The following is a 72,089-nucleotide window of genomic DNA, read 5'->3' as shown; positions in this document are numbered from 1 at the left end:
AAAACATTGAGATGCCTGGTCTTTAAATTCTAGTAAATCCAAAACTCGTCGGAAATTCATGAAACTTGGCATGGTATCATGGAGCAGCATCAACATGCCGTGGTACAAATTTTGTACCATTTGGGGCTGGTTTGGGTATATGCTTCTCACAAACCTGAGCTTCTCACAACAAGCATGATGGTTTTCGGTAGGGAACGTCCCACCTTTGGGGACGAAACGATATCTGTTGCCTCTTATTGCTTTCAATTTTTTTTCTCGTGTCAACATAGAACAACAGGAGTGTTGTGTGATTTTTTGTGATTTTTGGGGGTTCGTTTGGACATTTTTATGCATTAACTGAGTTTTTAATGCGTTTTATGTGCATAATTCAAATTTGAACTACATGCACATGCTCCAGTGCATATAAATTGGTTGAAAAATCAAATATGTGTCCTTGGGTTCATGCTTAGGTCCCATTCAAGAAATGGGAATGAATTTCAAACACCGGGGCACCGTTGATTGCCGGCAAAAAATTGAGATGCCTGGTTTTTAAATTCCAGTATATCCAAAACTCGTCTGAAATTCATGAAACTTGGCATGGTATCATGGAGCGGCATCCACATGCCGTGGTACAAATTTTGTTCCATTTGGGGCAGGTTTGGGTATATGCTTCTCACAAACCGGAGCTTCTCACAACAAGCATGATGGTTTTCGGTAGGGAACGTCCCACCATTGGCGACGAAACGATATCCATTGCCTCTTATTGCTTTCATATTTTTTCTCGTGTCAACATAGAACAACATGAGTGTTGTGTGATTTTTTGTGATTTTTCGGGGTCGTTTGGACATTTTTGTGCATTAACCGACTTTTCAATGCATTTTATGTGCATAATTCAAATTTGAACTACATGCAGATGCCCCAGTGCATATAAATTGGTTGAAAAATCAAATCTGTGTCCTTGGGTGCATGCTTAGGTCCCATGCAAGAAATGGGAATGAATTTCAAACACCGGGGCACCGTTGATTGCCGGCAAAACATTGAAGTGCCTGGTTTTAAAATTCTAGTAAATCCAAAACTCGTCTGAAATTCATGAAACTTGGCATGGTATCATGGAGCGGCATCCACATGCCGTGGTTCAAATCTTGTTCCATTTGGGGCCGGTTTGGGTATATGCTTCTCACAAACCGGAGCTTCTCAAAACAAGCATGATGGTTTTCGGTAGGGGACGTCCCACCATTGGGGACGAAACGATATCCATTGCCTCTTATTGCTTTCAAAAAAATTTCTCGTGTCAACATAGAACAACATGACTGCTGTGTGATGTTTTGTGATTTTTCGGGGTTCGTTTGGACATTTTTGTGCATCAACTGAGTTTTCAATGCATTTTATGTGCATAATTCAAATTTGAACTACATGCACATGCTCAAGTGCATATAAATTGGTTGAAAAATCAAATCTGTGTCCTTGGGTGCATGCTTAGGTCCCATGCAAGAAATGGGAATGAATTTCAAACACCGGGGCACCGTTGATTGCCGGCAAAACATTGAGATGCCTGGTTTTTAAATTCTAGTAAATCCAAAACTCGTCTGAAATTCATGAAACTTGGCATGGTATCATGGAGCGGCACCAACATGCCGTGGTACAAATTTTGTACCATTTGGGGCAGTTTTGGGTATATGCTTCTCTCAATCAGGAGCTTCTCACAACAAGCATGATGGTTTTCGGTTGGGAACGTCCCACCTTTGCGGACGAAACAATATTCGTTGCCTCTTATTGGTTTCAATTTTTTTTCTCGTGTCAACATAGAACAACAGGAGTGTTGTCCGATTTTTTGTGATTTTTCGGGGTTCGTTTGGACATTTGTATGCATTAACTGAGTTTTTAATGCATTTTATGTGAATAATTCAAATTTGAACTACATGCACATGCTCCAGTGCACATAAATTCGTTGAAAAATCAAATATGTGTCCTTGGGTGCATGCTTAGGTCCCATCCAAGAAATGGGAATGAATTTCAAACACTGGGGCACCGTTGATTGCCGGCAAAACATTGAGATGCCTGGTTTTTAAATTCTAGTAAATCCAAAACTCGTCTGAAATTCATGAAACTTGGCATGCTATCATGGAGCGGCATCAACATGGCGTGGTACAATTTTGCTCCATTTGGGGCAGGTTTGGGTATATGCTTCTCACAAACCGGAGCTTCTCACAACAAGCATGATGGTTTTTGGTAGGGAACGTCCCACCTTTGGGGACGAAACGATATCCATTGCCTATTATTGCTTTTAAATTTCTATCTCGTGTCAACATAAAAAAACATGAGTGTTGTGTGATTTTTTGTGATTGTTCGGGGTTCGCTTGGACATTTTTGTGCATTAACTGAGTTTTCAATGCGTTTTATGTGCATAATTCAAATTTGAACTACATGCACATGCCCAGTGCATATAAATTGGTTGAAAAATAAAATCTATGTCCTTGGGTGCATGCTTAGGTCCCATGCAAGAAATGGGAATGAATTTCAAACACCGGGGCACCGTTGATTGCCGGCAAAACATTGAGATGCCTGGTTTTAAAATTATAGTAAATCCAAAACTCGTCTGAAATTCATGAAACTTGGCATGGTATCATGGAGCGGCATCCACATGCCGTGGTACAAATTTTGTTCCATTTGGACCAGGTTTGGGTGTATGCTTCTCACAAACCGGAGCTTCTCAAAACAAGCATGATGATTTTCGGTAGGGAACGTCCCACCATTGGGGACGAAACGATATCCATTGCCTCTTATTGGTTTCAAACACATTTCTCGTGTCAACATAGAACAACATGAGTGCTGTGTGATTTTTTGTGATTTTTCGTGGTTCGTTTGGACATTTTTGTGCATTAACTGAGTTTTCAATGCATTTTATGTGCATAATTCAAATTTGAACTACATGCACATACTCCAGTGCATATAAATTGGTTGAAAAATCAAATCTGTGTCCTTGGGTGCATGCTTAGGTCCCATGCAAGAAATGGGAATGAATTTAAAACACATGGGCACCGTTGATTGCCGGAAAAACATTGAGATGCCTGGTTTTTAAATTTAAGTAAATCCAAAACTATTCTGAAATTCATGAAACTTGGCATGGTATCATGGAGTGGCATCAACATGCCGTGGTACAAATTTTCTACCATTTGGGGCAGGTTTGGGTATATGCTTCTCACAATCAGGAGCTTCTCACAACAAGCATGATGGTTTTCGGTTGGGAACGTCCCACCTTTGGGGACGAAACGATATTCGTTGTCTCTTATTGGTTCCAAATTTTTGTCTCATGTCAACATAGAACAACAGGAGTGTTGTGTGATTTTTTGTGATTTTTCGGGGTTCGTTTGGATATTTTTATGCATTAACTGAGTTTTCAATGCGTTTTATGTGCATAATTCAAATTTGAACTACATGCACATGCTCAAGTGCATATAAATTGGTTGAAAAATCAAATATGTGTCCTTGGGTTCATGCTTAGGTCCCATGCAAGAAATGGGAATGAATTTCAAACACCGGGGCACCGTCGATTGCCGGCAAAACATTGAGATGCCTTGTTTTTAAATTCTCGTAAATCCAAAACTCTTCTGAAATTCATGAAACTTGGCATGGTATCATGGAGCGGCATCCACATGTCGTGGTACAAATTTCGTTCCATTTGGGGCAGGTTTGGGTATATGCTTCTCACAAACCGGAGCTTCTCACAACAAGCATGATGGTTTTCGGTAGGGAATGTCCCACCATTGGGGACGAAACGATATCCATTGCCTCTTATTGCTTTCAAATTTTTTTCTCGTGTCAACGTAGAACAACATGAGTGCTGTGTGATTTTTTGTGATTTTTCGGGGTTCGTTTGGACATTTTTGTGCATTAACTGAGTTTTCAATGCATTTTATGTGCATAATTCAAATTTGAACTACATGCACATGCTCCAGTGCATATAAATTGGTTGAAAAATCAAATATGTGTCCTTGGGTGCATGCTTAGGTCCCATGCAAGAAATGGGAATGAATTTAAAACACCGGGGCACCGTTGATTGCCGGCAAAACATTGAGATGCCTGGTTTTTAAATTCAAGTAAATCCAAAACTCGTCTGAAATTCATGGAACTTGGCATGGTATCATGGAGTGGCATCAACATTCCGTGGTACAAATTTTGTACCATTTGGGGCAGGTTTCGGTATATGCTTCTCACAATCAGGAGCTTCTCACGACAAGCACGATGGTTTTCGGTAGGGAACGTCCCACCTTTGGGGACAAAATGATATTCGTCGCCTCTTATTGGTATCAAATTTTTTTCTCGTGTCAACATGGAACAACAGGATTGTTGTGTGATTTTTTGGGGTTCGTTTGGATATTTTTATGCATTAGCTGAGTTTTCAATGTGTTTTATGTGCATAATTCAAATTTGAACTACATGCACATGCTCAAGTGCATATAAATTGGTTGAAAAATCAAATATGTGTCCTTGGGTTCATGCTTAGGTCCCATGCAAGAAATGGGAATGAATTTCAAACACCGGGGCACCGTTGATTGCCGGCAAAACATTGAGATGCCTGGTTTTTAAATTCTAGTAAATCCAAAACTTTTCTGAAATTCATGAAACTTGGCATGGTATCATGGAGCGGCATCCACATGTCGTGGTACAAATTTCATTCGATTTGGGGCAGGTTTGGGTATATGCTTCTCACAAACCGGAGTTTCTCACAACAAGCATGATGGTTTTCGGTAGGGAATGTCCCACCATTGGGGACGAAACGATATCCATTGCCTCTTATTGCTTTCAAATTTTTTTCTCGTGTCCACATAGAACAACATGAGTGCTGTGTGATTTTTTGTGATTTTTTGGGGTTCGTTTCGACATTTTTGTGCATTAACTGAGTTTCCAATGCATTTTATGTGCATAATTCAAATTTGAACTACATGCACATGCTCCAGTGCATATAAATTGGTTGAAAAATCAAATATGTGTCCTTGGATGCATGCTTAGGTCCCATGCAAAAAATGGGAATGAATTTAAAACCCCGGGGCACCGTTGATTGCCGGCAAAACATTGAGATGCCTGGTTTTTAAATTCATGTAAATCCAAAACTCGTCTGAAATTAATGAAACTTGGCATGGTATCATGGAGTGGCATCAACAAGCCATGGTACAAATTTTGTACCATTTGGGGCAGGTTTGGGTATATGCTTCTCACAATCAGGAGCTTCTCACAACAAGCATGATGGTTTTCGGTAGGGAACGTCCCACCTTTCGGGACGAAACGATATTCGTTGCCTCTTATTGGTTTCAAAAAAAATTTCTCGTGTCAACTTAGCACAACAAGAGTGTTGTGTGATTTGTTGTGATTTATCGGGGTTCGTTTGGATATTTTTATGCATTAACTGAGTTTTCAATGCATTTTATCTGCATAATTCAAATATGAACTACATGCACATGCTCCAGTGCATATAAATTGGTTGAAAAATCAAATCTGTGTCCTTGGGTGCATGCTTAGGTCCCATGCGAGAAATGGGAATGAATTTCAAACACCGGGGCACCGTTGATTGTTGGCAAAACATTGAGATGCCTGGTTTTTAAATTCTAGTAAATCCAAAACTCTTCTGAAATTCATGAAACTTGGCATTTTATCATGGACCGGCATCAACATGCCGTGGTACAAATTTTGTACCATTTGGGGCAGATTTGGGTATATACTTCTCATAATCAGGAGCTTCTCACAAAAAGCATGATGGTTTTCGGTAGGGAATGTCCCACCTTTGGGGACAAAACGATATTCGTTGCCTCTTATTGGTTTCAAATTTTTTTCCTCGTGTCAACATAGAACAACAGGAGTGTTGTGTGATTTTTTGTGATTTTTCGGGGTTCGTTTGGACATTTTTATGCATTAACTGAGTTTTCAATGCGTTTTATGTGCATAATTCAAATTTGAACTACATGCACATGCTCAAGTGCATATAAATTGGTTGAAAAATCAAATATGTGTCCTTGGGTTCATGCTTAGGTCCCATGCAAGAAATGGGAATGAATTTCAAACACCGGGGCACCGTTAATTGCCGGCAAAACATTGAGATGCCTGGTTTTTAAATTCTAGTAAATCCAAAACTCTTCTGAAATTCATGAAACTTGGCATGGTATCATGGAGCGGCATCCATGTCGTGGTACAAATTTCGTTCGATTTGGGGCAGGTTTGGGTATATGCTTCTCACAAACCGGAGCTTCTCACAACAAGCATGATGGTTTTCGGTAGGGAACGTCCCACCATTGGGGACGAAACTATATCCATTGCCTCTTATTGCTTTAAAAATTTTTTCTCGTGTCAACATAGAACAACATGAGTGCTGTGTGATTTTTTGTGATTTTTCGGGGTTCGTTTGGACATTTTTATGCATTAACTGAGTTTTCAATGCGTTTTATGTGCATAATTCAAATTTGAACTACATGCACATCCTCCAGTGCATATAAATTGGTTGAAAAATCAAATATGTGTCCTTGGGTTCATGCTTAGGTCCCATGCAAGAAATGGGAATGAATTTCAAACACCGGGGCACCGTTGATTGTCGGCAAAACATTGAGATGCCTGGTTTTTAAATTCAAGTAAATCCAAAACTCGTCTGAAATTCATGAAACTTGGCATGCTATCATGGAGCGGCATCAACATGCCGTGGTACAATTTTGTTCCATTTGGGGCAGGTTTGGGTATATGCTTCTCACAACAAGCATGATGGTTTTCGCTAGGGAACGTCCCACCATTGGGGACGAAACGATATCTATTGCCTCTTATTGCTTTCAAATTTTTTTCTCGTGTCAACATAGAACAACATGAGTGCTGTGTGATTTTTTGTGATTTTTCGGGGTTCGTTTGGACATTTTTGTGCATTAACTGAGTTTTCAATGCATTTTATGTGCATAATTCAAATTTCAACTACATGCACATGCTCCAGTGCATATAAATTGGTTGAAAAATCAAATCTGTGTCCTTGGGTGCATGCTTAGGTCCCATGCCAGAAATGGGAATGAATTTAAAACACCGGGGCACCGTTGATTGCCGGCAAAACATTGAGATGCCTGGTTTATAAATTCAAGTAAATCCAAAACTCGTCTGAAATTCATGAAACTTGGCATTGTATCATGGAGTGGCATCAACATGCCGTGGTACAAATTTTGTACCATTTGGGGCAGGTTTGGGTATATGCTTCTCACAATCAGGAGCTTCTCACAACAAGCATGATGGTTTTCGGTAGGGAACTTCCCACCTTTGGGGATGAAAAGATATTCGTTGCCTCTTATTGGTTTCCAATTTTTTTTATCATGTCAACATAGCACAACAGGAGTGTTGTGTGATTTTTTGTGATTTTTCAGGGTTCGTTTGGATATTTTTATGCATTAACTGAGTTTTCAATGCGTTTTATGTGCATAATTCAAATTTGAACTACATGCACATGCTCAAGTGCATATAAATTGGTTGAAAAATCAAATATGTGTCCTTGGGTTCATGCTTAGGTCCCATGCAAAAAACGGGAATGAGTTTCAAACACCGGGGCACTGTTGATTGCCGGCAAAACATTGAGATGCCTGGTTTTTAAATTCTAGTAAATCCAAAACTCGTCTGAAATTCATGAAACTTGGCATGCTATCATGGAGCGGCATCAACATGCCGTGGTACAAATTTCGTTCCATTTGGGGCAGGTTTGGGTATATGCTTCTCACAAACCGGAGCTTCTCACAACAAGCATGATGGTTTTCGGCAGGGAATGTCCCACCATTGGGGACGAAACGATATCCATTGCCTCTTATTGCTTTCAAATTTTTTTTCTCGTGTCAACATAGAACAACATGAGTGCTGTGTGATTTTTTGTGATTTTTCGGGGTTCGTTTGGACATTTTTGTGCATTAACTGAGTTTTCAATGCATTTTATGTGCATAATTCAAATTTGAACTACATGCACATGCTCCAGTGCATATAAATTGGTTGAAAAATCAAATCTGTGTCCTTGGGTGCATACTTAGGTCCCATGCAAGAAATGGGAATGAATTTAAAACACCGGGGCACCGTTGATTGCCGGCAAAACATTGAGATGCCTGGTTTTTAAATTCAAGTAAATCCAAAACTCGTCTGAAATTCATGAAACTTGGCATGGTATCATGGAGTGGCATCGACATGTCGTGGTACAAATTTTGTACCATTTGGGGCAGGTTTGGGTATATGCTTCTCACAATCAGGAGCTTCTCACAACAAGCATGATGGTTTTCGGTAGGGAACGTCCCACCTTTGGGGACGTAACGATATTCGTTGCCTCTTATTGGTTTCAATTTTTTTTCTCATGTCAACATAGCACAACAGGAGTGTTGTGTGATTTTTTGTGATTTTTCAGGGTTCGTTTGGATATTTTTATGCATTAACTGAGTTTTCAATGCGTTTTATGTGCATAATTCAAATTTGAACTACATGCACATGCTCCAGTGCATATAAATTGGTTGAAAAATCAAATATGTGTCCTTGGGTTCATGCTTAGGTCCCATGCAAGAAATGGGCATGAGTTTCAAACACCGGGGCACCGTTGATTGCTGGCAAAACATTGAGATGCCTGGTTTTTAAATTCTAGTAAATCCAAAACTCGTCTGAAATTCATGAAACTTGGCATGGTATCATGGAGCGGCATCAACATGCCGTGGTACAAATTTCGTTCCATTTGGGGCAGGTTTGAGTATATGCTTCTCAAAAACCGGAGCTTCTCACAACAAGCATGATGGTTTTCGGTAGGGAATGTCCCACCATTGGGGACGAAACGATATCCATTGCCTCTTATTGCTTTCAAATTTTTTTCTCGTGTCAACATAGAACAACATGAGTGCTGTGTGATTTTTTGTGATTTTTCGGGGTTCGTTTGGACATTTTTGTGCATTAACTGAGTTTTCAATGCATTTTATGTGCATAATTCAAATTTGAACTACATGCACATGCTCCAGTGCATATAAATTGGTTGAAAAATCAAATTTGTGTCCTTGGGTGCATGCTTAGGTCCCATGCAAGAAATGGGAATGAATTTAAAACACCGGGGCACCATTGATTGCCGGCAAAACATTGAGATGCCTGGTTTTTAAATTCTAGTAAATCCAAAACTCGTCTGAAATTCATGAAACTTGGCATGGTATCATGGAGCGGCATCAACATGCCGTGGAACAAATTTCGTTCCATTTGGGGCAGGTTTGGGTATATGCTTCTCACAAACCGGAGCTTCTCACAACAAGCATGATGGTTTTCGGTAGGGAATGTCCCACCATTGGGGACGAAACGATATCCATTGCCTCTTATTGCTTTCAAATTTTTTTCTCGTGTCAACATAGAACAACATGAGTGCTGTGTGATTTTTTGTGATTTTTCGGGGTTCGTTTGGACATTTTTGTGCATTAACTGAGTTTTCTATGCATTTTATGTGCATAATTCAAATTTGAACTACATGCACATGCTCCAGTGCATATAAATTGGTTGAAAAATCAATTCTGTGTCCTTGGGTGCATGCTTAGGTCCCATGCAAGAAATGGGAATGAATTTAAAACACCAGGGCACCGTTGATTGCCGGCAAAACATTGAGATGTCTGGTTTTTAAATTCAAGTAAATCCAAAACTCGTCTGAAATTCATGAAACTTGGCATGGTATCATGGAGTGGCATCAACATGCCGTGGTACAAATTTTGTACCATTTGGGGCAGGTTTAGGTATATGCTTCTCACAATCAGGAGCTTCTCACAACAAGCATGATGGTTTTCGGTAGGGAACGTCCCACCTTTGGGGACGAAACGATATTCGTTGCCTCTTATTGGTGTCAAAAAAATTTCTCGTGTCAACATAGAACAACAGGAGTGTTGTGTGATTTTTTGTGATTTTTCGGGGTTCGTTTGGATATTTTTATGCATTAACTGAGTTTTCAATGCGTTTTATGTGCATAATTCGAATTTGAACTACACGCACATGCTCAAGTGCATATAAATTGGTTGAAAAATCAAATATGTGTCCTTGGGTTCATGCTTAGGTCCCATCCAACAAATGGGAATGAATTTCAAACACCGGGGCACCGTTGGTTGCCCGTAAAACATTGAGATGCCTGGTTTTTAAATTCTATTAAATCCAAAACTCTTCTGAAATTCATGAAACTTGGCATGGTATCATGGAGCGGCATCCACATGTCGTGGTACAAATTTCGTTCTATTTGGCGCAGGTTTGAGTATATGCTTCTCACAAACCGGAGCTTCTCACAAGAAGCATAATGGTTTTCGGTAGGGAACGTCCCACCATTGGGGACGAAACGATATCCATTGCCTCTTATTGCTTTCTAAAAATTTCTCGTGTCTACGTAGAACAACATGAGTGGTGTGTGATTTTTCGGGGTTCGTTTGGACATTTTTGTTCATTAACTGAGTTTTCAATGCATTTTATGTGCATAATTCATATTTGAACTACATGCACTTGCTCAAGTGCATATAAATTGGTTGAAAAATCAAATTTGTGTCCTTGGGTGCATGCTTAGGTCCCATGCAAGAAATGGGAATGAATTTCAAACATCGGGGCACCGTTGATTGCCGGCTAAACATTGAGATGCCTGGTTTTTAAATTCTAGTAAATCCAGGACACGTCTGAAATTCATGAAACTTGGCATGGTATCATGGAGCGGCATCGACATGCAGTGGTACAAATTTTGTTCCATTTGGGGCAGGTTTGGGTATATGCTTCTCACAAACCGGAGCTTCTCACAACAAGCATGATGGTTTTCGGTAGGGAACGTCCCACCATTGGGGACGAAACGATATCCATTACCTCTTATTGCTTTCAAATTTTTTTCTCGTGTCAACATAGAACGACATGAGTGTTGTGTGATTTTTTGTGATTTTTCGGGGTTCGTTTGGACATTTTTGTGTATTAACTGAGTTTTCAATGCATTTTATGTGCATAATTCAAATTTGAACTACATGCACATGCTACAGTGCATATAAATTGGTTGAAAAATCAAATATGTGTCCTTGGATGCATGCTTAGGTCCCATGCAAGAAATGGGTATGAATTTAAAACACCGGGGCACCGTTGATTGCCGGCAAAACATTGATTTGCCTGGTTTTTAAATTCAAGTAAATCCAAAACTCGTCTGAAATTCATCAAACTTGGCATGGTATCATGGAGCGGCATCAACATGCCGTGGTACAAATTTTGTACCATTTGGGGCAGGTTTGGGTATATGCTTCTCACAATCAGGAGCTTCTCACAACAAGCATGATGGTTTTCGGTAGGGAACGTCCCACCTTTGGGGACGAAACGATATTCGTTGCCTCTTATTGGTTTCAAATTTTTTTCTCATGTCAACATAGAACAACATGAGTGGTGTGTGATTTTTTGTGATTTTTCGGGGTTCGTTTGGACATTTGTATGCATTAACTGAGTTTTTAATGCATGTTATGTGCATAATTCAAATTTGAATTACATGCAGATGCTCCAGTGTATATAAATTGGTTGAAAAATCAAATATGTGTCCTTGGGTGCATGCTTAGGTCCCATCCAAGAAATAGGAATGAATTTCAAACACCGGGGCACCGTTGATTGCCGGCAAAACATTGAGATGTCTGGTTTTTAAATTCTAGTAAATCTAAAACTCGTCTGATATTCATGAAACTTGGCATGCTATCATGGAGCGGCATCAACATGCTGTGGTACACATTTTGTTCCATTTGGGGCAGGTTTGGGTATATGCTTCTCACAAACCGGAGCTTCTCACAACAAGCATGATGGTTTTCGGTACGGAACGTCCCACCTTTGGGGACGAAACGATATCCATTGCCTATTATTGCTTTCAAATTTCTTTCTCATGTCAACATAGAACAACATGAGTGTTGTGTGATTTTTTGTGATTGTTCGGGGTTCGCTTGGACATTTTTGTGCATTAGCTGAGTTTTCAATGCGTTTTATGTGCATAATTCAAATTTGAACTACATGCACATGCTCCAGTGCATATAAATTGGTTGAAAAATCAAATCTGTGTCCTTGGGTGCATGCTTAGGTCCCATGCAAGAAATGGGAATGAATTTAAAACACCGGGGCACCGTTGATTGCCGGCAAAACATTGAGATGCCTGGTTTTAAAATTCTAGTAAATCCAAAACTCGTCTGAAATTCATGAAACTTGGCATGGTATCATGGAGCGGCATCAACATGCCGTGGTACAAATTTTGTACCATTTGGGGCAGGTTTGGGTATATGCTTCTCACAAACAGGAGCTTCTCACAACAAGCATGATGGTTTTTGGTAGGGAACGTCCCACCTTTGGGGACGAAACGATATTCGTTGCCTCTTATTGCTTTCAAATTTTTTTCTCGTGTCAACATAGAACAACAGGAGTGTTGTGTGATTTTTTGTGATTTTGCGGGGTTCGTTTGGACATTTTTATGCATTAACTCAGTTTTCAATGCGTTTAATGTGCATAATTCAAATTTGAACTAGATGCACATGCTCCAGTGCATATAAATTGGTTGAAAAATCAAATATGTGTCCTTGGGTTCATGCTTTGGTCCCATGCAAGAAATGGGAATGAATTTCAAACACCGGGGCACCGTTGATTGTCGGCAAAACAATGAGATGCCTGGCTTTTAAATTCTAGTAAATCCAAAACTCGTTTGAAATTCATGAAACTTGGCATGCTATCATGGAGATTCATCAACATGCCATGGTACAATTTTGTTCCATTTGGGGCAGGTTTGGGTATATGCTTCTCACAAACCGGAGCTTCTCACAACAAGCATGATGGTTTTCGGTAGGGAACATCCCACCTTTGGGGATGAAACGATATCCATTGCCTCTTATTGCTTTACAATTCTTTCTCGTGTCAACATAGAACAACATCAGTGTTGTGTGATTTTCTGTGATTTTTCGGGGTTCGTTTGGACATTTTCGTGCATTAACTGATTTTTCAATGCGTTTTATGTGCATAACTCAAATTTGAACTACATGCACATGGTCCAGTGCATATAAATTGGTTGAAAAATCAAATATGTGTCCTTGGGTGCATGCTTAGGTCCCATCCATGAAATGGGAATTAATTTCAAACACCGGGGCACCGTTGATTGCCGGCAAATCATTGAGATGCCTGGTCTTTAAATTCTGGTAAATCCAAAACTCGTCGAACATTCATGAAACTTGGTATCATGGAGTGGCATCAACATGCCGTGGTACAAATTTTGTACCATTTGGGGCTGGTTTGGGTATATGCTTCTCACAAACCTGAGCTTCTCACAACAAGCATGATGGTTTTCGGTAGGGAACGTCCCACCTTTGGGGACGAAACGATATCTGTTGCCTCTTATTGCTTTCAATTTTTTTTTTTCGTGTCAACATAGAACAACAAGAGTGTTGTGTGATTTTTTGTCATTTTTGGGGTTCGTTTGGACATTTTTATGCATTAACGAAGTTTTTAATGTGTTTTATGTGCATAATTCAAATTTGAACTACATGCACATGCTCCAGTGCATATAAATTGATTGAAAAATCAAATATGTGTCCTTCGTTTCATGCTGAGGTCCCATTCAAGAAATGGGAATGAATTTCAAACACCGGGGCACCGTTGATTTCCGGCAAAACATTGAGATGCCTGGTTTTTAAATTCTAGTAAATCCAAAACTCGTCTGAAATTCATGAAACTTGGCATGGTATCATGGAGCGGCATCCACATGCCGTGGTACAAATTTTGTTCCATTTGGGGCAGGTTTGGGTATATGCTTCTCACAAACCGGAGCTTCTCACAACAAGCATGATGGTTTTCAGTTGGGAACGTCCCACCATTGGGGACGACACGATATCCATTGCCTCTTATTGCTTTCAAAATTTTTTCTCGTGTCAACATAGAACAACATGAGTGTTGTGTGATTTTTCGGGGTTCGTTTGGACATTTTTGTGCATTAACTGAGTTTTTAATGCATTTTATGTGCAGAATTCAAATTTGAACTACATGCACATGCTCCAGTGCATATAAATTGGTTGAAAAAACAAATCTGTGTCCTTGGGTGCATGCTTAGGTCCCATGCAAGAAATGGGAATGAATTTCAAACACCGGGGCACCGTTGATTGCCGACAAAACAGTGAGATGCCTGGTTTTTAAACTCTAGTAAATCCAAAACTCGTCTGAAAATCATGAAACTTGGCATGGTATCATGGACCGGCATCAACATGCCGTGGTACAAATTTTGTACCATTTCGGGCAGATTTGGGTATATGCTTATCACAATCAGGAGCATCTCACAACAAGCATGATGGTTTTTGGTAGGGAACGTCCCACCTTTGGGGATGAAACAATATTCGTTGCCTCTTATTGGTTTCAATTTCTTTTTCTCGTGTCAACATAGAACAACAGGAGTGTTGTGTGATTTTTTGTGATTTTTCGGGGTTCGTTTGGACATTTTTATGCATTAACTGAGTTTTCAATGCGTTTTATGTGCATAATTCAAATTTGAACTACAGGCACATGCTCAAGTGCATATAAATTGCTTGAAAAATCAAATATGTGTCCTTGGGTTCATGCTTAGGTCCCATGCAAGAAATGGGAATGAATTTCAAACACCGGGGCACCGTTGATTGTCGGCAAAACATTGAGATGCCTGGTTTTAAAATTCTAGTAAATCCAAAACTCGTCTGAAATTCATGAAACTTGGCATGCTATCATGGAGCAGCATCAACATGCCGTGGTACAATTTTGTTCCATTTGGGGCAGGTTTGGGTATATGCTTCTCACACACCGGAGCTTCTCACAACAAGCATGATGGTTTTCGGTAGGGAACGTCCCACCTTTGGGGACGAAACGATATCCATTGCCTCTTATTGCTTTCATATTTCTTTCTCGTGTCAACATAGAACAACATGAGTGTTGTGTGATTTTTTGTGATTTTCGGGGTTCGTTTGGAAATTTTCGTGCATTAACTGAGTTTTCGATGCGTTTTATGTGCATAATTCAAATTTGAACTACATGCACATGGTCCAGTGCATATAAAGTGGTTGAAAAATCAAATATGTGTCCTTGGGTGCATGCTTAGGTCCCATCCAACAAATGGGAATGAACTTCAAACACCGGGGAACCGTTGATTGCCGGCAAATCATTGAGATGCCCGGTCTTTAAATTCTAGTAAATCCAAAACTCGTCAGAAATTCATGAAACTTGGCATGGTATCATGGAGCGGCATCAACATGTCGTGGTACAAATTTTGTAGCATTTGGGACTGGTTTGGGTATATGCTTCTCACAAACCTGAGCTTCTCACAACAAGCATGATGGTTTTCGGTAGGGAACGTCCCACCTTTGGGGACGAAACGATATCTGTTGCCTCTTATTGCTTTCAATTTTTTTTCTCGTGTCAACATTGAACAACAGGAGTGTTTTTGATTATTTGTGATTTTTCGGGGTTCGTTTGGACATTTTTATGCATTAACTGAGTTTTTCATGCGTTTTATGTGCATATTTCAAATTTGAACTACATGCACATGCTCCAGTGCATATAAATTGGTTGAAAAATCAAATATGTGTCCTTGGGTTCATGCTTAGGTCCCATTCAAGAAATGGGAATGAATTTCAAACACCGGGGCACCGTTGATTGCCAGCAAAACATTGAGATGCCTGGTTTTTAAATTCTAGTAAATCCAAAACTTGTCTGAAATTCATGAAACTTGGCATGGTATCATGGAGCGGCATCCACATGCAGTGGTACAAATTTTGTTCCATTTGGAGCTGGTTTGGGTATATGCTTCTCACAAACCGGAGCTTCTCACAACAAGCATGACGCTTTTCGGTAGGGAACGTCCCACCATTGGGGACGAAACGATATCCATTGCCTCTTATTGCTTTCAAATTTTTTTCTCGTGTCAACATAGAACAACATGAGTGTTGTGTGATTTTTTGTGATTTTTCGGGGTTTGTTTGGACATTTTCATGCATTAACTGAGTTTTCAATGCATTTTATCTGCATAATTCAAATATGAACTACATGCACATGCTCCAGTGCATATAAATTGGTTGAAAAATCAAATCTGTGTCCTTGGGTGCATGCTTAGGTCCCATGCAAGAAATGGGAATGAATTTAAAACACCGGGGCACCGTTGATTGCTGGCAAAACATTGAGATGCCTGGTTTTTAAATTCTAGTAAATCCAAAACTCTTCTGAAATTCATGAAACTTGGCATGGTATCATGGACCGGCATGAACATGCAGTGGTACAAATTTTGTACCATTTGGGGCAGATTTGGGTATATGCTTCTCATAATCAGGAGCTTCTCACAAAAAGCATGATGGTTTTCGGTAGGGAACGTGCCACCTTTGGGGACGAAACGATATTCGTTGCCTCTTATTGGTTTCAAATTTTTTTCCTCGTGTCAACATAGAACAACAGGAGTGTTGTGTGATTTTTTGTGATTTTTCGGGGTTCGTTTGGACATTTTTATGCATTAACTGAGTTTTCAATGTGTTTTATGTGCATAATTCAAATTTGAACTACATGCACATGCTCAAGTGCATATAAATTGGTTGAAAAATCAAATATGTGTCCTTGGGTTCATGCTTAGGTCCCATGCAAGAAATGGGAATGAATTTCAAACACCGGGGCACCGTTGATTGCCGGCAAAACATTGAAATGCCTGGTTTTTAAATTCTAGTAAATCCAAACTCTTCTGAAATTCATGAAACTTGGCATGGTATCATGGAGCGGCATCAACATGTCGTGGTACAAATTTCGTTCCATTTGGGGCAGGTTTGGGTATATGCTTCTCACAAACCGGAGCTTCTCACAACAAGCATGATGGTTTTCGGTAGGGAACATCCCACCATTGGGGACGAAACGGTATCCATTGCCTCTTATTGCTTTCAAATTTCTTTCGCGTGTCAACATAGAACAACATGAGTGTTTTGTGATTTTTTGTGATTTTTCGGGGTTCGTTTGGACATTTTTATGCATTAACTGAGTTTTCAATGCGTTTTATGTGCATAATTCAAATTTGAACTACATGCACATGCTCAAGTGCATATAAATTGGTTGAAAAATCAAATATGTGTCCTTGGGTTCATGCTTAGGTCCCATGCAAGAAATGGGAATGAATTTCAAACACCGGGGCACCATTGATTGTCGGCAAAACATTGAGATGCCTGGTTTTTAAATTCTAGTAAATCCAAAACTCGTCTGAAATTCATGAAACTTGGCATGCTATCATGGAGCAGCATCAACATGCCGTGGTACAATTTTGTTCCATTTGGGGCAGGTTTGGGTATATGCTTCTCACACACCGGAGCTTCTCACAACAAGCATGATGGTTTTCGGTAGGGAACGTCCCACCTTTGGGGACGAAACGATATCCATTGCCTCTTATTGCTTTCAAATTTCTTTCTCGTGTCAACATAGAACAACATGAGTGTTGTGTGATTTTTTTTGATTTTCGGGGTTCGTTTGGAAATTTTCGTGCATTAACTGAGTTTTCAATGCGTTTTATGTGCATAATTCAAATTTGAACTACATGCACATGGTCCGGTGCATATAAATTGGTTGAAAAATCAAATATGTGTCCTTGGGTGCATGCTTCGGTCCCATCCAACAAATGGGAATGAACTTCAAACACCGGGGAACCGTTGATTGCCGGCAAATCATTGAGATGCCCGGTCTTTAAATTCTAGTAAATCCAAAACTCGTCGGAAATTCATGAAACTTGGCACCGTATCATGGAGCGGCATCAACATGTCGTGGTACAAATTTTGTAGCATTTGGGGCTGGTTTGGGTATATGCTTCTCACAAGCCTGAGCTTCTCACAACAAGCATGATGGTTTTCGGTAGGGAACGTCCCACCTTTGGGGACGAAACGATATTCGTTGCCTCTTATTGGTTTCAATTTTTTTCTCGTGTCAACATAGAACAAAAGGAGTGTTGTGTGATTTTTTGTGATTTTTCGGGGTTCGTTTGGACATTTGTATGCATTAACTGAGTTTTTAATGCGTTTTATGTGCATAATTCAAATTGGAACTACATGTACATGCTCCAGTGCATATAAATTGGTTGACAAATCAAATATGTGTCCTTGGGTGCATGCTTAGGTCCCATCCAAGAAATGGTAATGAATTTCAAACATCTTGGCACCATTGATTGCCAGCAAAACATTGAGATGCATGGTTTTTAAATTCTAGTAAATCCAAAACTCGTCTGATATTCGAGAAACTTGGCATGCCATCATGGAGCAGCATCAACATGCCGTGGTACAAATTTTGTTCCATTTGGGGCAGGTTTGGGTGTATGCTTCTCACAAACCGGAGCTTCTCACAACAAGCATGATGGTTTTCGGTAGGGAACGTCCCACCTTTGGGGACGAAACGGTATCCATTGCCTATTATTGCCTTCAAATTTCTTTCTCGTGTCAACATAGAACAACATGAGTGTTGTGTGATTTTTTGTGATTTTTTGGGGTTCGCTTGGACATTTTTGTGCATTAACTGAGTTTACAATGCGTTTTATGTGCATAATTCAAATTTGAACTACATGCACATGCTCCAGTGCATATAAATTGGTTGAAAAATCAAATCTGTGTCCTTGGGTGCATGCTTAGGTCCCATGCAAGAAATGGGAATGAATTTCAAACACCGTGGCACCGTTGACTGCCGGCAAAACATGGAGATGCCTGGTTTTTAAATCCTAGTACATCCAAAACTCGTCTGAAATTCATGAAACTTGGCATGGTATCATGGAGCGGCATCAACATGTCGTGGTACAAATTTTGTACCATTTGGGGCAGGTTTGGGTATATGCTTCTCACAAACCGGAGCTTCTCACGACAAGCATGATGGTTTTCGGTAGGGAACGTCCCACCTTTGGGGACGAAACGATATTCGTTGCCTCTTATTGCTTTCAAATTTTTTTCTCATGTCAACATAGAACAACAGGAGTGTTGTGTGATTTCTTGTGATTTTTCGGGGTTCGTTTGGACATTTTTATGCATTAACTGAGTTTTCAATGCGTTTTATGTGCATAATTCAAATTTGAAGTACATGCACATCCTCAAGTGCATATAAATTGGTTGAAAAATCAAATATGTGTCCTTGGGTGCATGTTTAGGTTCCATGCAAGAAATGGGAATGAATTTCAAACACCAGGGCACCGTTGATTGCCGGCAAACCATTGAGATGCCTGGTTTTTAAATTCTAGTAAATCCAAAATTATGTTAACCATTCATGTGACGCCATGTATCTTGGTTTTAATGGCTGTAGGAGGTGTCGTGCGGACAGCTGCTTGACCTTGACTGAACGGCAGGCGTGCGAGCGCTGTCCGGTGCGCAGACTGACCGAGAGGCGTGCAAGCTGTCCTTGAGTGCGCAGGCTCACCGGGAAGCGTGCGAGCTGTACGCTGCGCAGGCTCACTGGGAAGCGAGCCCTTTGACTTCCATGGCCGCCCGCCTTGCTCGCATCCTCTCCATTAATGGCGCACAAGCTGCAGTTTAATTCACTTTTTAAATATAAAACACTCATCTCAAACGTTTTAGTTAGAACACCCGTATGCAAACCGACAGCTTCCCCAGGAAGCCAAGAGAAAATGTGCCGAGCAGGACTTCTGCAGCTCTTGATCGCAAACGTTTTAGATAGAACACCCGTATGCAAAGTGAGAGTAGCACAGGATTTGTGCATCCCTTCAACGCAAATGGTTGTTTTGGATGACCCGTGTGGAACCACGTACAAACAATTTGGTAAGATTTGTCAATCCTTGTAACACTGCGATTTGTCAAAATATGAAGCTAAAAATCACTAGCAGTATCTAATTTTTGCAACTAAAATTCAGTAATTAAGCATAGATTTCATTCATAGATTAAGCAGTCGTTCTTAATTTATACAAACATTTCAACTTGACAGCTGAAGCGACCAAACTTTTCCCCAATTGTTGCCAACCACGTACTGAAATAGCTAGTTCAACTATATATACTAGCTAATTTTAAGTACGTCGTACAGTTCCACCACATCTATCGTCAGATGAACTGAACAAAATAGCCCCTAAATACTACTACTACTACTGCGGAGGGGCTTTGTACTACTTCCGTCTGCCTCTCCTCTGCCGAGGAGCCTAACGACGAGCTGGGCAACCGCAATGCGGTGCCTGCCGCTAATGCAGCTTCAGCGACGCTCGCCTCGAACGCCCTCTGCCGCTCCAGACGACCCCTCTCGAAGCGGTGGTTCCCCTCATAGATCTCCTGACTCCTCACCTCTGAGGCGGCGTGTGCCGCTGCCACTGCGGCGGTAAGGCTCTTTGCGTGCTCGACGAGGCGCTCCTCCTCCTCCCACAGGAACTCGGTGTAGCGCGCAAGGTCGTTGTCACACGTGCGGGCATCCACCTCCGCCTCCCGCCTTCGGGCGGCGGTGGTGGAGCGGGTGATGACCTCGGCGGTCGACAGTGGGCTGGCGGCCACGCGGTCGACGACGGGGTGGCGGCGACGACCACCACCTCCCGCCTTTGGGCCGTGGTGGTGGAGCGGGTGATGGCCACAGTGGTCGGCAGTGGGGTGGCGGCCACGACGACCATCTCCCGCCTTCGGGCCGCGGCGGCGGAGCGGGCGATGGCCCTGGCTTTCGACGGTGGTGTGGCGGCAACGGAGGCCGGCAACAGCTGCCGACCGGCACCGGCGGCGGAGCGTGTGGTGGGTGTTCCGCGCACACCCAACAGGGACGCCACCCGCACTACACTACGCCGGAGACTGCGCCGCCGCCGCGGTGTAGCCTCCCAGCTAGAGCTATCCTCGGATGATGGCAGAGTGGCTGAGCGACGACGACGGACCGGTGGCGAATGTGGGAGAAGCAGGCGAGATAAGCTACACGGATGGAGGGGAAAATGCTACGCAGGACTCGCAGGCCGTGAGGGTTTTTATAGCAGGCCGGTAAGCATTGGGATTTTGGGGGATTTCACCGAGTCGGGCGGGAAGCTTGCGCGGGAACCTGCGAGGTTGCGCGGGAATGGGCTCATCGACGATTCATTGGCGCCACCGTTTGGCAAAAAGAACGCCCCCGCGCGCTACGCAAGCTTGCGCTGTAAGCCGTCTGCGGCAGCGGGGTGACAAGATGTGCGAGAGGAGGACGAAAGGCCACGTACACATACGGTTAATAAAAAAACGTTTGCGATTTAATTACCTACTATACCACCGTCCTGGTTTATAAGTATGATTTAACTAATAAAATACCAATGCATGTCACCAAAGATTATATAGTTGGATTTGTATTTGAACATAGTTTCCAATTATATAATTTTTAAAACATGCATTAACATTTTGTTGGTTAAATTTGAGGGCAAAGTATGGCACGGAATATAAAGGAGACTATAGACTAGACGGAGGTGGTACCACACAGCCACTCTCTACGCAGCGACGCAACTGTCGGCCGGCTTGTAGGCGACCATTTCCTACGTGTTCAACTGCTCCATGTGTGTGGTTGCTTGCGGTTCAGGCGGCCGCGGCGCGCTCTGCTCGCGTCCCGCCGCGCGCGCTCTGCTCTCGCGTCCCTCTGGGTGCTCTGCCCTCGTCCCTCCATGCGCGCTACCAGTGTTTTGGGCCGGCGCACGATCACGCACGTTCGTGTGCAAGCGGTTGCGCCGGGCGCGGCGCGACGATGCAGTTACCCGCTGCAAAAACTGCCATGCAGACACGCCGAGAATCCACGCCGCCCGGCCCCCTTTTATTCCTGCGGCCATTTACCTTCATCTCTCGTCTCACACGACACTATAAGCACACCCACGAGGACACATACAGAGAGGACATCCAGCGGTTCCAATGGTGCTCCCCGTGGCTCCAATGGCGCTCCCAGCGGCCGACGATGACAACGGAAGGCAGTTCACCACGCATCACGTAGTGGACACCCACATGAGGGGGAAGGCCCTCTCCGTGGTGTACATGAACGATCCGGTCTCGGTGGAGAGCTCCATCCAAACTATGGAGCAGTTCCTTGCCGAGGACAAGTACCGAGTGGTCGGCTTCGACCTCGAGTACACCATCGGTCGTGCCGGGCACGATCAGAAGGTTGCCGTTGCCAGTTGCGCGTGCGACATGACGTCCTCGTCTACCACTTCCACCTTGCCACAAGGCCTTGCGAGCATTTCTCCAGGTTTATCAAGAGCTCCGACTACAGTTTCGCTACGGTGGACACCACCAACGATCTAAAAGCGCTCAAGGTTTCGGACTTGAAATGCCCGAATCTTGTCAACATCCAGCACCACTACAAGGTCTGGGGCACCGAAAAAAGCAAATTGAACTCCCTAGTTTACCTCGCCTCGGCCATCATCGACCCCTACTACGCAAAGATGAAGCAAGAGAGCAATAAGGACAAGAACGCCTGCCATAGTGTGTGGCATAAGAGACTGGATGAACAACATGTCAAGTACGCGGCCATGGACGCGTACACAAGCTACGAGATGTATAGGCGGATCGTTGACATGAGAAACTGCCTTCTTCTTGACCCAGACAAGGAATCAAGCCACATAGCAGTGGCAGGAGCGTCACAAGAAGTAGATGACTAGACGATCGTTTCTCCTACTTTAGAATGCATGCAATTGTTTATTGAGGTGTGTGCGAATGATCTGTATAGTCACTTATGTAATTGGATTTTTATTTGAGTTATATATATATATATATACATGTTATTCTACTATAGACAGAGCAATTCACACAGCTTATTAGCAGCAATCGTCTGTGTTATTATTGGTCTTCACACACATTTGAGATTACGGACCTGTTTGCCGCGTATCACACACATCTTGTTCAGTTGAACCGTTTCCATTGTGTTGCCTAATCACACACAGTTCATCCCAGTGAACCGTAAGCTGTATATCGCACACGCCTTCGTCTGGCTGCCCGTTTCTTTTGTGCCTCCTCATCCCAAAAAGTTAATTGAGCTGAACCGTATGCCCTGCATCGCACACGCAACTAAATTTTGAACCGTGTTTGATGCATCTGTCATCGCAAACGTTTTGCACCTTTTTTGATGATTTTTTTACACCACCATTTGCGATTATGGCATCGCACACAGTTTCGTCGAAGGGCCTCTGATGGTAGTGTCGCGTTTGGACCATCCTGCAGTAGTGCATCTTCAGCTGCAAATAAACATAACAGGGCCTTGCCATGAACTTAGCATAAGCCGGCCGCCAGCATGAGAAGGGCTCTTGATTTTAACCACTTCAAAGGTCAACATCTCAGATCTGGAATCATACTCATCTCCAAAAGCAACCTCCAAAGATATTTTACCAACTGGATATGCCGACTTACCAGGCACCACACCGTGAAAAACAGTGTTCGATGGCTTAAGGTTTTTGTCGGTCAATCCCATGCGACGAAAAGTTTCATAGTAAAGGATATTGATGCTGCTGCCTCCATCCATGAGCACCTTAGTGAACTTGTATCTTCAAACCTGAGGCGCCACCACCAGCGCCGAGTGACCCGGATTGTCAACCCGGGGCGGGTGATCCTCATGGCTCCAGAGAATGGGGTGTTCAGACCATCGCAAATAACGGGGCACCGCCGGCTCAATAGTGTTCACTGCCCTTTTATGAAGCTTCTGATCCCGCTTACATAAACTTGTGGTGAAGATGTGGTACTGCCCACTATTCAACTGCTTCAGGTTACTCTGATAACCAAATTGATGCTGCTGATTCCCCTGATTATTCTGCTGGCTATAACCACCGTGATTACCTTGTCCTTGAAAACCGAAACTTGAACGGCCACCTCCATGACACGGACCGTGAGGGACGGACCCTGAACCGCCATTCAGACCATGGTTATGCTGGAAAAGATGAGAATCCCTGAACTCTCTCATGATATAACAATCCTTCCACAAATGGGCCGATGGCCGCTCACGTGTTCCATGCTTCGGACACGGCTGATTCATCATCGCCTCAAGGTCGAGTTTTGAGCATCCATACTGAGCCGGCCTCCCTCTGCGCTGCTGGTTATTATTCCTCATACCAGTGTTGGCCACGAAGTCTAGATTCCCTTCAGCTCTGCGTTTGCAATTGCCACCCTGACTAGCCGGGTTGTGTTGATGCCCCTTCATGCCACTACTCTTCTTTCCCTTGCCTGTCCTTTCATCACCGGACTCGGCGTCCTTGGTACCATCAGAGTCGGCATACTTGACAAGGGCCGCCATGAGCTCCATCATGTCACTGCAATGGCGCTTAAGCCGCCCAAGTTTCTGTTTGAGGGGGAGGAAATGGCAATTTTTCTCCAACATTAAAACTGCTGAGCCGACGTCGATACTATCTGATGAGTGTATGATAGTTGAGACCCGACGCACCCAGCTAGTTGTTGACTCACCCTCACCTTGAACACAAGAGACTAAATCCGTGATTGACATAGGCTGCTTGCACGTATCTTTAAAATTTTGAATAAAACGGGCCTTCAGCTCCGCCCATGACCCAATGGAGTTGGCGGGCAGCCCCTTCAACCAAGTACGAGCTGGCCCTTCCAGCATCATGGTGAAATACTTAGCGCATGCAGCTTCACTAACATCTAACATCTCCATGGCCATCTCATAACTCTCCACCCAAGCTTTAGGGGCTGATCTGCTATGTAATTAGGCACCTTACGAGGACCCTTGAAATCCTTGGGTAGACGCTTGTTACATAGAGCCGGCGCTAAACACGGCACACCCAAGCTTCTGGAGGCATGCCTGCCTCCACTGAATTCATCGGGTAAGCCAGGGCGTGTTGATGAGCTGCTAGCTGAACCGCTAGCTCGGCCTCCCTACGCGCTTTGCCCTGATCCAACAAAGTCTGGGCATTGGCTCCACCATGTGCCGGGTCATGCCCACGGGGCTGGTTACGGCGCTGTTCAGTACTTGAAACCGCTGGTGAGTCAATGTGTCGGCTGTAACTCCGGCTTGGACGAGGAGTTGAGTGAATCCGCTCACGACTATAGGAATAAGCCGCTTGCTGCTCCAACGCTGTCTGAAGAAGTTCTCTGGCTCTCCGTGTTTCAACCGCCATCGGAGACTCGCCTTCAACTGGCAGAGCTACCAATCGTGTCGCAGCAGCAATCATATTGTCCAGGGGGTTGGAATAATGACCCGACGGCGTCAAAACATGCTGAGGCAGGGTATTATTCACACGCGGAGAGCCCATCACTCGTGGCTGACCGGCGCTCCACCCCTAGGTGCTTCAACCGCCCGGTTTACCACCGGCGGGTCACTGGTCCCTGCGCCAGGCGTGTTGAAGAGATTCCTCGCCTCGTAAACCGAAGGCAGACAACTCCGGTGCCTCCTCCTCATGACTTCATTTGAAGCGTTCTGATCCAATGTGAGCCGGAAGGAATCGGCTTGGATTCGTTGTGCCCGAGCCTCCAAAATAGCCAGTTTTGCAGCCATCCTGGCATTCTCAGCCGCCAGCTCTTCCTTGGCTTGAGCTATCTCACCTCGCAGCTTAGCCACTTCTACCTTATGGTGTTCCTGGTTGAACAGGGTTACTTCTACCTCCATCAGCGTCGCCAGAGCCTCCAACAATTCAGTGAGAACTTGAGCCGACGGGCGTGCCGAGTTGCTAGCACCAGCCGCCGTTGCAGCCATTGAACTGGAGGTCATAGCCGCGGCGGTTGTTGAACCAAGCATCGGTTGTGTACCAGCCATGAAGATCGCAACCTTGTTCGGCGGCTCATAGTGGTCCGGAATACTGTCACCATCGTAATAGCCCCCAAGCCGGCCGTCTTGCAGTTGATACAATGAAGTAGTCTCGCCTGTGGACGACTCACCATCAGAATAGATGACCGTCTCACCGCCAGACAGAGATCCTTCCTCAAATTCCGCCCCATGGATGAAGCCGACGAAGACACGCTTGCCAGCGGGTCGAACTAGGGCGGGTCGTGCACGCTGAGCCATCTCGATGATGTCGGTGCAGATGTCCGGCTCAGGTCCCGGTTCACCGATCTTGCCGATGAAGATGTGGATTCCGCCAAAGGGGACCCGGTACCCGTACTCAATTGAGCCGGCCTCAGGGCCCCAGCCTACATCGTCAATGTAGAGCTTGCCGCGATGACTCTTGGTCATCCGGCCCACAGCGTATTCCTTGATCCCTTCAAAGCTGCCCTTCAAGAACTCGAAACCACCATGCGCTGGCCCCATGGTGGGCGCCAACTGTCGTGGAATTGTCACGGCAGATGTCCTAGCGGAAGGACTTAGTCGTGGAGCCATCGCAACTAGGTTAGCTTAAAGGGCTTAAACAGGACAAAGGACACAGGAGTTTATACTGGTTTGGCCCCTTGCTGTGAAGGTAAAGGCCTAGTCCAGTTTGAGGTGGTATTGCTTGGGTTTCGATTACCAGGGAGCGAATACGCTTGACCTAGTTCTCGATTTGTTGTTTCTTGTCCCTAAACCGCCACCGGGTCATCCCTTTATATACACAGGTTGACGCCCAGCGGCTCATGGAGTCCCGGCCAGCTTATACAACGTGTCCGGCTCGGTGACTAACTACTCATGCCTTACAATACAAGTCACACATATACGACGGTTTACACCTGTGGGCCGTAAGCCGCCATTGGGCTCCGGCCCTTCAGTAAGCCTTCTTCATGGACCGCCATATTCAACATCTTTACGGGCTTTCGTTAATGATGAACCGCCAGTGGTATGACCCGGCCCCTCCTGGGCGGGTCATACCCAATAGCTATGTCCTCAACAGCGGGCCAGCTCGTCGTGAGCCCCCAGCTTCGGTGAAACCGAGCAGGCTCTGGATGGTGGCACGCCATTCATCCATCTGCTCGGCCGCAGGCAGGAACCTTAGTAGCAACTGAGCTCGCACCATAGCCTCTGTGGTTGTGCTTGGCATAGATGTTGATGACGTCAGCCGCACCATCGCCTGGCTCCTGATGGTTCCAGCGGTGGCAACGGCGGTGGTGCCATGTCCACGTAGCTGTGGGACGACCACCTGGGCAACGGGCTCATGCAGCGGTGGTGCTCGAGGGTCAGCGGCTCTGTCGAGCGCAGCGGTCTGGTTGGCTCGTCTGGGAGGAGGCACATGGGCCGCAGTCGCTCCTGCGGTGGGAGCGGCCGGAGGGCGATGGCTCACCCCAGACCGAGCGCCGTTGCTGCCGTTGTGCCCGTCAGTGGGAGGAGAGGGTGCAGACGGAGTGACCCCCTCGCCTGCACCTTGTGGAGCGTGACCGCCAAGGCGTTGATGATGATGTTCTCCTCCGACATCTCCAGCCCCTGTGTCGGTCACGGGAGGAGTGGCGATGGCGCCACCTGCTCCAATCATGCCCCCAGTAGCGTTCACGTCCTCGCTCGCCCCCACATCCTTCGAGGCACTAGAGGCCGCGGGCGGCGGAGCCTTCGAGGTGGACGGATGGGCCAAAGGGCCGGACTTCATCTTCTTAGGCGCCATGGCGATGGCGTCGTCAAAGACGAAGATGGTGATGAAGATGACGCGCTGCGCACGCTTTCAGGTTCGCGCAAGAGAGTCCCCTACCTGGCGTGCCAAAGATGTCACGGTATATCCATGGCCACCTATGGGACCAGGAGGCCCCTTGCTGGTTTGGCAGGGGAACATCGCGTTGCGCAAAGAGCAAACCAGCGCACGGTAGCATGGCAGAGAGCACACAAGCAATTTACCCAGGTTCGGGCTGCCGCGAGGCGTAAGACCCTACTCCTACTTTAGTGGATTGATGGTGGAATGGGGATGGTGGAACGTAGTACACTTGCCCGGCAGGGGTTGCCGTAGGGCCGCAGTGACTACGCGCGTATGGTGGTGTGGGTTCGTCAACTTTCCAACCCTTCCTACGGGTGCCATGGGCCTTCTTTTATAGATTAAGGGGTCACCACAATGGCAAAGTAGTCTTTATCCACTGATATGATAGGAAACAGTGCTATCATACCTAACTATGCGGGCTGACAGGGTGCATTAAATGCACCGCTTAGTGTCGCATCACTGGTTGCCCTGCAAGGCTTGCCGGGATATCTTGCCAACTCTGTGCCTATTCTCTTGACACGTCGCAGGACGGGTGTCATATGTGGGTTTCTTCTGTAGGAAATGGCTGCCATGTGGCGAATGGTTGCCACTTAATCACCCTGCGGCTTGACACCGCACTGATTGACGACGTGGGTCATGCTTGAGTGTTTGGTGGGGTAGTTCCGCCCCCGCGAGCCCCGGCAGACCTTGCCGGGGTGCCTTGGTAGCCTGCTTCTGTCGGTGGCCTCGCCCCTTGCCGGGCTCGCCTGCCCGGCAAGGGAGGCTCTTCTCTTGCCGATATCTTGCTCCTCTGGCTTGATCTCGGTCCCTCTGAACTGCATGTTGGTTCTTCAAGTCTCTTGGTCCCTCAATCTTTGACTTAAGCTGGTGCCTCAATCTTGTTCTTGTGCCTGTGCATAGTCTGGGCAACGAACCCAGGGTTTGTTGCACCGACATAGGTATGCCGTGTCGATGCTTCAATTTGAGATTGTCTCGTCGAGGAAACAGTCTTCTCTCTCTTTGATCTTCAATACAATGTTCTCCTTGATGCTATTAGAGTTCTATCCGATGTAATCTTTTTTGCGGTGTGTTTGTTGGGATCCGATGAATTGTGGGTTTATGATCTGAATATTTATGATAAGTACTGGAGTCTTTTCTAAACTTTATTATGCATGATTGTTATAGCTTTGTATTTCTCTCTGATCTATCCGTTTGGTTTGGCCAACTAGATTGGTTTATCTTCAGTGGGAGAGGTGCTTTGTAATGGGTTCAATCCTGTGGTGCTCTATGTCCTAGTGACAAAGGGGACAAGACACGTATTTCTATTGTTGCCACTAAGGATAAACCGACAGGGTTTATTCATATTTATTGGGTTTACTTTGTCTACATAATGTGCATCTTGCTTAAGGTGTTACTCTGTTTTTTCGTGAACTTAATACCCTAGATGCATGCTGGATAGCGGTCAATGGGTGGAGTAATGGTAGTACATGGAGGCAGGAGTCGGTCTACTTGTCTCGGACGTGATGCTTATATGCGTGATCATTGCCTTGAATATCGTCATAACTATGCGCTTTTCTATCAATTGCCAAACAGTAATTTGTTCACCCGCCGTTTGTTATGTGCTCGAGAGAGAAGCCTCTAGTGAAAACTATGGCCCCTGGGTCTACTTTTATCATAAATAAAATCCAAAAACACCTTGCTGCAATTTTATTTCTTTTATTTTATTTTGCAATTTACTTTATCTGACTATCACTATCAAAATTAATCCTTGCAAGTAACGAGTTCAAGGGGATTGACAACCCTCTTGCCCATGTTGGGTGCAAGTATTTGTTTTTGTGTGTGTAGGTGCTATTCACGTGGCTTTGTGTGATTCTCCTACTGGATTGATACATTGGTTCTCACTGAGGAAAATACTTATCTCTACTCTGTTGCATCTCCTCTCCTCTTCGGCGAAACCCCAACGCAACTCACACGTAGCAGGAAGAATTTCTGGCGCCGTTGCTGGGGAGACATCGTCAAAACCTATCAAGTACCTTCGCATACACTATCATCTACTTGCTCTAATTATTATTTTCCTTTACTTCTCATTTTCATCTCCCCCACTTCTGAAAAAATTTATACAAAAATATTTTTGTTTGCTCGTTTGCTTGCTTTGCCATTATGGCTAGTTCTTATCTTATTGATTGTACCCCCGAGAATGAAATGCTTAATTTTAAACAATGGGGAGGAGAAAGTTTGAAAGATGTGTGGCACATGATTTGTGATGCCCAAAATATATCCAATCATAAGCAATCCACTACCGTTCTTCTTCGTGATTTTTATGTGGGTGTTACTACTTGATATAGATTTGTGCTTGACACTATTATTGGAGGGAATTTTTTGAGTAGTCACCCTATGGATGCTTTCAATGCTGTGGGAAATTTAGTAGGATCACCACCTATGATTAGTAATGAAACAACATTAACTTTGGAACATGTGATGCAAAGATTGGAAGCTATTGAAAATAAAATGTGTGCCATAGAACATATTGAAAATTTAGATAAAAAGATTCATAATCAAGTAACTCAATTTGGATCAAATATAGGAACTACATTGAATATGCCAAAAGAGAAGGAACCTATAATTAATGAGAGAATAGAACAAAGTCCTTCTAGAATTGATAAGTTGGAAGAAGTTATTAATAATTTGGGTTCCGCTTTTTCTTTCGTTAAAACTATTGAGAGAACTACTCCTAAAAAGAGTCCTAAATTTATGTCTCTTCCTAAGAATATAGGTGCCACACCTAGTGATGGAGAAGATCTTAAAATGATTAGTGTGCTCCTCAACTTCGTTGATTTGATAAAGGAACCATTTATTGAAAACAAATTTCTCAAGTTTGTCCCTAGGAGTGTGATTGTTGAAAATTTGTATGCTAAACCTCCTAGGAAGCATGGATGTGTAATTGAGGAGTTGGATTTGAAGGATGATAATATTTGAAACTATGCCTTACGCCTAGCTAGGGGCATAAAACAATAGCGCTTGTTGGGAGGCAACCCAATAGTTATCTTATTTTTCTTCTTTTCTTTTCTATTTTTGAGTGTTCACACAATTATGCTACTGTTATGATTGTGTGTGTTTATTAATTAGTGTTGGTGCGAGCCTTTGGAATGATTTTGTTGATAGTTGACTTGATTCTGTGAAAAAAAACAGAAACTTTTGCGTCTAGCACTGGAATTTTAAAAATTTAGTGCAACGTGACAAAATTCTGAATGTTTTACACATTATTTATATACAAATTTCCCATGTTGTCCTAATTTTTCAGAATTTTTGGAGTTATAGAAGTATTTGTTCAGATCATTAAAGGTTGTTCTGTTTTTTATGCATAGTTTGCTTGTTTTAATGATGTTGTGGATTATATCAGGGGGTATAAGTCATGGAGAAGTTAGAATACAGTAGGCATTATGCAATAATAAAATATTAATGGGTTCCTAATAGTACCTAAAGTTTATGATTTGCTTGTTATACTAACGGAGCTCACGAGGTTTTTGTTGAGTTTTGTGTGATGAAGTTTTCAAGTTTTGGGTGAGATGACGATGGATAAAGGAATAAGGAGCGAAAATACCCTCAGATTGGGGATGCCCAAGTCACCCCAAGGTAATATTCAAGGAGACACAATCATCTAAGCTTGGGGATGCCCCGGATGGCATCCCCTCTTTCGTCTACAATCCATCGGTATACTACTTGGAGCTATATTTTTATTTATCAAATGATACGAGTTTTGCCCCACATTTATTCGCGATTTGTTAGGATACTCTATGTGCTACACTTATATCTATTGAGCTAGGCAGTTGTTCCAGTGCTTCACTTATATCTTTTAGAGCACGGTGGTGGTTATAGTTTAAAGAAATAGTTGTACTCTCATGCTTCACTTATATCTTTTTGAGAGTCTAGTAAATAGTAATGGCAATACGCACATGTTATGAAATTGGTCCTAATATGATAGGCATTCAAGAAGGATATAATAAAAACTTTCATGTAGATCACTGAATATGATAAGTTTGATTCCTTCCAATAGTTTTGCGATATTGAGATGGTAATATGTGGGAGGTACTAGTGAATGATTGTGGTTTAGTAAGAATATTGGTGTTAAGGTTTGTGATTCCCGAAGCATACACGTATAGTCTCTAGTTATGCTATGAAGTTGGAGCATGATTTATTATTGAGTGTCTTCCTTATGAGTGGCGGTCGGGGACGAGCGATGGTCTTTTCCTACCAATATATCCCCCTAGGGGCACGCTAGTAGACTAGTAGTACTTTGCTTCGAGGGATAATAGGCTTCCGCAATAAGTATGTGATATCTTTATGACTAATGTGAATCAATGGATTATACGCACTCTTACCTTTCCGCAATTTGCTAGCCTCTTCGGTACCGAGCATTGCCCTTTCTCACCTCGAGAGTCGGTGCAATCTTCGCCAGTGCATCCAAACCCTATGATATGATACGCTCCATCACACATAAGCCTCCTTATATCTTCCTCAAAACAGCCACCATACCTACCGGTTATGGCATTCCGGTAGCCATTCCGAGATATATTGTCATGGAACTTCCACCTTTCCATTATTATGACGTACACCTTCATTTTCATATTGCTTTGCATGATCATATAGCTGACACAGTATTTGTGGCTCAGCCACCGTTCATCATTTTTTATACATGTTACGCTAGATCATTGCACATCCTGGTACACTACCAGAGGCATTCATATAGAGTCATATTATTCTAGTATCGAGTTGTAACATTGAATTGTAAGTAAATAAAAGTGTGATGATCATCATTATTAGATCATTGTCCCAGTGATGAAAGGATGATGGGGACTATGACTCCCACACAAGTCGGGATGAGGAGCTAGATGAAAAAAAGAGGCCAAAAGGAGCCCAACAAAAAAATGAGATAAAAGGAGAGAAGGGGTAATGTTACTATCCTTTTCCACACTTGTGCTTCAAAGTAGCACCATATTTTTCATATAGAGAGTCTCCTATGTTGTCACTTTCATATACTAGTGGGAATTTTTCATTATAGAACTTGGCTTGTATATTCCAATGATGGGCTTCCTCAAATTCCCAAGGTCTTCATGAGCAAGCAACTTGGATGCAGAAGCCCTTAGTTTTCATGTTGAGCTTTCATACACTTATAGCTCTTAGTACATCTGTTGCATGGCAATCCGTACTCCTCGCATTGACATCACTTGATGGGCATCTCCACAGCCCGTTGATTAGTCGCGTCGATGTGAGACTATCTTCCTTTTTTGACTTCCCCTAATTAATCTCTATCACCGCATTCTATTCCACCCATAGTGCTATATCCATGGCCCACGCTCATGTATTGCACGGAAGTTGAAAAAGTTGAAGCACATTAAAAAGTATGAACCAATTGATCGTATTTTCGTCAGGGTTGTACATGATTAATACTTTGTGTTAGGAATATCGAGCATGACAATATTATATGATTTTCTAGGGATAGCGTTCTTTAGCATTTTTATTTGGAAAGGCACGATTGTTTATTGGTATGCCTGAGTATTGATGTCTTTATACCGGATTATAGACTATTGCTTTGAATCATTCGGATCTTAATATTCATACCCTAAAAAAAGATTACATGATGAACATGTTAGGTAGTGTTTCACATCAAGAATTCTATTTTTATCATTTACCTACTCGAGGACGAGCAGGATTTAAGCTTGGAGATGTTGATACGTTTCCAACGTATCTATAACTTTTTATTGTTGCATGCTATTATAGTATCAATCCTAGATGTTTTATATGCTATTTTATATCATTTTTTGGGACTAACCTATTAACCTAGTGCGAGTTGCTGTTTTCGGTTTTCCAGAAAATCGGTACCAATCGGAGTCCAAACGCTACGAAACTTTTTGACATTTTTTTCTAGACATAAGAAACCCTGGAAGCTACGGGAGGAGAACGGAGGACGTACAAGGAGACGTCAAGGCAACAAGTCGCGCCTAGGGGGCGCACCCTGATGCCTCGTGGGCTCCTTGAGGCTCCGTCTGACCCAATTCCACTTCTATAAATTCTCAAATATTGGGAAACCAACAGAGAGCCACCCGAAACACTTTTTCTGCCGCCGCAAGTTTCTGTTCTTCCGCGATCCCATCTGGAGGCCTTTTTCTGTACTCTGCCGGAGGGGGAATCGATCACGGATGACTTCTACATCATCCTTGATGCCTTCAGATGATGCGTGAGTAGTTCACCACAGACCTATGGGTCCATAGCTAGTATCTAGATGGCTTCTTCTCTCCCTTTGATCTTCAATACAATGTTCTCCTCGATGTTCTTGGAGTTCTACTATTGTAATCTTCTTTTGTGGTGTGTTTGTTGGGATCCAATGATTTGTCGGTTAATGATCTGAATATTTACGATAAGTAATGGAGTCTTCTCTAAACTTCATTATGCATGGTTGTTATAGCTTTGTATTTCTCTTGGTCTATCCGTTCGGTTTGTCCAACTAGATTAATTTATCTTTAGGGGGAGAGGTGCTTTGTAATGGGTCCAATTTTGCGGTGCTCTATATACCAATGGCAGAAGGGAACAAGAAACATTTGTATTATTTCCACTAAGGGTAAAACAATGGAGTTTATTCATATTGATTGAGTTTACTTTGTCTACATCATGTCATCTTGCTTAAGGCGTTACTTTGTTTTTTCATGAACTTAATACCCTAGATGCATGTTGGATAGCGGACGATGGGTGGAGTAATAGTAGTAGATGCACGCAGGAGTCAGTCTACTTGTCTCGGTCGTGATGCCTATATACATGATCGTTACCTTGAATATAGTCATAACTATGCTCTTTTCTATCGGTTGCCCAATAGTAATTTGTTCACCCACTGTGGGGACCCCAACTCGTAAGTCGTGATCACCGAATGCATGTGTACAGTGATCCCAGAGATCAATGCTCACTGAACACATAGAAGCTGAATAACAAGAGTCTTACATCCATACATACCGTCTTACACAAATTATGACCATTATGGTCAAGTCTTACATAGATAAAGCCATAAGGGCTGAGTACCAAATAAACTTAAGCAGCGGAAATATTCGTCGATAAGTAGAACCCATGCCATCTGCCTTAACTCTATAGGCATTCTGACTGGGAAACGTCCTAGTTCGCATGTTCGTCTCCAAAGAACTCTTCTTCGAACTCCTGTTCTTCCATGCCTGGCCAATTAAATAACCAGTGGCAAGCCAATGAGTACTTTGAATGTACTCGCAAGCAACCCATGATTGGAACATGGCACAATAATGCAATGATATAGCACTAAGTAGGTAGTTTGCAGAAAGCTAGTTTTGAGTGCAATGACATGATCTATCAACATGTAAAGTATGCATCACGAGAGTACAGATATCCGTATGAACAAGTTACAGATATCAACATAAGCGGAGTTGGACACCAATCCAACTTGATCATCGTGTCAAGCCATCTGACTTACCCCAAATGGTTTATCAACACACACACACGGTCTGTAAAACTCTGGACGTAGTTTAAGCAGCACCGCCCAACTGTCCTTGACCATGGACACGGCTATTCGAATAGTTTTACACTCTGCAGAGGTTGCACACTTTACCCACAAGATCTGGGGAACTTTCGTGTCTTCCACGACCCGCGGTACCTCAAGTACCCGGGGTAAGCACTCGATCACTATCTTTCCCTAGACGACACTAACCTAGAGTCCACTCGATTGGTAGTAACCCCCGTGCCCAACATTTCAAAACATAAAATTGTGGAGCCTCGCTCCCATATTTGTCACATACCACTGGCACGGGGTACCAACGGTGTGTCCGGTGCCCCATAAAAATGTTCCTGGCCGCCCTACCTGACACGACCCCGTCCCGAGAGACCAACAACTCTCCCGTCACTAGTAATGCGGGCACCATGCTAGTATCGGCCTAGGTAATCAATAATGCCCTTTCCCATATAAGGGTAGAGTGGTTGCGCATGTAAGGTTGGGACAGTCGACAAATCTTAAATCTAATCCATTTTGGAAAACAACACACACACTTGCCTTGGTACCCCACTTCGTCATCAAGTGGCTACCCAACTCATTATCTCCCTCGGGCATAAGTGGCACCCGATGGGGTTTTCGAAAAGTCTTTTGGAAATACTTTGTCTCCATCACCATGCATATTCCCGTCCCTCTTTGCGTAGCAACTACTTTAGCATCCTATCTACTCCCACCGGCATAACCCTCATAAGAAGGTAGGGTCATGCACAATGCAAGTATCAATGAGGAAGTAACGGAGGCAAACCATCAAAGTGGTTCCACCTCATCATGATTCCGTTGCAACAACAATATGGTGCTATATGTCATGCATAAAAAGGGTTTCATAGACATGGTCAAAGGGCTGCTTGCCTGGCTCAGCAAAGTCTTCTTGGTCTTCAAAGTCTTCTGGTCCAACTCCTTCGTCAGCAACGCAATCTATCATCGCAGAATAATAACGACAAAATAAGGCAATAATAAAACAGAAAAACCAAAGCGCTCAGAAAAATGTCAACTCATTTTTGTTAAATACTAGGGTTAAAACTAAGAAGGGGAAATTCTTATTTCTGGATTTGGAGCTACAAAGACAGAGCAATGGATTTTCAAACAAGGATTTAATTGCTCACATTTGAATTTAAATTTGAACAGCACAGAAAAGTTGGTTGGGCATGTATGAAAGTTACACCATTAAATAGGTGAGATTTTTACAAGAATTTAGGAGCTAGAATTATTGCATTTGGATATTTATTTAATCCTGTGGAATTTTTGCAAGTTGCACAGAAAAGAAAAAGCAAGAGGGCACTGTGCCACTGGGCCAGAAAGGCCACAACACAGCAGGCCCAGAGAGGATCCAGCCCGCGCGAGGCTGCCACGCCGAAGGCGTAAATGCAAAATACGCCTTCAGCCGACAAGCGAACCGGTACACGCGCGCGTGCGTTTTAAACCTAACGGGTGGGGCCCACCCGTCAGAATGTGAGGCTGACCGACGGGCCCCACGGCCGTCGTCTTCAACCTAGGGCCAGAGAGGGAGGCGAGCTCACCGGCGTCGCTGTGGTCGACGGCGAGGCGATCCAAGGGCACCGACGTGCTCAGGGCAGAGTCGCCGTTCGGGTGGAGGTGGAGGCGGTCGCCGGAGTGTAGGGGTTCACCGACGACGAGGAGACCGGCGGAAGAGCTTCGGGAGGCGGCGGTTCCGGCCGTTTCTGGCTGCAAAAGAAGCGGGGAGGAAAGGGGAAATGATCAGTGTGCCGCGGCGGTTCTAGATCGAGGAAGAGGAGCGGCAGAGAGGGCATGTACCCTGAGATCGACGGCGACCCGAGGCGGCGGAACTCGATCTCGAGCTCGAGCGGCTCTGGAGACAAATGGGTGGTGCGGGAGGTTGACTAGGAGTGTGGGGGAGTGACAGGGAGTGAGAGAGAGGCTCGGGGTCGCCTTATATAGGCTGGCCGAGGTCCACCGTAGGCGCGGCCTACAGGTGCCCGCGGGATTGGCTCGGGTGACCGTTAGAGAGGGAATGGAGGGCTCGGGGGTGTTCGTGGGAGTGGTCTAGGGTACCAGGGAGAGAGAGGAGGAGCGGGACGAGCTGCGGGCGGGCCATAGGGGCGGCGCGAGCATTGGCCGAGCGGGGCAGCGTTCTGGCGCGAGCTGCAGGAGAGAGATGAGGGCGCGGGAGCAAGTGGGCGGCCTGCTGGTGTGGAGCGGACGTCGAGGGGCATCGACTGGCGCGCGGGGGAGGCTCGTGGTGGCCGGGAGACGCGGCGTCCACGGTCGGGTGCCCTGCCAGACGCTCCAGAGCGCGACTTTGGCCGGCATCCGCGGCTTTCCCGCGTCCGCGCGCGTCCACTTGCGTCTGGCAGCTGAAGGGGGCGTGGGCAAAAGCTGGGGAGAGCCTTGGATGCTCTGGAAAGCTGAGGGGAGAGAAGGAGGCTGAGAGACAAGGAGGAATCCACTGTCCAGAGAAGAAAAATGGGGTTCTCCCCCCTTCATCATTGCTTCCTCGGGCAGCAAAGCACACAGGTGCTAGAGGGGGACTAGGAGGGGTCGTGGTAGAAAGTTGAGCCTACGGAGATTAGTGGAAGAGGCCAAAAATGGGATTTTGGTAAAGTGGCAGAAGGTGTTTGATGCTGATTTGGGCAAGTAGATTATTTCCATTTGCCATGAGACTCCACACGGTGAAATGTCACATATAATTAGGGCCTTCCACCAATTTTGAGCTCATTTGGGCAAAGTTGCCAATGCAACTTTTATAAACCCTAGAAATTAGCAGAAATGAACTTCTGCATATCTAGTTGAGCAAATCACTTCCCCTTGATGCACCACTTAGTGTAGTGGCTTCATTTGGTCATGTGAACATGCTCACAAAAGTTGGGGTCAAGGAGAGAAAGTTGGTAGTACAAAGTTGTTCAAATTTGAATCTGGACAGAGATGGTTTTGGGGCACTTTTGTGAACCAAAACAGTTTGGATTGAGGTGAAACTTTTAAATGTCATCATATTATGTATATGTGACTTGCTAAAAGTTTCATTGATTTTTATGAAAATATTTCCTGTAGAAATATTTCAAATCCTTGAAATGGGCAGAAATGGTTTTGAGAGGTTTTGTCCAATATTTTGAACATGACCATGTGCTGAAACTCTTATATATGGAAAATATATGTCCACTGAGTTTCCCTGATTTTTGTCAAATATTTTTGAAACAATAAAATAATTTTTTCCCTATTAAAGACCATTTCTGGCCTTAAGAAAAGGCTTTTAAATAAAATAGGAAAATAACTTTAAAATTATATTTGTGTGGTTTGTGGGAATCCTATATCTAATAGGTTTCAAATATACTCTTTGAAATATTTTTCATACCCTAAATCAAGTACTTGTAGTGCAAGCCTCAATTCAGGGGGTTTTGGAAAACTAAATTTTGAAAATACTTTTTGGCCAATTTATTTTTGTAAGAAAATACTATATTGCACTATAAACGTGGCATGATCATTGGGCAGAAGTTTGGGGCAGGGAGATGAAGTATATAAAGTGGAGTAGTTGACTTTAAAGAGCACTTGAAAATCACAAAGAGAAAACCAACTCCAAATAAAAGCCAAATAATGCAAAAGTTTTTGTTGGTCCAAATTTTCATGCTTTATTGATGCAAATGACATGTTACAAAATGCAGGGTGTGACAGACCTACCCCCCAACAAGAATCTCGTCCCCGAGATTCCCAAACTAGGCTTTAAAAGAGATCGGGAAACTCGGATCTAAGGTAGTCTTCACGTTCCCAGGTTGCTTCTGCTTCAGTGTGGTTGCTCCACTGGGCCTTGAAGTACTTAATGGTTTGGCTTCGAGTGCATCTTTCAGCCTCGTCCAAAATGCAGATGGGCCTCTCATGGTAGGTCAAATTAGGCTGAAGGTCAATGGCTTTGTGATTGACGTCCTTGTAAAGATCAGGCTTGTCTCGAACTTGGAGACACTTCCGGAGTTGTGACACGTGGAATACGTTGTGCACATCGGATAGTTTAGGTGGCAGTTCCAATTAGTAAGCCACTTCTCTGTGTCGTGCGGTGATCTTGAAGGGGCCGATAAATCTTGGTGCGAGCTTTCCCTTAACGTGGAAACGCTTGGTTCCCTTAAGAGGAGTTACTCGCAGGTATACATGGTCTCCGACTTGGAAGTCTACTTGTCGGCGACGAGTGTCAGCATAGCTCTTCTCTCTTGACTTGGCAGTCTTCAGTCGCTCTCTGGCTAGCTGAACTTGCTCTTCTGCTTCACGGAGGATATCGGGCCCAAATACTAGTCCTTCTCCGTTTCTGACCAATTGAGGGGCGTGCGGCACTTCCGTCCGTATAACACCTCAAATGGTGCCATCCGAAGGCTTGACTGATAACTGTTGTTATAGGAGAACTCGGCAAAAGGGAGGCATTCTTCCCACTTAGCTCCATATGCTAAGACACAGGCTCGGAGCATGTCTTCGAGTATCTGATTCACTCGCTCTATCTGACCTCCGGTCTGTGGGTGGAAAGCAGTGCAGAAGGACAACTTGGTACCCATAGCCTCTTGGAACTTCTTCCAGAACCTCGAGGTAAACTGGGTCCCTCGATCGGACACAATCTCCTTAGGAACACCATGAAGGCTTACAATTCTGTTGATGTAAAGGGTTGCCAGCTGGTTGCCATCATAGGTAGTCTTGACAGGAATGAAATGGGCTACTTTGGTCAAATGATCGACTATGACCCAGATGGAGTCATGTCCCTTGTTTGACCTAGGTAGTCCAGTGATGAAATCCATTCCGACTTTATCCCATTTCCACTCGGGGACCTTGGGTGGTTGCAGCAATCCAGCAGGTCGCTGATATTCAGCCTTGACCCTTTGGCATACATCACACTTTGCAACATAGGTGGCAATCTCTCTTTTCATCCCGTGCCACCAAAATCTTTCCTTCAGGTCTTGATACATTTTGGTCCCTCCAGGATGGATGGAATACGGGGTGTCATGAGCTTCTTGCAAGATCAAGTTCTTGAGCTCAACCTTGTTGGGTACGCAAATGCGATTCCTGAACCACAAAATTCCTTGCTCATCCTCTGAGAATCCTGGGGCCTTGCCTGCCTTGATCTTCCTCTTGATGCCTTCAATACTCTCGTGTCCCTTCTGAGCTTCCTTAACATCATCCATCAGGGTAGGCTTGACTTCGAGGTTGGCCAAGAATCCTGGTGCAACCAGTTCCAACCCGAAGCTTTCAAGTTCCTTATACAAGGCGGGTAGCTTTTCCTTAAGCATAGCATTCAAGGAACAAGCCTTTCTGCTTAATGCATCTGCTACCACATTAGCCTTTCCAGGGTGGTATTGAACACTGAGATCATAATCCTTGATCAATTCTAGCCATCTTCTCTGCCTCATGTTCAATTCCTTCTGAGTGAAAATATACTTCAGACTTTTGTGATCCGTGTATATCTCACACCGCTTCCCTAGGAGATAATGCCGCCATGTTTTCAGGGCATGACCTACAGCTGCCAAATCGAGGTCATGAGTAGCGTAGTTCTCTTCGTGAGGACGTAGCTGTCTGGACAGATATGCTACGACTCTGCCTTCTTGCATAAGAACACCTCCAAGCCCGGCTCTCGACGCATCACAATATATCACAAATTCTTTGTGAATATCAGGTGTGGCCAGAACTGGGGCGGTGGTCAATCTCTTCTTCAGCTCCTGGAAGTTTTCTTCGCACTTCGGCGTCCATTCAAACTTCTTGTCCTTCTTCAAGAGCTGGGTCATGGGTCGGGCAATGCTTGAGAATCCTTCAACGAACTTGCGGTAATATCCCGCGAGTCTGAGGAAGCTTCTGACTTCCTTCACATTGCTCGGGGTTTGCCATTCAGTCATGGCTCTTGGGGTCTGATTTTCAGCTGGTAGTACCCAGATCTGAGGTCGATCTTGGAGAACACCTTGGCCCCATTGAGTTGATCAAACAGATCTTCAATCTTGGGAAGTGGATACTTGTTCTTGATTGTAACTTCATTGAGGGAGCGATAGTCAATGCACAAGCGGATGGTACCGTCCTTCTTTGCCACAAACAGAACAGGTGATCCCCAAGGGGAGGCACTAGGGCGGATAAATCCCTTCCTCAACTGCTCTTCCAATTGCTTTTTCAACTCTGCTAACTCTTCCGATCCCATTCTATAAGGCTTCTTATAGATGGGTCCTGCTCCGGGTATGAGCTCGATGATGAACTCAATGTCTCGGTCAGGAGGCATTCCCGGTAGCTCATCAGGAAAGACATCAGGGTATTCGTTTACTACCGGCACTTGCTCCAATCCAACTTCTGACAGACAGTTGACTTGGGCGCCTTGAGCAGAGGAGGGGTTGGGAGCAAACTTAACTTCGACTCCTTGGTCATTGGTCACAGTGACAGTCCGGTTGGCGCAATCTAACAAGCCTTGGTGCTTGATGAGCCAATTCATTCCTAAGATCACATCCAAGCCTTGTGATCTTAAGACGATAAGGTCTGCTAGGAAGCCTACCCCGTTAATGACAATTCTGACTCCCTTATAGCCTACATTGGCTCTCATCTCTGCTCCGGGGGTTTGTACCACCATAGGGTTATTCAGGGGTGTAGGGGTCATGCCACTTTTTAATGCAAACTCTTGGGTGACAAATGAATGCGTGGATCCAGAATCAAACAAGACAGTTGCAGGTGCTGAGTTAACAAGGAACGTACCCAGCACGACGTCCGGGTCTTCCTGGGCTTCTTCTGCAGTGACATGGTTCACACGACCCTTGCCATTGTTGGGCGGGTTGCGGGGAGCTTGGTTCCTTGGTGGCATTCCGTGGCCTTGTCCTGGGTTCTGCGCATTGGGGCACGGAGCGTCGGGCTTCTTGTTGGGGCAATTCTTGGAGTAGTGTCCTGGCTGACCACATCCAAAGCAAGTGACTTGATTGGGGTTGTTGCTCTTGCCGGCATTGTTATTGGGGTTGTTGTAAGCCGGCCTGGGGTTGGCGTACTGCTGAGGCTGATAGTTGGTGCGGGGTGCAGGGGCTCTTGGCTGCTGATAGGTTGGCTTGACCGGGGCTGGCTGCCACGGGCGAGGCTTCTGGTTGCTGGAGCTACTCTTGCTGATCATCCTGCGCTTACGGGTATCATCCAAAGCACGTCGCTTGTCCTCAAGCATGAGTGCCTTGTTCACCAAATCAGTAAAGGTTGGGCAGTCACATACAACAAGCGAGTACTGCAGAGTCTGGTTAAGGCCTTCCATGATGCGCTCTCTTTTGGCAGCATCAGTGCTGACATCCTCAGGAGCATACCTTGACAGAACACTGAACTTCTGCATGTATTCCTTGACAGTGCTACTTCCTTGCTTCAGGGCTCGGAACTCACGCTTCTTGATGGCCATGATTCCGGAAGGAATATGGGCCTTGCGGAATTCTATATTGAAGTCATTCCAAGTGATGTTTTGCCTAGCATGCATGACCTTGAATCCATCCACCAAGCTCTGGCAGTTCCCCCGAGACAGTGGGCAGCATATGCCACCCTCTCGCGGTCTTCAGTGCAGCCGACTAGTTCCAACAAATCCTCAATGGTGCGGACCCAGTCGTCTGCATCCAGGGGTTCAGCAGTCTCGATGAAGGTGGGTGGTGCATGCTTCTTGAACTCTACCAACGTGGAACGTCCATTGCCGTTCCGCGCCGGCTGGCGGTTGACAGCCTGGGCTATCATCTGGAGGGCTACAGTGTTGGCTTGGCGTTCCTCTCGGAAGGCTTGGAGAAGCTGAGTCATGTCCATGTTTGGAGGTGGTGGCGGTGGTGGAGCTTGTCCTTGGGTTTGGTCCTGACTAGCTCCTGCTCCGGCTTCTTGCTACTGAGTAGAGGCACCAGTACGTGTTACAACAGGCATCCTGTTGGAGCGGTCAAGGTCTCATGATTGGGAAAGATGAGGGAAAGCAATATAGATGGGATGCCTAGTAAGGGGGTGGGCGTGACACAATTTTAAGTTAAGCAAGGGCCAGAAGGGCCAAACTCATGCATTAAAACCAAATGGGTGATGTATTCGTTTACAAGTTCCCGAAGGGAAAGTACGACTTCCATGAAAACAAGTTGAAAGCAAACACAACACAACATGGTTTCATTTGAACCATTACATGGACTCGACTTCGCATAAGGGATACACGACCTATCCTACCTTAAGGGTTACGGACTGGCCTATCCTAGTCCCGAACGGTGTCTAAGTGGTGGAATGCTCGGTCGCGTATTCCGGCTCCTCTGGGTCTTCCTCCTCATCTTCATCTGTCTCAGTTTCTTCGTCACTTGAGGGAGTGGGGGAGTGGAGGAGCTGAACACGGCGCTGCTTCGCTGGTGGCACCATGAAGAGGTTGCGATATTCCTTCGCCGTCATACGACGTGGCCGAGATGATCCCTAAACTGCTTAGCCTGTGGGGGTCGCCCGCCTCGATAGGAACAACGGGCTGTCCAGGGGGTGCACCATCCTTCTTGATCCTGTCCGCCTTTGTCTGAGCTAGGCGTAGGAGTTCCTTGGTCTCATGGAGTTCCCTCCGAAGCTCCATCGACTCCGAGGCCAAGTGTTGTGCAAGGTTGTCAGCACACAAGCTGAAGTAGGTCTGGAAACGGAGGGGAAGCCCCTCGTCCATGGGTGGAGCTGGTGCGCTGCTCTCGTCATCACCCTCCTTACGATAAGGCAGGTAACGAGTGGCTGGCTCACTTGCCATCTCTGGCAGAAGATCCCGAAGGCGAGTCAGCGCCTTGAGTGCAGCAGTCTCAACAGCGAGGAGCAGGGTCGCCATCTGGGGTCCTTCAAAGAACCAGCTTGTCGGAGAGTCATTCGCCCTCACGACTACCTCCACGTGATACTCCTTCTTGGCGCTGTTGATCCAGTGCTCGTGATAGGAGAAGGTGGGGGCTCGAGTGAACTGGAACTTCTTGAGGCTGTCCTCAAGAAGCACGGGAAATCCAGTGGTCAGGAAGTCCTCGGGTACGACGGCCATCTACAAAAGTGGAAGGGGAAGGGTCAATAGAGGAGATATGACCCATGTTTGGGATATTTTTAGAAAACATAGGTATATAGTAGTCTCACTCTAACTAATGTTCATGCTAACTAAGGCTCCCTACAGTCAGGTTGGCTCTGATACCAGCTATGTGGGGACCCTGACTCGTAAGTCGTGATCACCGAATGCATGTGTACAGTGATCCCAGGGATCAATGCTCACTGAACACACAGAAGCTGAATAACAAGAGTCTTACATCCATACATACCGTCTTACATAAATTATGACCATTATGGTCAAGTCTTACATAGATAAAGCCATAAGGGCTGAGTACCAAATAAACTTAAGTAGTGGAAATCTTCGTCGATAAGTAGAACCCATGCCATCTGCCTTAACTCTACAGGCATTCTGACTGGGAAACGTCCTAGTTCGCATGTTCGTCTCCAAAGAACTCTTCTTCGAATTCCTGTTCTTCCATGCCTGGCCAATTAAATAACCAGTGGCAAGCCAATGAGTACTTTGAATGAACTCGCAAGCAACCCATGATTAGAACAGGGCACAATAATGCAATGATATAGCACTAAGTAGGTAGTTTGCAGAAAGCTAGTTTTGAGTGCAATGACATGATCTATCAACATGTAAAGTATGCATCACGAGAGTACAGATATCTGTATGAACAAGTTACAGATATCAACATAAGCGGAGTTGGACACCAATCCAACTTGATCATCGTGTCAAGCCATCTGACTTACCCCAAATGGTTTATCAACACACACGGTCTGTAAAACTCTGGACGTAGATTAAGCAGCACCGCCCAACTGTCCTTGACCGTGGACACGGCTATTCAAATAGTTTTACACTCTGCAGAGGTTGCACACTTTACCCACAAAATCCGGGGAACTTTCATGTCTTCCACGACCCGCGATACCTCAAGTACCCGGGGTAAGCACCCGATCACTATCTTTCCCTAGACGACACTAACATAGAGTCCACTCGATTGGTAGTAACCCCCGTGCCCAACATTTCACAACTTAAAATTGTGGAGCCTCGCTCCCATATTTGTCACATACCACTGGCACGGGGTACCAACGGTGTGTCCGGTGCCCCATAAAAATGTTCTTGGCCACCCTACCTGGCACGACCCTGTCCTGAGAGAGCAACAACTCTCCCGTCACTAGTAATGTGGGCACCATGCTAGTATCGGCCTAGGTAATCAATAATGCCCTTTCCCATATAAGGGTAGAGTGGTTGCGCATGTAAGGTTGGGACAGTCGACAAATCTTAAATCTAATCCATTTTGGAAAACAACACACACACTTGCCTTGGTACCCCACTTCGTCATCAAGTGGCTACCCAGCTCATTATCTCCCTCGGGCATAAGTGGCACCCGATGGGGTTCTCGAAAAGTCTTTTGGAAATACTTTGTCTCCATCACCATGCATATTCCCGTCCCTCTTTGCGTAGCAACTACTTTAGCATCCTATCTACTCCCACCGGCATAACCCTCATAAGAAGGTAGGGTCATGCACAATGCAAGTATCAACGAGGAAGTAACAGAGGCAAACCATCAAAGTGGTTCCACCTCATCATGATTCCGTTGCAACAACAATATGGTGCTATATGTCATGCATAAAAAGGGTTTCATAGACATGGTCAAAGGGCTGCTTGCCTGGCTCAGCAAAAAGTCTTCTGGGTCTTCAAAGTCTTCTGGTCCAACTCCTTCATCGGCAACGCAATCTATTGTCGCAAAATAATAATGTCAAAATAAGGCAATAATAAAACAAAAAAACCAAAGTGCTCAGAAAAATGTCAACTCATTTTTGTTAAATACTAGGGTTAAAACTAAGAAGGGGAAAATTCTTATTTCTGGATTTGGAGCTACAGAGACAGAGCAATGGATTTTCAAACAAGGATTTAATTGCTCAAATTTCAATTTAAATTTCAACAGCACAGAAAAGTTGGTTGGGCATGTATGAAAGTTACACCATTAAATAGGTGAGATTTTTACAAGAATTTAGGAGCTAGAATTATTGCATTTGGATATTTATTTAATCCTGTGGAATTTTTGCAAGTTGCACAGAAAAGAAAGGCAAGAGGGCACTGTGCCACTGGGCCAGAAAGGCCACAGCACAGCAGGCCCAGAGAGGATCCAGCCCGCGCGAGGCTGCCACGCCGAAGGCGCAAATGCAAAATACGCCTTCGGCCGACGGGCGAACCGGTACGCGTGCGTTTTAAACCTGACGGGTGGGGCCCACCCGTCAGAATGTGAGGCTGACCGACGGGCCCCACGGCCGTCGTCTTCAACCTCGGGCCAAAGAGGGAGGCAAGCTCACCAGCGTCACTATGGTCGACGGCGAGACGATCCGAGGGCACCGGCGTGCTCAGGGCGGAGTCGCCGTTCGGGTGGAGGTGGAGACGGTCGCCGGAGTGTTGGGGTTCGCTGGCGACGAGGAGACCGGCGGAAGAGCTTCGGGAGGCGGCGGTTCCGGCCGTTTCCGGCTGCAAAAGAAGCTGGGAGGAAAGGGGAAATGATCAGTGAGCCGCGGCGGTTCCAGATCGAGGAAGAGGAGTGGCGGAGAGGGCATGTACCCTGAGATCGACGGCGACCCGAGGCGGTGGAGCTCGAGCTCGATCTCGAGCTCGAGCGGCTCTGGAGACAAATGGGTGGTGCGGGAGGTTGACTAGGAGTGTGGGGGAGCGACAGGGAGTGAGAGAGAGGCTCGGGGTCGCCTTATATAGGCTGGCCGAGGTCCATCGTAGGCGCGGCCTACGTGTGCCCGCGGGATCGGCTCAGGCGAGCATTGGCCGAGCGGGGCGGCGTTCTGGCGCGAGCTGCAGGAGAGAGAGGAGGGCACGGGAGCAAGTGGGCGGCCTGCTGGCGTGGAGCGGACATCGATGGGCATCGACTGGCGCGCGGGGGAGGCTCGAGGTGGCCGGGGGACGCGGCATCCACGGTCGGGTGCCCTGCCAGGCGCTCCAGAGCGCGACTTTGGCCGGCATTCGTAGCTTTCCCGCGTCCGCGCGCGTCCACTTGCGTCTGGCAACTGAAGGGGGCGTGGGCAAAAGCTGGGGAGAGCCTTGGATGCTCTGGAAAGCTGAGGGGAGAGAAGGAGGCTGAGAGACAGGGAGGAATCCACTGTCCAGAGAAGAAAAATGGGGTTCTGCCCCCCTTCATCATTGCTTCCTCGGGCAGCAAAGCACACAGGTGCTAGAGGGGGACTAGGAGGGGTCGTGGTAGAAAGTTGAGCCTACGGAGATTAGTGGAAGAGGCCAAAAATGGGATTTTGGTAAAGTGGCAGAAGGTGTTTGATGCTGGTTTGGGCAAGTAGATGATTTCCATTTGCCATGAGACTCCACAGGGTGAAATGTCACATATAACTAGGGCCTTCCACCAATTTTGAGCTCATTTGGGAAAAGTTGCCAATGGAACTTTTGTAAACCCTAGAAATTAGCAGAAATGAACTTCTGCAGATCTAGTTGAGCAAATCACTTCCCCTTGATGCACCACTTAGTGTAGTGGCTTCATTTGGTCATGTGAACATGCTCACAAAAGTTGGGGTCAAGGAGAGAAAGTTGGTAGTACAAAGTTGTTCAAATTTGAATCTGTACAGAGATGGTTTTGGGGCACTTTTGTGAACCAAAACAGTTTGGATTGAGCTGAAACTTTGAAATGTCATCATATTATGTATATGTGACTTTCTAGAATTTTCTTGGATTTTTATGAAAATATTTCCTGTAGAAATATTTCAAATCCTTGAAATGGGCAGAAATGGTTTTGGGAGGTTTTGTCCAATATTTTGAACATGACCATGTGCTGAAACTCTTATATATGGAAAATATATGTCCAATGAGTTTCCCTGATGTTTGTCAAATATTTTTGAAACAATAAAATAATTTTTCCCTATTAAAGATCATTTCTGGCCTTAAGAAAAGGCTTTTAAATAAAATAGGAAAATAAAATTTTAAATTATATTTTTGTGGTTTATGGGAATCCTATATCTAATAGGTTTCAAATATACTCTTTGAAATATTTTTCATACCCTAAATCAAGTACTTGTAGTGCAAGCCTCAATTCAGGGGGTTTTGGAAAACTAAATTTTGAAAATACTTTTTGGCCAATTTATTTTTGTAAGAAAATACTATATTGCACTATACACATGGCATGATCATTGGGCAGAAGTTTGGGGCAGGGAGATGAAGTATAAAAAGTGGAGTAGTTGACTTTAAAGAGCACTTGAAAATCACAGAGAGAAAGCCAACTCCAAATAAAAGCCAAATAATGCAAAAGTTTTTGTTGGTCCAAATTTTCATGCTTTATTAATGCAAATGACATGTTACAGAATGCAGGGTGTGACACCCACCCTATGTTTTGTGTTCAAGAGAGATGCGTCTAGTGAAAACTATGTCAACGGTTGATCCATCTGAAGGAAATATGCCCTAGAGGCAATAATGAAGTTGTTATTTATATTTCCTTATATCATGATAAATGTTTATTATTCATGCTAGAATTGTATTAACCGGAAACTTACTACATGTGTGAATACATATACAAACAAAGTGTCACTAGTATGCCTCTACTTGACTAGCTCGTTGAATCAAAGATGGATAAGTTTCCTAGCCATAGACATGAGTTGTCATTTGATTAACGGGATCACATCATTAGAGAATGATGTGATTGACTTGACCCATTCTGTTAGCTTAGCACTTGATCGTTTAGTATGTTGCTATTGCTTTCTTCATGACTTATACATGTTCCTATGACTATGAGATTATGCAACTCCCGAATACCGGAGGAACACTTTGTGTGCTACCAAACGTTACAACATAACTAGGTGATTATAAAGGTGCTCTACAGGTGTCTCCAATGGTACTTGTTGAGTTGGCATAGATCGAGATTAGGATTTGTCACTCCGATTGTCGGAGAGGTATCTCTGGGCCCTCTCGGTAATGCACATCACTATAAGCCTTGCAAGCAATGTGACTAATGAGTTAGTTGCGGGATGATGCATTACAGAACGAGTAAAGAGACTTGCCGGTAACGAGATTGAACTAGGTATTGAGATACCGACGATCGAATCTCGGGCAAGTAACATATCGATGACAAAGGGAACAACGTATATCGTTATGCGGTTTGACCGATAAAGATCTTCGTAGAATATGTGGGAGCCAATATGAACATCCAGGTTCCGCTATTGTTTATTGACCGGAGACGTGTCTCGGTCATGTCTACATAGTTCTCGAACCCGTAGGGTGCGCACGCTTAACGTTCGGTGATGATCGGTATTATGAGCTTATGTGTTTTGATGAACCGAAGGTTGTTCGGAGTCCCGGATATGATCACTGGCATGATGAGGAGTCTCAAAATAGTCGAGACATAAAGATCGATATATTGGAAGCCTATGTTTGGACATCGGAATGGTTCCGGGTGAGTTCGGGCATTTACCGGAGTACCGGGGGGTTACCGGAACCCCCCGGGGAGTACATGGGCCTTAATGGGCCTTAGTGGGAGAGAGGAGGGGCGGCCTAGGAGGGGGCGCCCCCCCCAGAGCTCAATCCGAATTGGGTGGGGCCGCCCCCCCCCCTTTCCTTCCTCCTTCCTCCCCCTTCCTTCCTCTCCTAGTCCAACTAGGGAAGGGGGAATCCTACTCCCGGTGGGAGTAGGACTCCTCCAGGGCACGCCATAGAGGGCCACCCTCCCCCCTACTCCACTCCTTTATATACGGGGGAGGGGGCACCCCATAGACACACAAGTTGATCATTGTCTTAGCCGTGTGTGGTGCCCCCCTCCACCATAATCCACCTCGGTCATATCGTTGTAGTGCTTAGGCGAAGCCCTGCGCCGGTAGCATCATCATCACCGTCATCACGCCGTCGTGCTGACAAATCTCTCCCTCGACACTCAGCTGGATCAAGAGTTCGTGGGACGTCACCGAGCTGAACATTTGCAGATCGCGGAGGTGCCATACTTTCGGTACTAGGATCGGTCGAATCGTGAAGACATACGACTACATCAACTGTGTTGTCATAACGCTTCCGCTTACGGTCTACGAGGGTACGTGGACTACACTCTCCCCTCTCGTTTCTATGCATCACCATGATCTTGCGTGTGCGCAGGAAATTTTTTGAATTTACTGCGTTCCCCAACAGTGGTATCAGAGCCAGGTTTATGTCTAGATGTTATATGCACGAGTAGAACACAAAGAGTTGTGGGCGATAATAGTTATACTGCTTACCAGCATGTCATACTTTGATTTGGCGGTATTGTTGGATGAAGCGGCCCAGACTGACATTACGCGTACGCTTACGAGAGACTGGTTCTACCGACGTGCTTCGCGCACAGGTGGCTGGCGAGTGTCAGTTTCTCCAACTTTAGTTGAATCGAGTGTGGCTACGCACGGTCCTTGTTGAAGGTTAAAACAGCACACTTGATGAAAAATCATTGTGGTTTTTTATGCGTGGGTAACAACAGTTCTTGCTCAGCCCGTAGCAGCCACGTAAAACTTGCAACAACAAAGTAGAGGACGTCTAACTTGTTTTTGCAGGGCATGTTGTGATGTGATATGGTCAAGACATGATGCTAAATTTTATTGTATGAGATGATCATGTTTTGTAACAGAGTTATCGGCAACTGGCACGAGCCATATGGTTGTCGCTTTATTGTATGAAATGCAATCGCCATGTAATTGCGTTACTTTATCACTAAGCGGTAGCGATAGTCGTAGAGGCAATAGTTGGCGAGACGACAACGATGCTTCGATGGAGATCAAGGTGTCAAGCCGGTGACGATGGTGATCATGACGGTGCTTTGGAGATGGAGATCAAAGGCACAAGATGATGATGGCCATATCATATCACTTATATTGATTGCATGTGATGTTTATCCTTTATGCATCTTATTTTGCTTAGTTCGGCGGTAGCATTATAAGATGATCTCTCACTAAATTTCAAGGTACAAGTGTTCTCCCTTAGTATGCACCATTGCGAAAGTTCGTCATGCCGAGACACCACGTGTCTACGTTCACATACAACGGGTGCAAGCTAGTTTTGCACACGCAGAATACTCGGGTTAAACTTGAGGAGCCTAGCATATGCAGATATGGCCTCGGAACACTAAGACCGAAAGGTCGAGCGTGAATCATATAGTAGATATGATCAACATAGTGATGTTCACCATTGAAAACTACTCCATCTCACGTGATGATCGGACATGGTTTAGTTGATTTGGATCACGTGATCACTTAGATGATTAGAGGGATGTCTATCTAAGTGGGAGTTCTTAAGTAATTTGATTAATTGAACTTCAATTTATCATGAACTTAGTACCTGATAGTATTTTGCATGTCTATGTTGTTGTAGATAGATGGCCCGTGTTGTTGTTCTGTTGAATTTTAATGCGTTCCTAGAGAAAGCTAAGTTGAAAGATGATGGTAGCAACTACATGGACTGGGTCCGTAACTTGAGGATTATCCTCATTGCTGCATAGAAGAATTACGTCCTGGAAGCACCGCTAGGTGCCAAACCCACTGCAGGAGCAACACCAGATGTTATGAACATCTGGCAGAGCAAAGCTGATGACTACTCGATAGTTCAGTGTGCCATGCTTTACGGCTTAGAACCGGGACTTCAATGACGTTTTGAATGGCGTGGAGCATATGAGATGTTCCAGGAGTTGGAGTTAATGTTTCAAGCAAATGCCCGGATTGAGTGATATGAAGTCTCCAATAAGTTCTACAGCTGCAAAATGGAGGAGAATAGTGCTGTCAGTGAACATATACTCAAAATGTCTGGGTATAACAATCACTTGATTCAACTGGGAGTTAATCTTCCTGATGATAGTGTCATTGACAGAATTCTTCAATCACTGCCACCAAGCTACAAGAACTTCGTGATGAACTATAATATGCAAGGGATGGATAAGACAGTTCCTGAGCTCTTCGCAATGCTAAAGGTTGCGGAGGTAGAAATCAAGAAAGAGCATCAAGTGTTGATGGTCAATAAGACCACTAGTTTCAAGAAAAAGGGTAAAGGGAATAAGGGGAACTTCAAGAAGAACGGCAAGCAAGTTGCTGCTCAAGTGAAGAAGCCCAAGTCTGGACCTAAGCCTGAGATTGAGTGCTTCTACTGCAAAGGGACTGGTCACTAGAAGCGGAACTGCCCCAAGTATTTGGTAGATAAGAAGGATGGCAAGGTGAACAAAGGTATATGTGATATACATGTTATTGATGTGTACCTTACTAATGCTCGCAGTAGTGCCTGGGTATTTGATACTGGTTCTGTTGCTAATATTTGCAACTCGAAATAGGGACTACAGATTAAGCGAAGATTGGCTAAGGACGAGGTGACGATGCGCGTGGGAAATGGTTCCAAAGTCGATGTGATCGCAGTCGGCACGCTACCTCTACATCTACCTTCGGGATTAGTTTTAGACCTGAATAATTGTAATTTGTGCCAACATTAAGCATGAACATTATATCTGGATCTTGTTTGATGCGAGACGGTTATTCATTTAAATCAGAGAATAATGGTTGTTCTATTTATATGAGTAATATCTTTTGTGGTCATGCACCCTTGAAGAGTGGTCTATTTTTGTTGAATCTCGATAGTAGTGACACACATATTCATAAAATTGAAACCAAAATATGCAGAGTTGATAATGATAGTTCAACTTATTTGTAGCACTGCCGTTTTGGTCATATTGGTGTAAAGCGCATGAAGAAACTCCATTCTGATGGACTATTGGAATCACTTGATTATGAATCACTTGGTACTTGCGAACCATGCCTCATGGGCAAGATGACTAAAACACCGTTCTCCAGAACAATGGAGCGAGCAACAGATTTGTTGGAAATCATACATACTGATGTATGTGGTCCGATGAATATTGAGTCTCACGGCGGGTATCATTATTTTCTCACCTTCATAGATGATTTAAGCAGATATGGGTATATCTACTTGATGAAACATAAGTCTGAAACATTTGAAAAGTTCAAAGAATTTCAGAGTGAAGTGGAAAATCATCGTAACAAGAAAATAAAGTTTCTATGATCTGATCGTGGAGGAGAATATTTGAGTTACGAGTTTGGTCTTCATTTGAAACAATGCGGAATAGTTTCGCAACTCACGCCACCCGGAACACCACAACGTAATGGTGTGTCCGAACGTCGTAACTGCACTTTATTGGATATGGTGCGATCTATGATGTCTCTTATTGATTTACCGCTATCATTTTGGGGTTATGCTTTAGAGACGGTTGCATTCACGTTAAATAGGGCACCATCTAAATCCGTTGAGACGACGCCTATGAACTATGGTTTGGCAAGAAACCCAAGTTGTCGTTTCTTAAAGTTTGGGGCTGCGATGCTTATGTGAAAAAGCTTCAACCTGATAAGCTCGAACCCAAATCAGAGAAATGTGTCTTCATAGGATGCCCAAAGGAGACTATTGGGTACACCTTCTATCACAGATGCGAAGGCAAGACATTCGTTGCTAAGAATGGATCCTTTCTAGAGAAGGAGTTTCTCTCGAAAGAAGTGAGTGGGAGGAAAGTAGAACTTGATGAGGTAACTGTACCTGCTCCCTTATTGGAAAGTAGTTCATCACAGAAATCTATTCCTGTGACTCCTACACCAATTAGTGAGGAAGCTAATGATGATGATCATGTAACTTCAGATCAAGTTACTACCAAACCTCGTAGGTCAACCAGAGTAAGATCCGCACCAGAGTGGTACGGTAATCCTGGAAGTCATGTTACTTGACCATGACGAACCTACGAACTATGAGGAAGCGATGATGAGCCCAGATTCCGCAAAATGGCTTGAGGCCATGAAATCTGAGATGGGATCCATGTATGAGAACAAAGTGTGGATTTTGGTTGACTTGCCCGATGATCGGCGAGCCATCAAGAATAAATGGATCTTCAAGAAGACTGACGCTGGCGGTAATGTTACTGTCTACAAAGCTTGACTTGTTGCGAAAGGTTTTTGACAAGTTCAAGGAGTTGTCTACGATGAGACATTCTCACCCGTAGATGCTTAAGTCTGTCCGAATAATGTTAGCAATTGCTGCATTTTATGATTATGAAATTTAGCAAATGGATGTAAAGACTGCAATCCTGAATGGATTTCTGGAAGAAGAGTTGTATATGATGCAACCTGAAGGTTTTATCAATCCAAAGGATGCTAACAAAGTGTGCAAGCTCCAGCGATCCATTTATGGACTGGTGCAAGCATCTCGGAGTTGGAATAAATGTTTTGATAGTGTGATCAAAGCATATGGTTTTATACAGACTTTTGGAGAAGCCTATATTTACAAGAAAGTGAGTCGGAGCTCTGTAGCATTTCTAATATTATATGTGGATGACATATTGTTGGTTGGAAATGATATAGAATTTCTGGCTAGCATAAAAGGATACTTGAATAAGAGTTTTTCAATGAAAGTCCTCGGTGAAGCTGCTTATATATTGGGCATCAAGATCTATAGAGATAGATCAAGACGCTTAATTGGACTTTCACAAAGCACATACCTTGACAAAGTTTTGAAGAAGTTCAAAATGGATCAAGCAAAGAAAGGGTTCTTGCCTGTGTTACAAGGTGTGAAGTTGAGTCAGACTCAATGCCCGACCACTGCAGAAGATAGAGAGAAAATGAAAGTCATTCCCTATGATTCAACCATAGGTTCTATCATGTATGCAATGTTGTGTACCAGACCTGATGTGTCCCTTGCTATTAGTTTAGCAGGGAGGTACCAAAGTAATCCAGGAGTGGATCACTGGACAGCGGTCAAGAACATCCTGAAATACCTGAAAAGGACTAAGGATATGTTTCTCGTTTATAGAGGTGACAAAGAGCTTGTCGTAAATAGTTACGTCGATGCAAGCTTTGACACTGATCCGGATGACTCTAAGTCACAGACCAGATACGTATTTATATTGAACGGTGGAGCTGTAAGTTGGTGCAGTTCTAAGCCAAGCGTCATGGCGGGATCTATGTGTGAAGCGGAGTACATAGCTTCTTCGGAAGCAGCAAATGAAGGAGTCTGGATGAAGGAGTTCATATCCGATCTAGGTGTCATACCTAGTGCATCGGATCCAATGAAAATCTTTTGTCACAATACTGGTGCCTTTGCCTTGGCAAAGGAATCCAGATTTCACAAGAGAACCAAGCACATCAAGAGACACTTCAATTCCATCCGCGATCAAGTCAAGGAGGGAGACATGGAGATTTGCAAGATACATACGGATCTGAATGTTGCAGACCCATTGACTAAGCCTCTCTCACGAGTAAAACATGATCAGCACCAAGACTCCACGGGTGTTAGAATCATTACTGTGTAATCCAGATTATTGACTCTAGTGCAAGTGGGAGACTGAAGGAAATATGCCCTAGAGGCAATAATAAAGTTGTTATTTATATTTCCTTATATCATGATAAATGTTTATTATTCATACTAGAATTGTATTAACCGGAAACTTAGTACATGTGTGAATACATAGACAAACAGAGTGTTACTAGTATGCCTCTACTTGACTAGCTCGTTGAATCAAAGATAGTTAAGTTTCCTAGCCATAGACATGAGTTGTCATTTGATTAACGGGATCACATCATTAAAGAATGATGTGATTGACTTGACCCATTCCGTTAGCTTAGCACTTGATCGTTTAGTATGTTGCTATTGCTTTCTTCATGACTTATACATGTTCCTATGACTATGAGATTATGCAACTCCCGAATACCGGAGGAACACTTTGTGTGCTACCAAACGTCACAACGTAACTGGGTGATTATAAAGGTGCTCTAGAGGTGTCTCCGATGGTACTTGTTGAGTTGGCATAGATCAAGATTAGGATTTGTCACTCCGATTGTCGGAGAGGTATCTCTGGCCCTCTCGGTAATGCACATCACTATAAGCCTTGCAAGCAATGTGACTAATGACTTAGTTGCGGGATGATGCATTACGGAACGAGTAAAGAGACTTGCCAGTAATGAGATTGAACTAGGTATTGAGATACCGACGATCGAATCTCGAGAAAGTAACATACCGATGACAACGGGAATAACGTATATCGTTATGCGGTTTGACCGATAAAGATCTTCGTAGAATATGTGGGAGCCAATATGAACATCCAGGTTCTGCTATTGGTTATTGACCGGAGACATGTCTCGGTCATGTCTACATAGTTCTCGAACCCGTAGGGTCTGCACGCTTAACGTTCGGTGACGATCGGTATTATGAGTTTATGTGTTTTGATGAACCAAACGTTGTTCAGAGTCCCGGATATGATCACGGGCATGACGAGGAGTCTCGAAATGGTCAATACATAAAGATTGACATATTGGAAGCCTATGTTTGGACATCAGAATGGTTCCGGGTGAGTTCGGGCATTTACCGGAGTACCAGGGGGTTACCGGAACCCCCCGGGGAGTACATGGGCCTTAATGGGCCTTCGTGGGAGAGAGGAGGAGGCGGCCTAGGAGGGGACCCCCAACACCAATCCGAATTGGGTGGGGGGGCGCCCCCCCCTTCTTACTCCTTCCTCCCCCTTCCTTCCTCTCCTAGTCCAACTAGGGAAGGGGGGGCATCCTACTCCCGGTGGGAGTAGGACTCCTCCAGAGCGCGCCATAGAGGGCCGGCCCTCCCCCTCCTCCACTCCTTTATATACGGGGGAGGGGGCACCCCATAGACACACAAGTTGATCATTGTCTTAGCCGTGTGTGGTGCCCCCCTCCACCATAATCCACCTCGGTCATATCGTCGTAGTGCTTAGGCGAAGCCGTGCACCGGTAGCATCATCATCACCATCATCACACCGTCGTGCTGACGAAGCTCTCCCTCGACACTCAGCTGGATCGAGAGTTCGTGGGACGTCACCGAGCTGAACGTGCGCAGTTCGCGGAGGTGTCGTACTTTCGATACTAGGATCGGTCGGATCGTGAAGACGTACGACTACATCAACCGCGTTGTAATAACGCTTCCGCTTATGGTCTACGAGGGTACGTGGACTACACTCTCCCCTCTCGTTGCTATGCATCACCATGATCTTGCGTGTGCGCAGATTTTTTTTCATTTACTGCGTTCCCCAACACCATCACCCCCGTGGTGGTGTGCCGTGGCTTGATCTAGATATGATGACAAGTGAGCAAGAATCGTGTCGTCGCATCCTTAGTGGCGTGCTACATCGACGCTCATGGGTAGCAAAAATGAGGAAGGGACTTTTCATTTGACTCGATGAGTGCGGAGGGTAAGGAAGCTAGACGAACCTAGGAGGATTCACTTAGGTAGCTGGAACAATGGTCCCTGATAGGTAAGCTATGGGAGCTACTTGATACAATGATGAGGAGGGGTGTTGATACCCTTTGTGTCGAGGAAACTGAGTGGAGGGAGAAGAAGGCGAATGATGTGGAGGATATCGGCTTCAAGCTATGTTACACGGGGACAATTACAAACAGGAATGGAGTAGGCATCTTGATCAAAAAGAGGCTCAAGAGGCTCAAAAGCAAACAAAAAGAGTGGTAGATGTCAAGAGGCGTGGGGACCGGATTATCCGGGTCAAACTGGTAGTTGGGGACTTGGTTCTCAATGAGAACACTAAGAGGGACTTCTAGGATGGCCTCGAGGGCATGGTTAGGAGTGTACCTATTGGGGAGAAGCTCTTCATAGGAGGAGACCTCAATGACCACGTGGGTACATCTAACACATATTTTAAAGGGATGCATGGGGGCATTGGCTATGGCATCAGGAATCAAGAAAGACAAGATGTCTTAAGCTTTTCCCTAGCCTAAGACATGATTGTAGCTAACACGTGCTTTAAAAAGAGAGAATCATATCTAGTGACTTTGGTAGTGGTCAACACTCTTAGCTAGATTGATTCCGTCCTCTTGAGAATAGAAGACAAACATGCTTGCCTGGAATGTAAGGTGATACCTAGAGAGAGTTTTGTTCCTGAGCATAAGATTGTGGTGATTGACTTCCGCTTTCAGATTCATGTCAAGCAAGATTAGAGTGCCAAAGTTGCTAGAAAAAGTGATGGAAGCTCAAGGTGGAGTCAACTCAGGCTTTCAAGGAGAGGTTTATTAAAGAGGGCCCTTGTGACGAAGGAGGTGATGCACACAATATGTGGATGAAGATGATGACTTGCATTCGCAAGTGACTTCAAATTAGTTTGGAGTGACCAAGGGAAGTAGAAACGAAGCTAAAGATACCTGGTGGTGGAACGATAATGTCTAGAAGGCTATTAAGGATAAGAAAGACCGTTTCAGACGCCCACATCTGGATAGGACTGCAGACAGCATAGAGACGTACAAGGTAGCAAAGGAGGCCACGAAGTGATCTCTAAGTGAAGCAAGGTGTTGTGGAGCATCCTTCAATCATCCCCATGGACACCACACAGACTCGTCAATCACCAAGTGGACCCGTAACAAGAGCTCGCGCACGTACCATGGAAAGCGAGGTGAACTCACTCCTCTTCGAGCTTGAAATGAATATAGATGGAACTTGGTTGCTACCTCATCATGGAACATTGTGTATCGTTAGGTATGAAGACGACCCCAAACATGGAGCGAAGGAACCTCACCAAGTCCACAAAGAAGCATGGGAAGGCTGGATGGAATATGGAGACCAGCGGCAAGAAGAAGGAGACGCGCCCAGGAGACCCCATGTGCACAGTCCCTGTTAGACCCCATGTGCACGGACTATCCAAAGAGCTACTGGACATACACCATGCACACGGGCCTCCAGGACCCTATGCCCATGGGCCCCTCCACTGTAGTTGCCTGGGCACCCCGTGCCTATGGGGCCCCCATGCGCATGGGGGCAACTTAGCCCGTGCACATGGGCCTTCCAACAGACGTGTCTGAAGTTGACCGTTTTGCCCCTCTCTTCGTCTGCCTCCAGCCACCTATATATCTCGTGCCTAGACCATTTGTTAGGGTTAGCAAAGTGTATGTAATGATCTAGAGAGAGCTTTGCTCATCTATGGATCCTCTTGGAGATCAAGACCTCTTAGGAGAAGATCCACAAGTGGATATCAAGACCTCCTCTTGGAGAAGATTATCATCAAGAACGCATCTCCTTTGGATTTTAGAAGAACCTTTACCTTGTGCTATTTTCCCTTGATTGGGTTTGTTTGAGTGATTCCTCTTGTTGTTCTTCCCTTTTCCCCCTCCAAGTGTGTAAAAGATCATAACTAGGGTTCCACCCTACAACATCTTGGATCAGAGCATATGTTGATTCACATCTTGGAGTCCCTACCCCCCCCCACACACACACACACTTTCTAGGCTAATTCTGTTGCTTTTACTCCCAATTCGGAAATCCCCACAAAAATAGCCCTACCAAAAGTTTTGTAATTTGTTAGATCTTGTAAGATTTTGTTCATTTGGTGCACAAATTTCTGGTTGGCAAGTGGATCAGCCCCCCCCCCTCCATCCGAAACCCCTCCCACTAGCGCAATTTTTGCGAAAAAATTTGTTGAGACCGGATTTCGAGTTGTTCTTGCGCTGTCGGCACCCCCTTGCGCACGGGCTCGTCACAGTACACTTTTGCCACCCATTTTATTTTCCAGCTTCCATCATTTTCCTCACCATTAACCTTCTGCACAACCACACTCCCGCTAATACCCATTTAGTTTGAGCTTTTGAGTTGCGGTTTCAGTTTCCTAAGGTGTTTTGGCTAATTAGGGACAGTTCGACATCACCATCATCACCACGGACTCAACATCGACAACGACCACTTCACCTTCACACCAACCATAAGCAAGGACGGTAACCTCAACGACAACTTTGTACATTCTCCTTGCCATTGTATTGATAGCCTCAAGCCTATTGCGTACCTTACCTATCGAGACTAGTGAGTTCAGAATTGTCTGGCCACGCTCTTTGTGCACATTAATGATAAACTTACTCCGCATAGCTACTTAGCATGCAATCATCTTTCTATCATCATTGTGCCATAAGTCTCTCCCATGCATATCTTACATACTTGTCTCATACATTGGCTCGTGCATCATGCATGCATGTTGGCATAGCAAAAAAGCATTTTAAGCAAACGAGGAGAAACAAAGAGCTTGTAAGCAATAGCATTGAGCCATCTCGATAGTACATCATAGTGGATCATACATACATAGCATACTTGGGATTGAAGATGGCACGTTACTCTAATAGGTTGGTGAACAAGCGTATCTAGCCCATTTGAGCAATCAAGCTATTGTCTCTCTAGTATCGTGTGTTCCATGGTCTCACATTTTGTGCTCATTCCTTGGTTGTGCCGATCCCACTTATCTTTCGTGTATTTGTTCCACGTGATATCCTCGGTTTTGATCTACTTTCTCTACTTGCAATTTGTGAATCTCTTCAACATTATCAATATATTGACTAACATTTGCCTGAATTTTGTGCCACTTATTGATGTCTACTACGCAACTTTATTCTTGTAGACACGTGTTGGGCCTCCAAGCGCAGAGTTTTGTAGGACAGTAGCAATTTTCCCTCAAGTGGATGACCTAAGGTTTATCAATCCGTGAGAGGTGTAGGATGAAGATGGTCTCTCTCAAACGACCATGCAACCAAATACAAAAAATCTCTTGTGTCCCCAACACACCCAATACAATGGAAAATTGTATAGGTGCACTAGTTCGGCGAAGAGATGGTGATAAAAGTGTAATATTGATGGTAGAAATATATTTTTATAATCTGAATAAATAAAAACAGCAAGGTAGCAAATACTAAACGGGCACAAAAACGGTATTGCAATGCTTGAAAACAAGGCCTAGGGTCCGTACTTTCGCTAGTGCAATTTCTCAACAGTGCTAACATAGTTAGATCATATGATTATCCCTCAAAGTGCAATAAAGAATCACCCCCTAGTTCCTATTAGCGGAGAACAAAAGATAGAAATTGTTTGTAGGGTATGAAACCACCTCAAAGCTATTCTTTCTGATCGATCTATCCTAGAGTTCGTACTAAAATAACACAAGCTATTCTTTCCGATTGATCTAATCAAGAGTTCGTACTAAAATAACACCAAAGCAAATTCATATTCATAATACTCAATCCACAGAAACAGCTACAGAGAGACCCCAAAGTTTCTATCGGAGAAAAGATAATAAAAACGTGCATCAACCCCTATGCATATATTACCCCAATATCACCTTGGGAATTCACAAGTTGAGTGCCATAACATACATCAAGTGAATCAATATGATACCCCATTGTCACCTCAAGCATTCATACCGCAAGATATACATCATGTGTTCTCATATCTGAATATTCAATCCGACAAGACAAAACTTCAAAGGGTAAAGATTCAATTCATCACATCAAGAGTATAGAGGGGATAAACATCATATGATCCATCAATATTAACAAAGCCCATGATATAGGTCACGAGAGAGAGAGAGAGATTAAACACATAGCTACTGATACAAACCCTCAGCCCCGAGGGTGGACTACTCCCTCCTCATCATGGTGGCCGCCGGGATGATGAAGATGGCCACCGGAGATGATTCCCCCCTCCGGCAGGGTGCCGGAAAGGGCCTAGATTGGTTTTTGGTGGATACAGAGCCTTGCAGTGGCGGAACTTCTGATCTAGGTTAACCCCGAAGGGTTTCGGAATATTTGGGAATTTATAGTGCAAAGAGGGGGTGCGGGAGGCCACCGAGGTGGGCACAACCCACCTGGGCGCACCCTGGTGGGTTGTGCCCCCCCTCGGGGCACCCCCCCCCCAGGTGCTTCTTTGGCCCACTGTTGGTCTTCTGGTCCATAAAAAATCTCCATGAAGTTTTTTTGCATTTGGACTCCGTTTGGTATTGATTTCCTGCGATGTAAAAAACAAGCAAAAAACAGCAACTGGCACTGGCACTGGGTCTATAGGTTAGTCCCAAAAAATGATATAAAGTTGCTATGAAATGATTGTAAAACATCCAAGAATGATAAAATAACAGCATGAATACTTCATAAATTATAGATACATTGGAGACGTATCACTTATCATAACCAAGCTCCTAGACAAGCCTTACTTTTGTAGGTGTGAGAAACGAACCCGGTACCAATTCTACTATTATAGCATTACATCGAGTGATACTCGATGCATCCTCAATCTTCGGAAAAGGTAACTTTGGTATTGTTATCTCATTTCCTACAGGCCCCTACTTGACTATGATGGATAGGCCAAGCACATCAAACCCGCTCTTCGCGGAGCACGATGAAGCGATTGACTATGTCACTGGAAGTCATCTCTTTGGTGTTCGATGAGCACTACATCAAGAAAGTGAAGCTTTGGGTGACCGCATCGAGCAACTCACCACCGACTTACACCAATCAGAAGGAAGAAAATGGGACTACCTTGACGCCAAGCTATAATCTCAAATGGAAGAATTTTGTGCGATGATGGTAAATCACACTTCTTCCACATCTTCGTCATCAAGAAGGCGCCGCTTGAGTCGCCACTCTTCGGACTCTTCTTCTGACGCAATTCTTCCACAAGCTCATTCTCATTGTTGCGACGACCATCAAGATCATCAAGCTCCACAAAATCCATTCCATGGCAATGAGTTGCAAGACCGCCTACGAGAGCGCGAACGACATCTGTGTCAAGAACAGGATGCCTTGGACCAAGGGCAAGCTCGACAATGGTCGCGACAATATAACCAAGATGGTGACAAGCTATAGCACGAGCAACAACTCCATGAGGAACAAGCACTTGAAGCACAACGTGCTCTCCAAGAAGCCACTCGCACCATCAATGAACGCAACCGTCGAGTGCTTGAACAAGAATAAGCGCTTTGGCAAGAGCAACAAGATGAAGCCATTGCCTTGAGGAGTGCCATGAAAGGAGGAACCGGGCAAGAATCCCTAGGTCTCAACGCCAAGCCAGCCAAGAGGAGCATGAGGATGACGACCCGCCTCCAAGACACGACCGACACCACCATCAACACTAGATGAAGAACAACGCTATGGCAAGCTCAAGTTCACCATGCCCAAGTTCTCCGGAAGCACCGATCCTGAAGAATATCTCTCATGGGCATTGAAGGTCGACAAGATATTTCGCATCCACAATTATGAAGAAGATAAGAAGATGGTGATGGCCTCCCACCAATCACGACATGGAACCAAATGAAGGATGTCATGAGAGCTCATTTTGTGCCCACACACTATAGCATGATCTCTTCAAGAAGCTACAACTCCTCAAGCAACGCACCAGGTCATTTGAAGAATACTACCAAGAGATGGAGATTGCCATGATACAAGCCAACGTCAAGGAAGATGATGAGCAAACAATGGCACACTTCTTGAATGGCCTCAACCACCCAATAAAGAAGGGACAATTACATTTTTGCCCCTAGTTGGAACCTACCCACGGGGTTTGCCCATACTTTTCGACTCTGCTCATTTTTGCCCTTAGATTTATCCCCGAGGTTGCGCTGATGCCCTTTGACCGTTTGACTAAAACTTTGAGAATTCAAAACAAATTCATATGAACTCACAAAAAATGCAAATAAGAAATCAAAATGTTCACACAGGCATTACCTTTATGTGTGTATAATTTCCTTTCAGGATAAAAGCACCATTTAAACTACCCGAGGTTCTTAATGTTATTAACAAAATTAAAAATAAAAATTTATAAACAACACTTTTTTCATGAATAAAATTACATGCAAATGTAGGTCATGTTTTCTAAAGATCCTGATATCTTTTTTCAATTTTTCCGAGTTCATATCAACTTGTTATGATTGTTCAAACAACTTTGACCATTATATTGAAACTTCATATCAAGTTGATATGAACTCAGAAAATGCAAAAAAGATTTCAGGACGTTCAGAAAACATCACCTACATTTGTAAATAATTTTTGTTCATGCAAAAATTATTGTTATACCTTTTTATTTTTAATAATATTAATAACATTAATAACCTCGGGTAGTGTCCTGAATGCAAATGACATGCACATAAAGGTAATATTTATCTGAACGTTTTGATATCTTATTTGCATTTTTCAGAGTTCATATCAATTTGGTATGGATTTTCAAAGTATTCGTCAAACGGTCAAAGGGCATTCGCGCGACCTCGGAGGCAAATCTAGAGGCAAAACTGAGCAAAGTTGAAAAGTAAGGGCAAAACCCGTGCGTAGGTTCCAACTAGGGGCAAAAATGCATTTGTCCCAATAAATAAAAAAACTGACTGCCAACCTTACTCCAACCTCCTCGAGCTTGTGCACCAAGCTACCAAGGTGGAATGACAAGTGCAGGATGACTTCAAGTACTCCAAGTACTCATCCAAGGCCTACGGCTCGTACTCCCAAGCTTCCACAACTAAGGCACCACCAACTACTACTCGAGCTCCATCAACCCCCGGTGACAAATCTAGTTCCAAGCAAGCTATGACATCTTCGAGTCGTCCTCCTTCAAGCACTTACAAGTCAAGAACCCCCTCATCGACTGTCAGGCCCGTGGGATTGGGGGTACCTAGGCCCGTTTGCCTGTGGCCCAGGACGCGACGTCACCAGAAGGCCCAAAGTTGGCCCACCGACAGGGCTTCACAAGCAGGACCCTCGCGAGGTGTGCGTCATCAAGCGTCATCGAGAGCCTCACGAGGCATATTCTCGAGGCCCTTCGTGGAGGCATACAAATCAAGGATCAGGCAACGGAGCTGCGCGACCCTGCGTCTTCACGTGGGTGACGCACGTGGCGACGAGCGGAGCCAGAGGGGCGCCAGCAGGCACAGATGAGGAGGCTTTCCTCCTTCATGCTAAGGGAGCAAGGACAGCGCACTGATTCCCAAAGCAGTTCCCAAAGGTTACTCGATCGGTGCTAGAAGACCAGGACGGCGGGCTCGCCAGGATAGAGGTCATCACCAAGCCCACCGGTGCGTCATGGCAGGAAGCTTTAGTAGGAGAAGACCACCTTTAGTCAAGATAAGCTGTACTCCTGTCCCCCTTCAAATTGGCCGTTGTGGCAACCCTTCCCACCTTTTGTTTTCGGGGGAAGAGGATCAATCCCAGTATAAATATAGATAGGGCACCCCCGTAGAGAGGGAACGATCCCTAGACCCTCCAGAGGCCGCTCATTTTCCCTTGTACACTCGTACTCATCCTCCCTCGCGAGGCAATCCAACCACAAAGCAGGAGTAGGGTCTTACACCGCAAGGTGGCCCGAACCTGGGTAAACTGACGTGTCTATTGTCCTTCTTTCCCCACGCTCGAGCATGCCGGAGCATTGCCGTTGTCAGATTTCGGGTTCCGGAAAAACCCCTGAGGTTCGAACACTGGGGTGCGCACAAAGATCTCTCCTCCCCCTAGCACTCACCCTCACCGCAATCTCAAGGCTCAACGCGCCGAATTCACAAAACAAGAGACACAAGGTTTATACTGGTTCGGGCCACCGATGTGGTGTAATACCCTACTCCAGTGTGGTGTGGTGGATTGCCTCTTGGGCTGAGGAAGAATAGTTACAAGGGAAGAACAGCCTCCTGAGGAGAGGTGCTCTTGTGCTTGGTGAGTTTGTGTGGATGAGGATGATCTGAATAGCCCAGGATCAGTTGCCTCCTACTGTGGTGGCTAGCCCTATTTATAGTGGCCCTGGTCCTCTTCCCAAATGCTGGCGGGAAGGGATGCCACAACGGCCAAATTTGAAGGGAGACAACTAGTACAAGTTATCCTGACTAAAGGTGGTCTTCGCCTGCCAAAGGCTCTGGTGGTGACGCCGTCTTGGGCTCCACGGTGGCCTCTGTCCTGCCATCCTGTTGGTCTTGGTCTCGTTGCACTGATATGGAAACCTTTGCCTGATGCCTCGGAACTCCTCGTCTGCGCTTGCCACTTTAGCACCAAAGAGGAAAACGAGGACACTGTGCGCGCTGGCGCCCGCCTGGCCCCGCTCGTCATGGCTTGCGTCACATGAACCTCGCGAGGTGCCCCTTGCCTTGATCTCTCCGCCCCTCGCGAGCCAGCCTGGTGAGGCCGCCCCCGAGGAGGTCTTGCGTCATCCGCCTCGCAAGGCTTTGCCCCTCGCGAGGGTCTTGAGTGTTTGCTGGTGAAGATGGGTCGTACAGGGCCGCTAGTGGAGCCACGCCGTGGGACGCAGGCAGGCAAGTCTGGGGACCCCCATTCCCAGGACGCCGACAATAGCCCCCGGGCCCAAGGTGCGCTCGGACTTGGCTTCGAGGCGAAGCCAAGGGGCAAGTTTGAAGCGTCGTGGGCCCCAACAACCTGTGGCCTCGGTTAACACGTGGTGATTGATGGGACGTGGGCGTCTCCGCTTCCCCACGCTGCCTCGGCAACTGCCTGGCTTGACGAGTCCCTGCTGCATGCAGAGAAAAATCATCATTACCTATGATCGTGGGGATTGCCGGTTAGCCTTCTCCCGCTATAAATGAGGGGGGGAAGCCCCCGTCGCTCATCCCTTCCTACTCCACTCGCTTCTTCTCCCTTGCTTCATCGCTAGCAGCGACACCCATGGCGCCTGCAAAGAGGTTCTCGACCGCAGAAAAGGGGAAGGCCCGCCAGGAAGGGCCCGGCTCTCCACCGCCTAAGAGGGGCCGCGGCCGTCCCACAAGCACACTGCGGCCCCCGTCGTGGCCCCTCGCGGCCGCGGCGGTGCCTCTTCGCGCCATGGGAGTTGCCCAGGTCGTGGCAGCCCCATCGATGAAGGGAGGCGCGCCATGGTCGCGAGGCCTCCCCGGCCGTGCTTCCACTCGGCGGAGGTGCTGCCGGAGTTCGTCGTGTGGTCGGAGAACCCGGCCGGCACCTGGCTTCATCTCCCGCGCTTCTTTGCCGGCGAGCTACCAGCCACGGGTCCAGGCGGTCTCTGGCTGCAGGCGGACGGCTACTGCAGCAAGGCTTCATGGGTCGCGGTCGAGGTCTCCGTTGCGGGCAACGCAGCCCTGGCCCGCGGCTGGCAGACGTTTGCCCACGCGCGCGGCCTGGGCCGGCAGTGCACCCTCCACTTCAAGTACGATGGCAACGCGACCCTCTATGTGAGGGTGTTCGGGGAAGATGGTCACCGCGTCAGGTGCTGCCCTAAGGACAACGACGGCGGTGAGGTGCTCAGCCTCGGCGACGGCCGCGACGAGGGTGAAGGCGGGCTTGTCCTTGGCGTCGGCCATGGCTCGTCTAGTTACGACGGCTCTTCTTCCGGCGACAGCTCCAGCAGCGGCGGCTACGACTAGCCGCCACACCGCCGCGCCTGTTTCGAGGGCGGCAGCGGGTCGTCTCGTCGCCGCACTCCAGTGAAGCGCGAGGAGGGGTCTGGCTGAGCCTAGGAGAGCGCCATGGGCCCATCCTCGCGAACTGCTGCGGGGGCACGCGCCACTTTTGTTTCATTCTTCCTTTTCTTCCTGCATTAAGAGAGAGACAAGTATGGGGCCCCGCAGGGGCGCGCAACGAACCATGATTTCCAAGTTGCTATGCTATGTTTATCGTTCCTGTGTCACGTTGCAGCATCGGCGTTTTATGTAGGCGCGTAGAAATAACTTTGCTTGGCACGCTCGAAGTAGTTTTCGCCTCGTGAGGCGCGCACTTCCCAGTGCCTGGCGAGGCCTCCTTGGCTTGGGAGGCGTCTAGGAACAGCAAAACTTCATTAGGAAACTCTTATTCTTCCGAGCCCTGGTCGCAGGCGCAGCCGGCCACGACCAAGCGCTTCACATCGCGGTACCCGAGGAGCACGGATTGAGAGAGGTGCGCCAACTTACGAGCTCGAGTGAGGGTGCCTCGCGAAGAACGGGGAAAATGCTCACGAGGGCACCTGTCCAGCCCCCTCGCGAGGCATGCGAGGGAGAGTACGGGTCAAAACAAGGAACTGAAGGCAGAAACGGAGGCAAAAGGCGATGGAACCAAGCCGGCAAGGAACACCAAAAGGCAAATTTTCATTAAATAGGAGCAAGCCAACTATGGAAAGCAAATGAAAAGCCGCGTCCGGCACCTAGTCTAGTCTTCTCACCAGCGTGGACCTAAGTGCTGCCACTAGGATGTGGGAGGGAGCCCCCGAGGCCCGAGGGCGGCACTCCTAAGAATCCGGGGCGTGTACAGCCCCACTCGTTATTATGTGAGAGTGTCACGAGCGGAGACCTTCACAGGCACTGGGCCTTGCTTCACAGGCGCCGGGCCTTGCTTCATGGGTAGAACTTCCGGAGGTGCTGGATGTTCCAGGCGTTTTGGATGGGGACCCCGTCCTGCATCTCCAGGCGCACGGCACCAGGCCTGGAGACGTGGGCGACCTTAAATGGGCCCTCCCACATGGGTGAAAGCTTATGTAGCCCTTCCCTGGAGAGCACCCGCCTTAGGACGAGGTCACCCACCTCGAGCGTCCTGGAGCGGACGCTGCGACAGTGATACCACCGCAGCGCCTACTAGTATCTTGTCGCTCGAAGCGTGGCTTCGCGACGGCGTTCCTCCCCCAGCACGAGGTCCATCCCCCGCATGGCGTCCTGTTGCGCCTCATCAAACGCCAGGACCCGCGCAGAGCGATACTTGACCTCGTGAGGGAGAACCGCTTCTGCTCCGTAGACGAGGAAGAACGGGGTCTCGCCTGTTGGCTTGGTGGCGGTGGTGCGGATGGACCACAGCATAGACTGGAGCTCGTCATGCCAGCCCCTGCCGCAAGCCTCGAGCTTCTTCTTGAAGGTCCTGGTCTTGAGGCCTCTTAGGACCTCCGCGTTGGCGCGTTCGGCCTGACCATTGCTCCTAGGGTGTGTCACCGAAGCATAGCAGATCTGCGTTCCAAGGTTAGCACAATATGTCTTGAAGAGATTGCTAGTGAACTGCGATCCGTTGTCAGTGATGATGTGATTAGGGACCCCGAACCGGCTCACGAGACCCTTGATGAACTTGACCATAGATCCGGCCGGGACGGCGCGGACAGCTTCTACCTCCGCCCATTTGGTGAACTTGTCGATGGCGGCATAGAGGTAGCGGTGGCCCCCAGGCGCTCGCGGAAACGGGCCTAAGATGTCGAGCCCCCAGACTGCAAATGGCCACGAGAGAGGGATGGTCCGGAGGCCCTGAGCCGGATGATGGATCTGCTTGGCGTGGAATTGATAGGCCTCGCAAGACTTCACCAGCTCAGTCGCGTCGTTGAGCGTCGTAGGCCAGTAAAACCCCCTGCGGAATGCCTTGCTGACGAGGGTTCGTGACGATGAGTGGTGCCCGCAGTCTCCGCCGTGTATGTCAGCTAGCAACTCGTTCCCATGTTCCCTGGAGATACAACGCAAGGAAACGTCATTCGGCCGCTTCCTGTATAACTCACTGTCCTGGATGCAGTACGCTGTGGCCTATTGGGCCACGCGCTCCGCGTCCTCCTCTTTCTCCGGCAGCGTCCCTTGCGTCAGGTATTCCTTGAACTCCTTGGTCCAGCACCCCTCCTGAGGCTCGAGCGCCAAGAGTAGGCGCGCTCCCGAGGACGGGCCGCAGGCCGGGGCTCCCGAGGCAGGTGGTTGGGGGAGCTCCTCCCGAGGCGGCGATGGCCTCGAAAGAGGAGGTGCTGCTGACGGCTTGAAGAGCCGCTCCTCGAAGACGCCAGGCTCTTGGGGTAGTCGCTTGGATGCTCTTTTGGCGATGTCGTCGGCCTCCTTGTAGGTGCCACGGGGCACGTGCTGCAATTCTAGACCCAGGAACTGCTTTTCCATTTTGCGTACCTCCGCGAGGTATGCCTCCGTGTGCTCGTCCCTTGGCTTGTATACCTTATTGGAGAAGTTGACGAGGAGCTGCGAGTCACCCCTGATGGTGTGGCGCTTCACCCCTAGGGCCACCGCAGCCTTAAGGCCAGCTATGAGGCCTTTGTACTCCGCGATGTTGTTGGAGACCTTCTCGCCCTGCTGGAAGCAGAGCTGCACAGCGTAGTAGAGCTTGTCCTGAGTGGGTGAGATGAGCAGCGCTCTAGCCCCCGCGCACTGGCGTGCAAACGCGCCATCGAAATACATAACCCCGCCGTCGGGCACTTCACTTTCCGGCGAGAGGGATCGGTCCTCGCCTGCTTCAAGCCCCGGGGCATCCGTCCATTCTGCCACGAAATCAGCGAGCGCGGCTCCTTGATGACCCTGGTTGTGCTGAATTCCGGCTGGAACGCCTGCAGCTCGATGTTCCATTCGGCGACCCTTCCAGCAGCGTTGGGGCTCCTGAGTACCCTCTCCAGCGGGTAGGCCGAGACGACCTTGATTGGATGACTTTGAAAGTAGTGTCGTAGCTTACGTGAGGCCACCAAGAACGCGAGCAAGAGCTTCTGAGGCATGGGGTACCGTGCCCTTGCGTCCCGCAGTACTGTGTTGACAAAATACACTGGGTGCTCAACGTGGGCGGGCGCGTCGACGGGGCCTACGTCTGTCGAAGGTCGGGGCGCCTCCGGAAGTGGTGGAACCCCTGGAGCCCGGTCGTTCATTGGGGCCTCTGCAGGCCCAAGGACGCCGCATTGCTGGGCCTAGTCATCCGTTGGCGTTGCTGCAGCCCTTGCGGTGCCCTCCGGGTCTTGTGTCGCCCCGGCTAGGGGCGTAGTTTGGCGCGACGTATCCTTGGCCTGGCGCTCGTCCCGAACCGCCACCAGAGCTCCGCTGGCAGAGTAAGGAGTGGCGGCAAGGTAGAGCACCAGGGGCTCGAGAGGGCGGGGCGCCACCATCACCGGAGGGCTGGTCAGGTATCTCTTGAGGTCTTGAAACGCTTTGTCAGCCTCCGGGGTCCACTCAAATGGGCCCTTCTTCTTCATCAGCTTGAAGAATGGTAGGGCGCGCTCTCCCAGCTTGGAGATGAAGCGCCCTAGCGAAGTCACGCAGCCGGCAAGCTTCTGCATCTCCTTGAGGGTTTGCGGTGGGCTCATGTCTTCGATCGCCTTGACCTTCTCCGGGTTGGCCTCAATCCCCCTGTGGGACACGAGGAAACCCAGCAGCTTGCTGGATGGGACACCAAACACGCACTTCTCCAGGTTGAGCCGCAAGTCCACCTGGCGCAGGCTCGCGAAGGTCTCCTCCAGATCCTGAATCAAAGTTCTCGCCTCCCGAGACTTTACCACAATGTCGTCGACGTAGGCTTCAGCGTTCCTCCCGAGCTGCTGACCCAGGGCGATGTGCATCAGCCGTTTGAACGTCGCGCCTGCGTTGCGCAACCTGAACGACATGCAAGTGTAGCAGTACACCCCGCACGGGGTTAGGAAGGTCGTCTTCTCCACATCCTCTACCGCCATCTTGATCTGATGATAGCCCGAGAACGCATCCAGGAAGCATAGCAGGTCGCACTCGGCGGTCGAGTCAACAATCTGGTCGATGCATGGAAGTGGGAATGGATCTTGGGGACAGGCCTTGTTGAGGTTGGTGAAGTCGACACACATGCTCTCCTTCCCACCTTTCTTTCGCACGACGACGGGGTTCGCCAGCCACTCGGGGTACCGAACCTCGCGAATGACACCTGCCGCCTCCAGCTTGCAGGTTTCCTGGACGATGAAGGACTGCTTCTCCGTGGACTGTCGTCGCGCCTTCTGCTTCACAGGGCGCACATTGGGGCACACCCTCAAGTGATGCTCGATCACCCCTCTTGGGACCCCTACCAGCTGTTTGGGTTCCCACGCGAATACTTCCTTGTTTGTGTGCAAGAACTTCACCAATGCCTTCTCTTGATCTGGGTCGAGGTTGGCACCTATGGTGAAGGTGGCTCCAGAGGACCCATCTTCCTCGACCGGCACCTGCTTGGTTTCTGCCCGATCTTGAGTGAACAACTGCTTCTTCTTAGCTGGCGCGGCCTCCTTGACTCCGGAGGTGACCTCGTCAGCCGGTCATGCTGCCGCGGCGGTTTTGAGGGCAAGCCTGAGCGCTACCAGAGCTTCCTTGGTATCTCCGACTACGGTGAGGACGTCCTTGCTCCCGGGCATCTTCATGAGGTTGTAGGCCGGATGGGTCGCCGCCATAAACTGAGCCAGAGCCGGGTACCTGAGGATGGCGTTGTACGGGAGGCCAATACGGGCGATGTCGAAGTCGATCAGCTCAGTGCGATAGATGTCGTGGGTGCCGAAGGTCACGGGAAGACGGATCTGCCCCAGGGGGCTGGCGGAGCCGCCGCCGACCCTGGAGAAGGGCTTGCTAGGGTGGAGCCGCTTGAGCGGCATGTGAAGGAGGCTAAAAGCCTCCACAGAGCGTACGTTGAGGCCGGCGCCGCCGTCGATGAGGGTCTTGGTGATAG

At 46.4% G+C, this 72,089-nt stretch overlaps 1 protein-coding gene across 1 annotated transcript; it reads right to left on the bottom strand.

Moving 5' to 3' along the window:
• Window positions 1-36,568: 36,568 nt before the first annotated feature.
• On the bottom strand, window positions 36,569-42,345 carry LOC141021805 (uncharacterized). The gene is made up of 4 exons (XM_073497654.1): window positions 41,010-42,345; window positions 39,463-40,899; window positions 37,035-37,406; window positions 36,569-36,831 (listed from the first exon to the last, which is right to left on the bottom strand). The coding sequence occupies exons 1-4, from the start codon at window positions 42,343-42,345 to the stop codon at window positions 36,569-36,571; spliced, it is 3,408 nt and encodes a 1,135-aa protein (XP_073353755.1).
• Window positions 42,346-72,089: the final 29,744 nt, after the last annotated feature.

Source organism: Aegilops tauschii, chromosome 4, assembly GCF_002575655.3.
Source record: "Aegilops tauschii subsp. strangulata cultivar AL8/78 chromosome 4, Aet v6.0, whole genome shotgun sequence".
Taxonomy (NCBI): domain Eukaryota; kingdom Viridiplantae; phylum Streptophyta; class Magnoliopsida; order Poales; family Poaceae; genus Aegilops; species Aegilops tauschii.
The sequence above is the reverse complement of the archived record's forward strand: the minus strand, read 5'-3'. Positions and strand labels throughout refer to the sequence as shown.

Bases quoted from the DNA above. Each gene is read 5' to 3' on its own strand.
- LOC141021805 (XM_073497654.1), bottom strand. From the start codon at position 42,345: ATGGCCATCAAGAAGCGTGAGTTCCGAGCCCTGAAGCAAGGAAGTAGC. The intron at 40,900-41,009 runs GTACCATCCGCT...AATGGGGCCAAG, and splicing joins GTTTGTGGCAAAGAAGGACG to GTGTTCTCCAAGATCGACCT. The intron at 36,832-37,034 runs GTACCCTAGACC...ATTTGTCTCCAG, and splicing joins GCTCCTCCTCTCTCTCCCTG to AGCCGCTCGAGCTCGAGATC.